This window comes from Abramis brama (genome assembly GCF_963993115.1).
Source record: "Abramis brama genome assembly, chromosome: 10".
NCBI classification, from domain to species: domain Eukaryota; kingdom Metazoa; phylum Chordata; class Actinopteri; order Cypriniformes; family Leuciscidae; genus Abramis; species Abramis brama.
Genome location: NC_139972.1, coordinates 35472237 through 35544325, shown reverse-complemented (window position 1 = coordinate 35544325; position 72089 = coordinate 35472237). Strand labels below are relative to the sequence as shown.

Genomic DNA, 72089 nt, shown 5'->3' with positions numbered 1-72089 from the left:
AGTTTGATGGTCAAGCAAATTACGAGAGTTTTCCGGGAGAAATAACAGAATGGGAGGGCGCCGGGAGATGACCTTGAAATACGGGAGAAACTTGGGAAAAACGGGAGTGTTGGCAGGTATGTGGAAGACAGTATAGCCAAGTGGTGCAAGACAGTAGGAAAGTGATGCAGAAAAGCACAAAAGTGACAGTAGACAAGTGGCTTGCACCAATAAAAAGAAGAAAGAACAGGTTTTGCTCCTACTGCTGCTGCTGTAGACCCTCTTCTTTCAAAATGCATTAAATTATGCTTCTGTGTATTTCAGATGACATTACGTGATTCACAGCCAGTTATGCTTGTTAAAAGCTACTGTTCCTGTGTGGCTGGGTGTGGGATATGCAATCATTTGGTTGCGTTACTTTATCAGACTGCCCATTACTCTGAATGTGGCATGTCTGTCGTCCCTCCTGTACTTTCGTGCACTGAAACCGAGCAGAAGTGGCATAAACCACGAACAATGGTTTGTATCATTTCAATACCAAACAGTTGTATCACATGCATACTAGCATCTCTCCTAATACCATTTCATAAATAAATAGGGAGTGAAGCCAGGACCTGTGGATGCCATGGTTGTAGTGAAGCCCAAACCAAATGCTACTTCAGCAAGCGGAATTAGGTATGCAGAGTCCAATTAAATAGGCAGATTACAATGTGTTGCGAAATATATGTTATTGATAGCTGTTAGATAATGGTGTATTTCCTAGTGATTCTGTGTACTTTTCCTGCTGCGTAGTGACATCTTGGTTATCTCAAATGTCATGATCAGGCTGTACCGCTACGACGAAATACACAATGCAGTTGACTATTAGATAGTCTAAAGTCTATACAGTTACACCTAGAATTCATAAGAATCCTACAATGGCCTGATATTGTTACTCCAGATCTACATGTAACCTGTTGTATCACTCTATTGTAGGGTTCTAAATAAACTGATCAGGTTGAACAGGCACAGTATAGTTAACGTCTAAGTTCGGAAAGGAGGATTGAGACAGCAATTTTAACACAACTTGAGAAATTAAAGAAAATGTACTGTATTGGTCTCAGTTTGTGAACATACAGTTAATAAAACAAAACAAAAACAATCAGGCCTGTTGAGTATAACCAATAAAATAAATGGTTCCCCAAACACAGTTCAGAAAGTCTTTTCCTTGTGTTGTTATTTGTCTTTTTTTACTTTAAAGTCTGATCCTTCCAGGAAAGAAATATTGAAGTAGAAAAAAATAGAAGCAGAAGTGGTCACGTGACAGGAAAAGAAGAAAAAAAGAAAATAATTTACTACCCGGGTAGTTTTAAACTCAGTTTCACTCAAAGTATCCAAAGTGTATGGTGTGTTGTATTCTCTTATCTGTTTGATGACAGATTAAGGATACTGAGCTCGCTCCAGAGAAAGATGCGTTGTGACATCAACTAGGCACTGTTGGCTCGCCGTTCGCTCGTCCACGGTCAACTCAAGAAGTACACATCAACCGGAAACAAGAAGGAAGAAAAAAACAACAACCGGAGTTCTTCGAAATAAAAGTATGAAAAGATGTTTCTTCCCCCCGGATTTCACTTGAAAAGAACTTAAAACTTTGTCTTCACACTATATTACTCTCTTTTATAATAATTACACTCTAAATCGTCCTTTTTTCTCTGCTCTCTTTCTCGTTTTGCAAAAAAATGGCGTTTCTTTTCAGCTATTTTTTAACTCATCACGGAGAAGCGCCCTCTAGTGGAGAGCAGCAGTCACTACACTTTTTTTTTCAAATTAAGAGTCTGTTTACTTCCTACATTTAAAGGGGTTACATACACTTTACAAGGGATACAGTGGTGAGCTACCAGACCCATCAACCCTCAACCCACTACCTGCCTATGCTGACATGGAACCAGACTCTCTTCCCCTTATCTGCAGAATGAACATCACATCTGACATCACATCTCGTGGACTCCATATTTGGCAAGGTACAAACTGGCAGTGTCCTGTCATATCAACACCCACCACCTCCACCTGACAGTGTTGTCATCCATGAGGATGCACCAGCGTTTCCAAAAGTGCCACTGGAAGGTTACCATCTACAACAAACAACAAACTACAACAAAGTGTTGTAAATTATTTATTCATGTGTTTACACATCATTGTGTTGAACACTGTACAAGGCATTTACAACACTTCCTGCACCCTCTAATTGCTACATACATACAAAAAAAACCATAATTTATTCAACATTTATGAAACGCATATTCATTTTTTTTTGTAAAGTTTTGTAAATGATTAGTTGATCATTAACTAATCAATTGCAAATGACTTATTACTGAATCTACAAAACATATATACAATAATTAACATATCACTTATTAATCATTTATGAATGCATAGTCATGTTTCGTAAATAATTAGTTAATCATTTACTAATCACTTGTAAATGACTTGTAACGGAATTTACAAAACATACATAAAATGTTAGTATATCACTTGCTAATCATTTATGAATGTTTTGTAAATTATTAGTTCATCATTAACTAACCACTTATAAATGGCGTTGTGCTGCCAACACTAGCCATTGGTTGCCCAGGCTTTAACCAAGGGCCCATTTTGATAGTTGACCAAAAGACATGCGACTGTGTAAAGTTGATTAATGCTGCCTGTCAATGAAAGAGGGATTACTGTGCCGAATAGTTTATGTTCCTTAACCCTGCAAATGAGCCGCTCAACATGGACTCTCAGTCTGGCAATAGATTGTGTCTTCCTGACCTCTGGCTCAGAGAGTTGTGCTCTCTTACACAGAAAGGTAGGTATGTGGACTTTGCAGGGCACACAGTCTTCTACGAGGAAACCCTTGTCAACCATTATGGCCATAGATGGGTTTAAGAGAGCCACAATGCCAGACTGCTTCAGAATCTCTTTATCGCTGATGGCACCTTCATAGAGAGACGACACAAAGGTTACTGCGCCGTGAGGGGCCATCCCAATTAATCCTTTAAATGTACAGTGTGATTTATAGGTGGAGAACACCTCACTCTGGAGGAGAAAAGAACTTGGTGTTTGGCAACGTATTTCGGTACAATCCAAAATAACCGGAGATTTAACCGGAATCATGCTCGCCAGTGCATACTGCCTATTGTGCGGGCTATAAAAGCCATTGTCGAATGCACCTAGGCAGAGCGTCATTTCCCGGATGTGGTGTGGTTTCCGCTGTTGCGATTAAACGTGACTGTGGTTCGGTTCGGTAAAGGAGAGTGGCTGTGTTTATGGTCGCTTTCGCATTTGCCGTTTTGTCACAGCTGCTCTAATCGCCTGATGGCTATGAGTTTGCATCTGTCCTCCTCCAGGTATGTGTTTCATTTATTATATCTGCTTATCAGCCATGGAAGTGGTGCGAGTCGCAATTTGTGTTTTATTTCAGTTGATGTTTTGTGTACGGGTGACGGCTGTTGCAAATAGGCTGAGTAATTAAGTGTGCTTGCTGAAAGCAGCACACTTATTGTTCTTCTTAATTTTTCTTCTTCTTCTTCTTCTTCTTCTTCTTCTTATTAAGTGTGCTTGCTGAAAGCAGCACACTTATTGTTCTTCTTAAGTTTTCTTCTTATTATTATTATTATTATTATTATTCCCGGGAGAAAAATTTTGGCCAGCTCCTGCGCCTAGGCCCTTTGAGACAGAGACACCGTTCCAACTTTAAAACGTACGGTCAGTACCGGTGTAAGTTGCTCGCGAAGATGACATCACGAGTCCATGTCATTTGTCCGCCATAGTGGATTGAACAGAAAGCGAAACTAAAGTTTCACAGGTCACAAATTTGGTCCGAACTTCACGAAACTAGACGTCCATGATCCTTGGACCAAGCCTCACAAAAGTTACTAGAAGGATTTTTGATTTTCGGAAGCGTTTGCCCGTCACAGCCAAACGAAATCATCGGCGTAGTCGCCAAACAGGAAGTCGTCCATATCTCAGGAACTATGTCACGTATCGAAACCAAACTTTGTACATGAACTCGGGACTCCAATGTGAGGAAGCACAAGATCTGTTTTTTTTTATTATTTTTTTTTATTTCTGGCTAATAGACAAACCCATTTACCTATGTCTATGCAAGAGTTTCACCTCACACTTTTAATGTTAATGCATTTAGACAGTAGGTGGCACTGTTGTATTACATTTCACAGAGCTGCCAAGTCAGTGTATATACTGCATTCGTTTTTACTAGGTTTGTCTTAATAAATGCAGGCATGAATTTCGTTTTTTGCATTGGTCTAATTTAATTATCTTCATTTATTAATATATACAGATTTGTATGCATGAATTGTGCATTTCCAGTTCTCAAAGCAGTTAATAACAAAAAAAAAAAACACTTTATACAAAATACATCATGCTCTTCTTCGCTAACCGAACAAACAATTCATTGTCTGTGGCTGTGTTTGTGCACACGGGAAATATGCTGCGCATAACAATAGAAAACAAGGAGAAACGCGCAGTAACTTGCTCAAACAGTGCGTTCCATTTGACCGTAAGTGGACTGCGAAGTGGACTTCACAGGGTATTCCGCCATTTTAAGTGAGATTCCAATCCGAAGGGAGCGAACATGTTCAGTTCGAAGGGCACTGCGCACGGCATAGGGAATAAGGGAACATCGATACATCACTTCACAGGAAGTGGAGAGCGATGATCACTCAACTGTCATTTCGCGCACCACGTCATCACCAGTCAGAACGGTCATAACTAACGATGGAGGAGTTTACGTATGTGTGTAAGTATTCATACATTTCGCCATTGTTATACAAATGACAGTATTTTAACGGTTATTGTTGTGAATATTACATATACTACTTTTGATGATTATAATTTACCTCAGTGAATGCAGCCAGCTTAGCTAGTTTGTGAAGTAAAGTGATTTTATTTTAGGTAGTTGTAAAATAGTGCAATATAATTGTAAATATATAATATAATAATAAAAATTAAAATATGAATGTAGTCCTATATATATTTATGTTATATCATAATCTGCGCGACCCCGTCGTTGACTTTATTTGATGACGTTTGCAGGCCGTTTCAAATGAGCGGTTATTGTCAGTGAAGTCCACTTCAACTGATATACCGTGCTCAGGGAGTAGGGGAGCAGTGAACACTGCATATGGACCCTGTCGAACGGAACGCACCTTAGATGTGTAAAAACAAGTGGAAAGCGCAAGCGCGCCGCTGTCTCCTTTCCACAAGCGCTTGCTGTCCCGTGGCGTCTGTCGTTGCTATGCAACCATGAACTGCGCTCTCCATGATGACAAGGAAGTATCAGCAAAAGATTAATTGATTTCTAGCCCTTGCATTAGCTTTACTACTAGATATATTTATGGAGATGAAAAATAATAAGGCGCCCTGTACAGCTATGATCAGCTGTTCGGCCGAGCATTCAATGTTTACGCTGCGAGCTGATCAGTTGGTTCGTTGCTGCCGCAACGAACAAAATTGTTTTTTAATGTTTCAATTTCGTGATTAAAATGAGATAATTTGGAAGCGGATAATTTCTTCACAAACAGCTCATTATGACTCAATGTTAGAATGCTGCACCTACACTCGATAGTGTGAATAAGATCAGCGCAACGCAGACCACTGCATTGACAGCGTGAAACATATGATCCGTCTACAGCCAGGGCTCAGCGGAAGACAGAAAATGCCAGTCCAGCGCTGACTGAGGAATTAAATTCGAAAATAAAAGACAGTTTGACATCTTTTTTCTCGCATCTCGCATTCTCGCATTTTTTCCTCGCATCTCGCATCTATCCACTACCTGCTAACGTTAGTGCACTGCACCCGAGCAAGCACACTTTGCAGTTCCTCCGGAAATGCATTTTTCTAGTTAAACTTACAGCTACATCCCGGTTCCCGCAGCTGTCATTCGGTAAGTTGTAGTTTTTCTTGTTTTCTCCATAGATTATTGAATGTTAATCGTATGTTTCTTGCGCAGATTGCTGGGTGAATAACATCCTTGCAGTTGCAGCACCGCTGTCTCGTCCTATGGTTAACTTGCATTGAGTCCGTGTGTGTTTTGGGTCGCAGTGGTGTTTGACCCGTGCCAACGAACTGTGTCTTTGTGTGTGACTAATCGAGTCACGAACGCCGTGCTACCATAGACTGTAAAAAATGCACGCTACGTTAGATTTCACAAACATAATTCCTATCGACCAGCTCACTTAGCACGGCGTTCGTGACTCGATTAGTCGAGACTGTTTTCCAAGATGACGCCAGCCTGTAAACATGTAATGTACTTGTCATGATTCTGTCCTCTAGTCCTCGAGTTCTCTAGTTCTGAGACAGGATCATGGCAGACCCATGTTTGTGTACAACACATGGTCTTTGGTTTGGGCCATGTGCTTGTGTGTCTCGTTACCTTACCCCGCCCCCTTGTTATCCTCGTTTGTCATGATTGTCTAGTTAGCATCACCTGTTCCCCTTATTGGTTCTCCTATTTAGTCTCCTTGTGTTTGCTGTCTTGTGTCGGTTCATTGTGATCTTTACATCTGTGTGATCATTGTGAGTTTTGAGACCGTGTGATATCCTGTGAGTTTCCTGTTCCAGAGTATTGTCTAGTTATTGTTAGTTATAGTCTAGTTTAGTCTCTTTGTGTTCTGTCTACGTTTTGCCCCCTCGTGGGTTTTGTTTTCCCTGTTTGTTAGTAAATAAACTATTTGTTATACATCCTGTTTGCGTTTGGGTTTATCCGTATTTATCGTGACAGTACTGTCTTTATAAAGTATCTTCTTATTAAACTGTCTGTACACTTACAAAGTTCTCAATACTTCGGTTTGCATGTAGGGACCCCCATTATGCTACCATGTTAGTGTGAGGCTATTTTGAGCCTTGTTAGTGGTATTAACTAGCGATTTACTTTTACTTACTCTGTGCCCCATATACTAGCGTTATAAGCTAATCTGTTTTTAGAGATAAAACTCTTTACATTCGATTTTCATGAAAACGCATCCCAGGGAACGATCGACTCGGTAACCATGTGTTAATTACCCCAGGTTCATTTTTCACCGGAATTGTCCTTTAACGGTTTCAAGGCCAAACTCAAGCTGTGGCAAGAAATTCTGAAAAATAAAAACATTGACATGTTTCCCTTAACAGCAGAGGACCTTCTTCCCATAATGTTGTTATGGGAAGAAGGAGTGCGAACTAGCGTTCTCATCCCTGGCATACGTGAAAAACAAAAAATGGCAGCGCCTGTCAGTGGAGCACGATCTACGAGTTGCACTATCCTCAATCAACCCCCGTATAAAGAGGCTGTGCTTGCAAATGCAGGCACATGTATCCCATTAAAATGCCCGCGACAGTTCCATGCAAAGATATTTATCTTTAAATCTGTTTTGTTCCAATGATTCTCACATACAGTAGCCTAATTGGTTCAAATCAGTCTGTTGACGTGTGTCCAGTTATAAATGGACAGATGATTCATCTGAAGGGGTTGTTTCGCCTCATATTATGTGTGTTGTGATGCATTCATAATAAATTCATGCTGCTGTTTATGCTTCATTTGTTGTTTGCTCATCTGGATATAATTGTATATATGTATGTACATATGTTCGTTTAGTTTAATTGGGTTGGGGTGCCGTGGAAAAAAAAAAACACTACAAAGGGGTGCCATGCTTTCAAAAAGTTTGGGAACCACTGGTGTAGGGAATAGTGAATGAGGGTATAGGGTGTGATTTGGAACACAGCCGCTGAGTGTCGTCTTTGAGCGCTGTTAGCACAGTATATTCCTGTAGGCTACTTTCTTGAAAACGACAAATATCACCCAGAATGCATTTTTTCTACTGTATATTGCTGTTTTAATGGAAAACAGCATTTTTACTGTCAAAATTTGGCCCTTTTTTACGGTGTAAATATAATGTTATAAATCTAAATATAATGCTATAATCAACACTTTTCACGATTAGTAAACCTTGAGAACTGTAATAGTGAAGAAACTATTGAGTAAAACATACATCCTGTTACTTTCAATCCTGTACTCATATGACAGAAATAACAGGAGTGAGTTAATGTAAGAGGAGTGAGTAGAGTCCTCTGTTTTTATTTTATTTAATACTGTAAATAGTAGTTGATATAATACTATTCACCTGAATTATGAGTTTTAAGGTTGCAATTACTTAAATTGTAGACATAAGTATTAGTTTTACAATGTGAACACCATACTTCCAGGGAGCCTGTCTACCGCAAAGTGACTTTTTGTCTTTCTTATACTTTGTAGAAGATGAAGAGAACCCATACAGGTGTCAGAAACACCCACCCATGGCATACTGCAAGGGAAGGAGCGAGACACACCCGTAACCTTCTCTTTCCCCCCCTTTTTGTCTTAACTTGGCAACTAGTAAATAGCCTACACTGTTTCGTCATGCTAGCATGTGTGGAAGTATTTAATTAATGCATTTATGTTTATTCAATTTGGTTGGAAATAAACTACAGTATACAATGCATGATCATGATAATAAAGCAGTTAATTGGAAAATATATATATTTTTAAAACATTAAGTTATCAAATTAGTGCAATGGAACTAGCAGCAGTCTTAATACCAATAGAGAGCAAGTTGTGAGTAGAATAAACTCATGCACATGTGTCACAAAACATTGGTTGCAGTACAGAGGAAGTTGTCAGGATCCAGATGCAGAAGCTTCTCTTTATTAAACTTATTCAACAAACTTACAACTTTACAAAACACTGGAGATTCTCTGGAATAAGGACTTAACCAACTTAGTCAAAACGTAGAACTGACCATGAACAGAAAGACACACAGGACTTAAGTACACTGTAAACAGAGGAACTAACGAGACTTATTAACTAGACACACCTGAACTCAAACGCTTATCAAGACAAACAGGTAGGGGAAACTGAGGATGACAGAACCAATCGACACACAAAATACAAGACTAGAAAACCCAACATGAATGAAAACACACATAAAACGTGACAATATGGTGAACAACAAACTAGAAAAAATTTGGTTGGAATTTTTCTGCAGACTTGGATTTGACATCCTGGATGAAAAACAAAAGCTACAATAGACAATTTTGCAAAAGAAAATGACAAAACTCTTATTATAAATGTCTTAGATGTACTGTATTTGACAATCAATATGTAGTAACTTTATTACATTTAAAAAGATTCACAATTTGAGTTCTAATTTCTGTGGTTCTGAGACCATAAATAATAGGGTTACATATTGCAGGAACAAGGTGATACATTGCGCTAGTTAAGATACGGATATCTCGGGGTATTGTAGCTACTCTATACCCAACAAATGCAGCAGTAACACTAACATAGGCTATTACTATGGTCATTATGTGTGTGGTGCATGTATGAATGGCTTTGTGGCGGGATTCACCAGAAGGAGAGCGAACTATAACTACAAAAATGATGACATAAGAGCAGAATATCACAAAACAATCACTAGATGTTACACCAAAAGCTACTGTAAGAGCTAAATAGTTTTTAGAAATATCATTACAAGCTAGATTGACAACAGATGTATGCTCACAGAAACTGTGGTAAATCATATTTGTTCTACAAAAAGTAAGTGGCACAACTAGACCAACCATGGCAATAATGACAACTGCGTTCCGAATGCTAAGAACTGCCGAGAAAATAAGTGAGTTTGTCATATTTACAAAATCATTGTAACGTAAAGGATAAATAATAGCAAAATATCGGTCCACAGCCATCCCAAGCAATATGGTGGACTGAAAACAACCAGAAAAATGCAAACAAAACATTTGTATCAGGCATTCATGTCGTGTAATTGTATTCCAGTCCAACAAAAAACCGACCAACATCCTTGGAATAAAGTAAATGGGCACAAAGAACCCCAAAAGTGCAATCAGTCCAATTAAAATATACATGGGAGCATGCAGTTTTCTATGTTTTGCAATGACAATAATCAAAATGCCATTAGCAAATAATGTATAGATTAAGATTATGCAAAAAGGAATGAAGAGTAGAGGCCGGTACCCTTTAAGGTCACTGAATCCAATTAACTGGAAATCAGTAAAAGAGACGTTGTTTGATTGGTCACCCATTCTGCTTGTTTAAAGTGTGTAGTACAGACCTTCAAAAATAAAACAACAAAAATAAACAGCAGTTATTCCTCATATTTTGTAACTCGTTAACCTCAGTGTCAAATACAAGAAAATATAAACGTTTTAAATATATACAAAACAATGACAAATCATTACCTATCTGAACATATTAAGCATAAAAAATCAAGAAGAAATTAGCAAAATTACAGTTTTTCATATTTAGTTTAATTAAAGTTCTCCTGTACTCCCATGAAACAGTCTGTCTTATCTATCTGTACCCTGTTCTGTCTTTCCCTACCACTGAGCAAACTCTTCCCTGCTCTTAAATACTCTATCTTTCCCTCCCTCAGCATTGCATGGGGATTTGGGGCTTGTTAAATTGGAACACAATTAGTCACAGCATTCTTTTCAGACAGTGTTTTCTTTCTTTTTCTTTTTTTTGGTAAGACTGTTGGGACTGTATTTTCTTGCTTTAAACATTTAGTGATATAACTCTTATTTGATATAGATTAACTATATAACTTATTTTACACTTAAATGAGATAAACACCCCTCAATAGAATAATTAGAATAGCCACTATTTCCGTTTTAAATCAGGATGCTCTTCATGGGTGAATTAATTAAATGCATAATTTTACCAGATACATTATCCAACATTCAACATAACTGCTGCATTCAATTCATAAAGTATATATATCCTAAGTGTCCTTTTACTAATCACAGTTTTTCATCATTTTCACTTTTTTTTTGCCATCATTAGTTAATTTTTCATATTAACTATATGAAAAAGTAATATTGGGTCAGCTGTTACGCTGTAAGCTGTTACAGTGGGCACCCAATTTACACTGATTTGAGAAGACTATATGATGGTTTGAAACTAATCTAAATTATCTAAAAAAAAAGAATAACATACTTAAAATTTATTATATTTAATTGCTTTGCAACATAAATTCAGCGGTACAACAGTAATTATACTGAAAAAAATGGCATAGTAAAAATTATACATTTTTGTTCCCCAACATCCCACATAGCAACATTGTGACGGCCCAGATCCGTCCCACATGGAATGACGATCTGGCCCACATGCAGCGTGGAACGATGGCTCTTGGGTGGCCCAATCCTGTTTGCCTCTTCCTTTACTACTGCAAACACACTATCACAGCGGCCAAAAAAGACAAAAGATATAATAAGAGTTAAGAGCCCAACTAATGGACACACTAATCACAATTATGGTGACTTCAAATGAAACACATTAGAGTTAAACCCCTGTTAACTCTCAATAACAACTTTTGTAGATGTCTAACAAAAATAAAGTCAGTCTGGTTAGTAATAAGTGAAGCTGGTAATTCTGTTTGTGGAGTCGTTTAATGCTGCTGAGATCTAGAGAGATATAATGTATTCTTTAATCTTCAGTTGATTTCATCTAAGACTGTGTCTGAAGTCAGTTGTAGTTCTTGTGTTTCTGCTCGTTTCTTTTTCTGTTCTCTTCTTTCCTTTAGTGATTCTGCTTGTTAACAGGCTTATCAAGGCTGAGATGACTCCATATTTAATATACACAGATTTTGTGGCTCAGTAGTGGCTCATAAGGTCCAGTTCTGGTTTATTTCTTTGCTCTTGGCTGACATGTGGCATTGCTATGGCCTGGTGTGGCCCAGATCTGGCAAACAGGAATGAGCCACCCAAGGGCCGTCATTCCACGCTGCATGTGGGCCAGATCATCTTTCCACATGTTGGGCTGGATGGGCTGGATCTGGGACCTCACAATGTTACTATGTGGGATACTCTACTCACTTACTTAGAACTTACATGTTCTAATGAACAAGGCTGCTTTAGGATACTTTTTAAAATAGCTAACGGTAATGATCCCTGCTCTCTATCCACCTTCTGGGAAAAGCAGCATTCTATATCAAACTAAATCTTTTTGTTTCACATGTGTGATTTTGTGTAACGTTCCAAATACTGTAAGTGGAAGTATGTGGGTCACAGCAGGAAGGACCCTGGTCCTGGCTGAGCCTTTCTGTGTAGAGTTTATTCTTCCTGTGGTGATATCCCCTGCCCACAGTTTAAGATGCTGCTATAGGCTCCAGCATCCATGTAGATCACATAGACAGTTTGATTAAGGTTTGGTTCTTCAATAGTTATTAACTATGGAAAAACAACTTCCCATTTGACATTTTTATTTTAGACTTGCAAACCCGAAAACATATGTCTTTGAAATGTGTCCTATCGTGTCTAAAGCATGCTATAGTACATCATCTCCTTAAGCTTATGACACAGTGTCACATGCCTGTCCTGTCTCGTGTAGCACATGTGGTGTTTGTGTTCCTGTCTCTGTTTTGACCCCACCCTCCTTGTTATCTCATTATTGGTTTCATTTGTCCCACCTGTTGTTCCCTCATTATCTGCTTGATTTGTCCCTTTTATAAGCTCCTTTGTGTTTGCAGTCTTTGTCGGATCGTTGTATTGTTTACGTCTCCTGTGACCCAGTGGTATGTTCATGTCATAGTTGTTGTGTTGTTTATATATGGTTTTCCCCCTCGTGGGTGTTTGTTTTACTTTGTTCTTTTGTTAATAAATCATTCTTTCTGCACTTGAGTCTTCACTTAGTTTTCTTAGTTATCCTGTCACACACAGTTGAACATGCAATTATTTTATAGCATTTGTGCAGGGACTGAGTCTTTTCTTCTTACTTTAAGTACAAAAGCTGGGGGAAAAATTGGGAAATTATTTCTCAGATTCTGCAGTTTGTGGGGTTCCACAGGGGTCAATTCTGGGGCCCATATTGATTTCTTTCTACATGTTACCACTCAGTTTTATTTGTCAAAAATATAATGTTGCATATTATTGTAATGCAGATGACACTCAACTGTATCTTGTATTGAAGGCAGGTGATGGCACTCCATTAAATGCTTCAACGTATTGCCTGAGTGAAATTAAATTATGGGTGGCACAGAATCTTTTACAACTTAATGAAGCTAAAACAGAATGCCTAGTATTTGGCTCCATTAGGTCACCCACTCACATACGTAAGCAATAAGCAATACATAAGCAAGCAAAGAATCTGGGAGTTGTCTTTGATTCAGAGCTTCGGTGGTGAAGGCTGGCTTCTTTCATTTAAGGCGCAATGCAAAAATTAAACCCAGGTTATACAGGCTTGTATATTTTCAAGGTTGGACAATTGTAATACATTGTATCTAGGGCTTCCTTGTATAATGTTGAATCGCTTTCAACTCTTACAAAATGCAGTAGCTTTGACTGGGACCAAGAAGCCGGTCAGTGTTTCCCCATAACTACTGACCTTCACCGCAGTGGCTCCCAGTTAATTTCTGGGTCCAGTTTAAGGTTTTAATGTTTGTTTTTAAGGCCTTGCATCGTATTGCTCCCGAATATATTTAGGATCTGGTTTATCAGACGACAAGGCCATTTAGGGTCATCTCAAACATTACTGTTAAAGATCCCTAAATCTAATCAAAAGTCCAAAGGGGATCGTGCCTTCACTGTTGCTGCACCTCGCCTCTAGAATAACCTGCCTTTGGACATTAGATGTTGTACTGCATTTGGGTATTTTTAAATCATTTTTGAGAGCACATTTCCTTGCCCAGGCGTATGGTTGAGCTATAGTAGCAGTTGATTGTACCTTGTTTTACTGTTGTCTTGTGTTCTAAGTGTCTTTTTGGTTTGGTGTTTAATGTTTTTTGTATTTTTTGGAATATTGTTTTACTGGAAAGCACTTTGGCCACCTCACATTGTTTTTAAATGTGCTATAGAAATAAACTAAACTAACTAAAAGAATATGCACACATGGGGATCTTCAGGTAAATTGCTCTTTTGTTTACTTTACCTAGTCAGTTTATGTTCATTAACATTTTGAGCAACTCGGTCATGAGTGGCCAATTATGAGCAGATGTATCCAGTGGATGGTTATTTAATTAATTTTGGAGTGGTTATAATTGGCCCTCTCTTTGCACACTTGATCACTTTGGGATTTTCTGATGATCCCTAAACTCATTTAATCGGTTGTCACTGCTTAATTTAGAGCCCTTTTTTTGGAGTTAGCATAATAAGTATAACGAGTTTGAGCAAATTACCAACCTGTGCCTTCTCATGTAAACAGAGTGGCAATGTATAGGAAGTGTCGTGATAATTTAATTCGTAGCTGTTTTCATGGGACTTTTAAAATGAACTTAAATATGCACAGATATTAGAGGTCACAACTTTAAAAAAAAAATGTATTTGTTTATAGGAGGCTTCTTTCATCCAAAACTTAGTATACTAAATGCAGTTATACTGTAGTCATCCTGGAGAAAGCTTTGGATTAAAGCATCTTTCAGGGCATCAGTGTAATTACTAAATACTACCCAAATATAATTACTGAATACATTTTGCCAAAGCCATATCTTACTTGTGAAAAGAGGCTGATAAGAACGTTTGCTCCTACTTTTTAAATTGTTCGTATGCACCTAACTGTAATAAAGCAGGATTGTTTTTGAATTGTTCGTAATATTAGTAACTACTTCCTGATCCCTCCATTTTAGACGTAAACCAACAACTTGATTGTTAGCAGGTAAGATATATGTAACCTTAAAGCTACAAGCACGTTTCCATTTTTTTCCATTTTCATTGAAACTTCAATTTTATAGAACAAAATCAATTTATTACAGAGTATCCATTTAATCCATTTATTACAGTGTACTATATGAAACAGTGAACAGAACAGCACTTGTAAATCAAGACAGTGATTCCCAAATGTTTTCTCCATTAACAAGATAAAGATGAAACAATGTTTTACCTGAAACTTATAGCTGAACAGACTTTAATTCCTCTGAGGATGCAGATAACAGATTAACATGGTTTATTGGCAATGATAACTATTTCTGACAATGAAAGTCTCTTTATAGGACTACAAATATTTCTATTTCAGTGGCTGAAATTACTAGATAGACAAAGTGTCAAATTGAATGACTTTCCAGACACTTAAATCTTTATTGTTGAAACCTTTACAATGGAAACTTTATTTATATTTATTTTGAACATTTTCAATAAAGCATTCCTTATTTCTTTTGTTCGCACACCATAAATGATTGGATTGACACTTGCAGGAAATACTATATACGTAACACCCAGAAAGGTATTTACATCGATTGGGATTGGAATGTGAAGATTTCGTGATAGAAAGGTAATACTCCCCACAAAGTAAAAACACATCATAACCATTAAGTGTGTACCACAGGTATGGAAGGCTTTCCAGCGATCCTCTCCAGCTGCAGCCCCCAACACAACATGCAAGATTTTCACATAAGAGAAGAAAATAACAGATATGTCAATTCCCACAAAACAGATTATCACAACTAATCCCATTGCATTATTTTTGCTTATTGAATCACAGGCCAAGCTAACAAGAGCCATGTGGTCACAGTAGCAATGATGGATAACATTAGACCCACAAAAAGACAAAAGTGAAGCCAAAGCAACCAGTGCAAACATTATAGTGCCACTTCTGATCAATGTAAAAATAAGCAGTTTCATAAACATGGCTGAGTTCATGATTTCAGTGTAATGTAATGGCTTGCAAATGGCCACAAAGCGATCTAATGCCATAGCTAAAAGAATGGTGGATTCTACAGAAGAAAAGAAATGAGTAACAAACATTTGTGTCAAACATCCGGTTAAAGATATTTCATTCAAGTCGAAGAGGAAACCAAGAAGCATTGCTGGGATAATGGCAGTGGGTACAATGATGTCGACAACCGCCAAAGCAGACACTAGAATGTACATTGGACTGTGAAGACTTTCTGTATTTCTGATCACGAAAAGCAATAAAGAATTCCCCAGCACGACCAAAATGTAACTTACAAAAAATGGCAGGAAAAGCAGACGTCTGTATTTGTAGATCTCTGGAAATCCCATAAATAAGAACTTTGTATGTGAGATGTTTGCTTGGAGTTCCTCAATCATGGCACTCTGAATGTGGTCGTTGCAACCTATTTTACAGGGTAAGTACAAAATGATTATTATTTATCACTTGATGGAATTAAATAATCATGTTTGGGATTAGCCATATAGTTTAGCAACACATTGTGACTTCTATATTAAATGGCAGTTATCACATAGTTAGCTACTCAATGAATTGAAAACACAATTACTCCAGCAAAGGCAAATGTATCATGTATGAAATATCCACCAATTTTCTGGTACATTCTCCTGTCTTAGCCTTTCTTAAAGTTTCTTTTTCATGAGCAACATTCTTTTTGGACTTTCATGACTTTGTTCCCAGGCTATTTCTCATCCTGCCTGCATAGGTAGTAACTACAACAAAGTACTTTTTGTAAATCAAAAGACCTGTCAACAAAACAAATAAAAATTTATTTTTGTCAAAATTGGAAATTGCAACATCACAACAATCACATCACTGGTAACCACCCCAAAACAAAGGTAATTATAAGTCTTAGAAGTTTCTTTTCAACAGAAATATACATTCATTCTTACATTTACATGAAAATAAAATACATTATAAATTTTTCTGTTCACTTTAGTCATATTTGCTCAGATTTGGCTGCATGGAAACATACCTGCCTGAGTGTCTTGCTTTCTCTGTCGTTTGGTCATTCGCTGTAGAATAGGGGCCCACATTAAGACCTGAAGCCATTCGAATGGGACCATATATACAGTGAGTTTGATCAATGCTCCCATAGGAATAATACAACAAACTATGCAGCCACTGACCTTGTATACATTCTAATGACCTCATTCCATCCACTTAAACACGCAGAAGATTATTGTTCCAGGAAGAATGAACCAATTACTAGATCATTTTTGTCTTGGTTAATTAGCTCTGCTGAGGGGGTTCATGTTTGTGGTTTTAGTTGCTATAGCATAGATAGTGTAAGTGTCCAGTATTTGTGTCTCTAATTGTCCAGTAAGGCAGTGTAAACTCTTGCAACATCATTGACAAGCCAAGTCATGTCAACTTTATTTATATAGCTCTTTTTACAATACAGATTGTTTCAAACAGCCTTTTAGTGATAACAGGAAATAATGCAACAAAGTTTGTTTCGGCTGTTCAGCAGCTTTAGAAGAAAATAGTGTCATTGTCCAGCTTAAGTTCAGTGTTGATTAATTTTGGTTGTAAAAATCATTAGTTATTAATTTAGTTAATTTATCTATACCGAAGGTATCGATGTAGGTACACAATGGTGTCAATGCAATCAGATCAAAAATACTGTTAAATATTAGTGTCCCCAACTAAGCAAGCCAGAGGTGACAGTGGCAAGGAACCCAAACTCCATCAGGTGACAGAATGGAGAAAAAAAACCTTGTGGGAAACCAGACTCAGTCAGGGGGCCAGTTCTCCTCTGACCAGTGAACAAACAGTGTATGATTATGATTCAGGCTGCATTACAGGTCAGAAGTCAGATTGGGATCGGAAAAATTGTCATATTTAATCCTTTTTTAATCACGCTGATATGAGACATGTTTAACATGTTTTGTTAAGGATCTGTGCCACTGGCTGTCATTTCGATCACAGGTGAAAGTCTAGTTGACACAATCTCTGCTGACATTCAGGGCAGCGTTGTGGTCATGTCTAGGTGGTCCTCCATCTGATATGGATACGGCCCAGATCTGGCTGACTACTACCCCTTACGGAACAAAAATATATGGGAATATACTGAAAAATAAAATGCAATATATTATATAATACATTTCCAAATATGGGAAACTAGTCCTTATATTTTTCAATATACTGCAATATATGCAATATATGCTTTCCTGTAGCTCAAACAATAGAGTGTTGGCCCTTGCAACGCTAAGGTCATGGGTTCAATTCCCAGGAAAAGCAAGAACTGATAAGAATGTAAAAGTGTTTTGGATAAAAGCGTCTGCCAAATGCATAAATGTAAAATATGTATGGCTATATATTAATACATATAATGTATATGTAAATTAAGACAAGAATAGCATTACATGTAATATTGACATAGTTGTATCCCTTTATTGTGTACATATATTGCACATACATGTTCGCATATACATGTAAATGTATGTTCACACACATATATATACACACACATTCACAGAATGAGTTACCACAGATTTTCTAGTTCCCAGCATGCTTTGCTTCTGACTGTTAAAAGAGAGCAAATGTTAAAATGATGTGTTATTTGAGTGTTTGTTTTGCTCAATATTAATATAGGGGGAGATCTGTTAGTGTTTAATGTTCTAGAATTTTGGATTTTAAAAGGTTTTCTGGTATGTCTGAGTTTATGGGGTTACCATAATGCTGAAGAGTAGAGCCTGTGGTTCAGCTGACGATTTGCCAAATGCCATTAATAGTATAATGACTATATTTTAATTGAAATGGCTGTGCACTCCTCAGCACAGTGATGTCTTGCTGCTAAATACTTTAGAACATGCATGCATTTGTGCTTTTGTTAACTAGCTTGAAAATATGGAACATTTATAATGTAAATACACTGTAAAACCCAACAAAGCTAACTCATTTCATTTGAGGAAACCGATAATTCAATTAAGTTTATAAAAAACAATAGTTATGAGTACTCTGAACTTATTTTAATCGAGACCACTAAAACAATAATACAAAGTCAAATTCAATAAGTTAAGCTAACTTATTACATTTGAGGACACCGATTGCCTTAATTCACTGTAAAACCAAACAAGTTAAGCTAACTCATTTCATTTGAGGAAACCGATTGCCTCAATTCAATTAAGTTTATAAAAACAATAGTTATGAGTACTCTGAACTTATTTCAGTTGAGTTTATTTTCAGATTCACACAGACATCAAGAATCAGCATATGAATCTCAACAATGGTGACCATTAAAAAATGATGCATGCTGGGTACTAGCATAATACAAAACTTATTCATGGCTCCCAGCATGCATTGCGGCATAAATCATTTTTTAATGGTCACCATTGTTGAGATTCATATGCTGATTCTTGATTACTGTGTAAGTCAGCATGATACCATAGAGGTTTTTAAAATCTGATTGTCATAACAATCTGTCTTTCAGCAGAATCAGTTCTATTATAATGAATAATACAAGTAATACATCACCTGTCTAATCAGAGATTAGGCTCTGGAAAAGATCAGAGAATCAAGTCACTAAATTATGGTTTTCATTATCTTAACACAACCACATGCTCATATTTTCTTTTGGCGTATGTGCCATAACAAATGTGTTTTATAAACACTCAGTTACAGCAGCCAGAGGGAAAACTGGTGTTATAAAGTCAAGGGTCAAGAGCCCAACTAAAGCAAACACGGATCACTATCATGGTGTCTTTAAATGAAACTCAATAAATCATTTTCATCTAACCCTCTGTTCATTCTCAATAACAACTTCTGTAGATGCATGACAAAAGTCAAACTGTTTAGTAATAAGTGAAGCTGGTAATGCTGTTTGTGTAGTGGTTTAATCCTCCTCTGCTGAGATCTTTAGAGATTTAAACATTGATTTCATCTAAGGCTTATTACTAAACAGTTTGACTTTATTATTGCCATTCGTCTACAGAAGTTCTTATTAGAATTAACAAAGGTTTAGAAGTTGATGATTTGAGTTTCATTTAAGGTCACCATGATGGAGATCAGCGTTTACTTTAGTTGAGCTCTTGACCCTTGACTTTTGCACTTAAGATTTTCTTTGGCTGCTGTAATTGAGTGTTCATAAAACATATTTGTTATGGCACAAAAGGCAAGGAAAAGTCTGATCGGATGTTGATGGTGAAGGACTGATGATGACAATCATCATTTAGTGACTTGATTCACTGATTTCTTTCAGAGTCTGATCTCTGATTAAAAGGGCAACATATTAGTTTCACTCAAAACTGTGATTCTACAGCATAAGAGCTAGCCATGTTGTGACCATCAGATAATATGAAGGATTTTACAAATAGTTGTGCACAAAAAGGTTCACAGAAAAGGTATTGCATTACTAAGATTCACACAGACATCAAGAATCAGCATATGAATCTCAGCAATGGTGACCATTAAAAAATGTTGTTCGTGGAGTTGTTTAATCCTCCTCTGCTGAGATCTTGAGATATTTAATGTCTTCTTTTATCTCCAGTTGATTTCGCTGAGGCTGGAAGTCAATTGTAGTTCTTGTGTTTCTCTTTCCTTCAGTGATTCTGCTTGTTAACAGCAGGTGCTCATCACTAATGCTCAATCATCACTTAATTAATCACTTAATTATACAATTATCATTCTGGGATCTAGAAATGTTCTATAACTCATTCAGTTTGAGTTCTGTTTCAGTCATTCAAGTTTTGGTAATATTTGAGTGCTGTGAACTCAATTGTATTTAGTTAATATTACTGTTAGGTTTTACAGTGTAATTATAAAATACAAGAAGAATATTAGATTATGTATTTATCCATATATGTTTATTATGCAATAACGGCACAGAGAATGGATATTGTTGCAGCAGATGGAGTTAATATATCTACAATATATTACACATGCAGTACCATATCTGATCACAATTACATATATATATTATAAAGTGTATTACTGAATATAAAATTACAAACATTATGATATATTAGTAAATATTTCGTCACATGTTTTTCAATAAATGAAAAAAAAAAGCAGAAATTCCTTATGAATTATTCAACATATTGTAATATATTAACACAATATAATTTTTTAATGGCAGCTGTGATTGCTAGGAATTCACTGTAAAAAATACAGTGTCAGTGTTTCAGGTATTCCAGGATTACATAACGGTGTGACGGTGCCTGTATATTTTACAATGTTTAATTGTAAATTTCATGAAGTTACATAATGGTAATACTTAATGCAATTCAGCAACTTAATGTTAATAAAACTAACAAAATCTGCTTTTTATCTTAAAAGTGCATTATGTAGGATTGACAGCTAGCGGTTTGAAATGGATGCTTGACACACACGGGTTTCCAGATTAAAAAAAAGCTACAGGAGTGAGCGCAATTGACAATGGAAGGCGAGGAGATGTATACACATTGTAAGTAGCGGAAAGAAAGTGGAGGACTTGCCATCTTCAAGCTTGTGACATAGCTTTGAATTTTCAAAGTCAAACGAGTCATGACACTTCTGGCTAGCCACCATCAAAGTCCATTAAGTCTCATACGACATTGAGTCTTAACCCCAAGTGCTTCATGGTCAAGCACAACATCTTGATGCCTTGCTGCCATTTCCTGAGACTGAGCCAGAACCAGCCAGTCATCTATGTAGTTGAGAACTCATATGCTCTGGAGCCTGAGTAGTGCCAGGGCTGCATCCATACATTTCGTGAAAGTGCGCGGGGACAGTGCTAGGCCAAATGGAAGAATCCGGTATTGGTACGTTTAACCTCAGGAACTTCCTGTGTTCTGGCAGGATGGATATTTGAAAATAACAACCTTTAGATCGATCATGACAAACCAGTCCTCTGATATGATTTGATACACGATCAACAGAATTGTCAGCATTGACCTAACCCTTTTCGGAACTATAAATACCGGCTGAAGATCCCGGTATTTCTCTCTGGGGGAAGAATGAGATCAATGGCCTGAACGCCTTGTTCCCAAGTGGCCCACCACTGTTTTGAGAATACCCTTGAAGTTCGGTTGGCCTGTAGCCCTTGCGGACAGTGTGCACCACCCATTGAGATATATTCAGTAGCGCTACCCAGGCATGCAGGAAATTTACTAGAGGAACAAGCCTCTTGAGGCTGGCACTCGATGCGTTTGGAATTTATGGCGACAGGGTATACATTTTTGAAAGGCTACAGCCTGTTTCGTTGCCTCCTCAAATCTCTCAACGACTGAGGCTACAGTGTTGCCGAAGAGACCAGAAGGCGATAGCGGGGCATCAATGAGGAAGGCCCTGTCCTTTTCCTTAATGCTCGACAGGTTGAGCCATGAGTGCTTCTTTGTCGCCGCCCGAGCTGCCATGGAGTGGCTGATAGCAGGGGCAGTCTCACTGGCGAGTGCTGAACTGTTGCTGTTCACTTGCCATTTCTTTCTCATTTTTCATTTCACCACACTCTCTCTCTCTCTCTCTATATATATATATGATAAATGCAGGCGAGATAAATGCAGGACAAACAACACCAAATAGACTGACAGTACACAGAGCACTTGCTGAAGATCAGAAATATCCCTTCATAGCTTCCGCATTCCACCGGCACGTGTCATGGTATGCCGTTGCACCAGTTAGAATTGGACTAAGTTGCACATGTACTTCAGACTGAACGCAGAAGGCGTTCCCCAAAGTGTCATCATCAACACAATGCGAGTTCCCTCAAAAGGGAACCTGGATTTTCTTTCAAACCCATCAATGTTTGATTGCAGGTCTTGTAAAGATCATCTTTTCATGAGATGGCACAAAGCCTCACACACCTCCCAGAAAATGTTGTATGCTGTGCTCACACTAATGCCAAGGAGGTTGGCGAAATCATGAAATTCAATAACTGACACATAGATTTCATAACTGTACATAGGTTTTGGATATAGGGACTTAGTCAAAGAAATACCAATCACTATCTGTGAAGTGTTCTAGCATATCTGTCTCGCAGAAAATTCTGCTTCTTGTCACTGGTGCCTCAGGGGTTGTCACAAGATTGTCAGCTGTAAAGTAAATGGCATATAATAAATTAATATTTAATGATATTTTTAATAAAACTTAAAAATGTTTAAATTTAATATTTAACTTATAATAGGAAATAATATATGTATGTATTATTAATTCAAGCATCCTTTTTAAAAATAGGAAATGGACACATTTTTGGACACATCATTTTCTTGATAAATCACGATTTTCCAGTCAATCTACGTTCCTACTCTCACCTAAGGTCATGAGCTTTGGGTCATGACCGAAAGGACAAGATCCCAGATACAGGCGGCCGAAATGAGCTTTCTCCGCAGGGTGGCTGGGCGATCCCTTAGAGATAGGGTGAGAAGCTCGGCCACTCGGGAGGAGCTCAGAATAGAGCCGCTGCTCCTCCACATCGAGAGGGGTCAGCTGAGGTGGCTTGGACATCTGTTCCGGATGCCTCCTGGACGCCTTCCCGGAAAGGTGTTCCGGGCGAGTCACACTGGGAGGAGACCCCGGGGAAGACCTAGGACACGCAGGAGGGACTATGTCTCCCGGCTGGAGGAAGTGTCTAGGGAGAGGGAAGTCTGGGCCCTGGATAAGCGGAAGAAGATGGATGGATGGATGGACCACTGAAGAAAATGCTCACCTATCGTAAAATCAATTCTGTGAATCCATCTTCTTTCACTGTTTCAATAAGGGCGTCAACCTTGTCAGAATGCTTACTATCTAACTGTCCGTCAGAAATCTGCTGTATTTACAATAATGCTTTTTCTCAAATACTTGAGAGGCATGCTCCTGTTAAAATTAGACTGGTTCCATCTACTCGTGCCTCACCCTGGTTCACTCCTGAACTACGAGGGTCGCCGCTTAGAAAGACTACACAGGAAAACTGGACTCATTGTGCACCCTCTGGCCTTTAAAGAACATTTGCTCAACTACTGTACAGCCCTCAACGATGCAATATCCTCTTATGTCTCCTCGAACATTAGGAATTCCATGTGTAGGCCCAAATCACTCTTTGCTATGGTTAACAAACTCACTAATCCACCACATGTTATTTCGGGCTCTGGGTGCTTGTGGATAGCTTTTATCAATTTTTTTCAGTCAAATTGAAGTCAATCACTGAATCCATCACCAAAGACACTCCTCATCCAAGTGACTCAAATGGTTATTTGAAGTTATCTGATTCAGCTCACTCAACAAACTCTCTTTTTGCTTTTACTCTGACAAGTCCTGCTGCCATAAGTGATCTAATTGTGAAGTCTAATTCCAAATCCTGCCGGGTTGATCCTAGACCTACTGTGTTGCTTAAGATGTGTGTCCTCGAGGTTGCACCCTTCATAACACATATAATAAACTATACTTTGGCTTCCGCCATTGTCCCAGCAGAATTAAAAAATGGCTGCGATGACCACGATTCTTAAAAAAAACAGGCCTTGACCATCTAAACATGGACAATTACAGGCCAATATCTAATTTAACATTCTTAAGCAAAATCCTTGAAAAGTTTGTGGCTTCGCAATTGCGATCATATTTAGATGTCATTTGTCTTTTTGAACCTTTTCAGTCAGGATTTCACCCATCCAATGCAGGATTTCATCAAGCATTGGATGTCCCTGAATTTCCTCAAATTAAATAATAAAAAATGTTAAGCCTTCGTCATCTATTCGTAACCTTGGTGCCTTTTGGCTTCTTGATAAAAACTCTTTTTTCCATCTTCGTAATATTGCACGTCTTCGATCTTCTCTCACTCTAGCTGACGCTGAAACCTTAATTCATGCATTAATCACATCACGTCTGGAATATTGCAATGCTCTATTTCTTGGTCTACCCAAAAAACGTATTGCAAGATTACAGTATGTTCAAAACTCAGCAGCAAGAGTTCTCACCTCCACCAGGCGTTCAGCTCACATTACTCATCTGCTTCATGACCTCCACTGGCTACCCATGGCATCACGGATTCACTTTAAGGTACTACTTCTAACGTTTAAGGCATTAAATGGTCTTGCACCTCCATATCTGTCTGATTTACTTTACTCTTACCACCCTGCCCGGTCCCTTAGATCAGCTGAACTTGGTTTATTATTGGCTACTGTAGGTGGAAGGTCATTTAGTGTTAATGCTCCTAAATTATGAAATTCACTACTCCTTACACTTCGTAATATCTCATATATGGCTACATTCAAGACTCAGCTAAAAACATATCTATTTAAAATGTATTTTGGATAATGTGACTATATGTGTCCTTATGTGATTGTAATTTGTGCGGGTGTGTAAATGTATGAAATGTGTAAAAAAAAGCAACCTTGAGCTACGGAAAGGCGCTATATAAATAAAACTTCTTCTTCTTCTTGATTTGTAAAGAAGGACTACACGCCTGCGCACATACATATATTCAAACGCGCATACCTATGGACTGAACACGACGTCTGTGTTTTGCGCAGAGGTTTGCGCAGAGATAACTGATAATCATTTGCACCTTGGAACCTATTTCCTGGAGTGCGTTCTCGAACCACCAGGCACTGTTTTGTGCGAATGGGCGACCGGAGCGCGTTGAGGGTTTTCTGTTAGAATGGTGTCATGTTAGCGGCCCCTAAGTTAATAACTAATGATCTTCGCAACGGAAGTGAATCAATCAATCAAAACTAACTTTAGCTGGACAATAGCTTTATCCTAGAGCTGTTGTAAAGCCAAAACAAACAATTTCACAAAAAGCTGTATTTTGTGGTTTTATTAATATTAATGACACAGACAACAGTAGGAATATTAGGCGTGCTGTCACTTAATACCGAATGCACGGACCGAAAAAACTGACAAACATCTGGTTTCTTTCTCAACTATGACATAAACGAGAGAATACTTGCCGAGATGGGCATTTAGATGGATATTTTGACATCATTTTGTGTTTATGTGTCCATTCAAGGGCAAGGAAATGCGAAAGAGGAATCAATTCAGTGTTCGAGCTCTGAAACACACCTGAAACACACGAATCACATGCGTGCCAAACCGTGGGGCCTGGTCTGTACGGGTCACGGATCCGTTCCACCCCTACTAGTCGCTGATCATTCATGGCTTATAAAGGGCGCAACAGTATAATAAATCTTTGAAGTCCACTTTTACTGGAAATATAACGATCCAAAGATAAAAGAACTGATAAAAATAAGCTGTTATGTAGGAGCGCTGTGTCAATATGCCATAGCTGTGTACAAACGCAACCCGCGTTTGAGTCTCGGCTCGAGGTTTGTCAGTTTTTAAAAACAAGATTACATAAATGTCGACTTTAAAAAATCTGAAGTCCTTAACACCTAGAACACACTAAACACCAGCTTCATCTGCAACAATCTATAAAAAGACTGAGATGCTGCTGGTCTTTAAGAAGAGTAAAAAAATGACACTGACAAATAAGAAGAAATAGTTAAAATGGACAAAGATTTGATAGGTGATTAGAAAACTAAGTGACTGTCACACTAAATTAACATAGATTGTGTGTTTTCTTGATTAATCATTTTGCAAGATTCCTTAAAAAAAATTTTTTTGTACAATCATACACTTGCCAACCATTAGAGGGCTCATTCTGCGATTAGATTCAGAACAAAACATTCACACAGGGATTCGAGCAGGTAAGCCCAGGACGCATTAGAACTGGTGCTCATTCTGCCCAGTGATTGAATAAGAGCTCTGTAAGTTGTTTACGTTCATTATTATTGTAGACATGCAGTAATTTAACGCCGTCTCTCATCTCGTGATGCTTTGCAGACTCTGCTGTGTGCGTTCATATGTTTTGAAGGAGATGTGGCTTTTGAGACTCTGTAAGGGAGGATGGAATCTTATGCTTTCAAAGCTAGCTTGCTATTGATATCCTCTCTGAAATACCTTCTACCTTACCTTTAATACTGTAAAGCTGCTGGCTTTAAATTGTATAAAGTGTTATATAAATAAACATGAAGTGACTTTATTTGACTTGAGGTCAGAATTACAGAGCTCTCACATTGTTATGAACAGATGCTTTCTTAACTGCAATTTTCTCACCACTGTCATTTTTCACATCACTGTCACCACTGAATGTTTATTTTGTTATTGAGAGAAAAGTGTGCAGCAAATATTTACATAATCATCTAAACACAGCTCCCAGCAGTATAGGCGATGCTGGGATGTTTGCTAACATTATACCGTTGCTCAGGTGTTTCAAACTTCTTTTTACCCTTAAGTGAAGAACTTTGCTTAGGAACTTTATCCTATACTGGCTTACAAGTCACAATTCTGATTGCTATACTGCGTGCTAACTTGTGCTGTCATGAATTCTCTTGTGGCTTCAGAATCCCATGGCATTAGTCTTTATTAGTCACATGGCATCTGCTTAGCAGTAAGTGGAAACACAATAAGTCAGACCAAACGGAAAAGGTAGGTATAGTTTGCGAAATGAAACACCGCTGATTGGACGAGACATCTGTCAATCAAGACATGCAGAAAGTACAGCAGGCTGTGGCAGTAGAAAGTTGATCCGCATGTGCAAATATTAGAGTTGTCTATTTAAATGGTTAATTTAGTGTGACTAATTATGAAAAAAAATAATAATAAATGAATCTGCCCACCACTGTCTGGTTGGGCCAGACAAAATTGCAAAACAACCCGATCTGAGAAGTGGGAGATCAGTCACCCTTTTAAAGTGCCTAACGTATACGCAGAGGCGACAGAAAGCAATGGGAGGAGAGAGGGGAACAGGATTGGGAAAGGACAGTGAGCCGCCCCGTGACCCACATTTTCACTGATAATTACTGCAGTGAAAATGTATTTAAACCTACAGTATCTCTATTTTTTTTTAAATTTACATTGCAAAATCAATAATGGTTAAAAAGGCAGTACAGTTTTCCTCTTCATTTCTTAAAACGTGATGTTAAAGTGCATTTATAATCTATTACAAAATACTTGCATTTACTTGATATATAAAATGTGATGTTTATTATCATTCTATAACTACAGCAAATGTTTCAAGTCAAGTCACCTTAATTTATATCGTCTAGCTCAGTCCAGTTCTCATACAACAGCAGCAGTACAGTCAGATCAATGATATTGTTGAATTTTAAGTGTCCCAAACTAATCAAGCCAGAGACAACAGTGGCAAGGAGCCCAAACTCCATCAAGTGACAGAATGGAGAAAAACCTTAGGAGAAACCAGGCCAGTTCTTCTCTGGCCAGACGAAATGTCACAAGGGTCAGTATGTGACGTCCAAGGATGAGAATGCGTTGGATTCAGGCTACATTCAGAATTCAGATCGGGATTGGTAGAATTCAAATATTTATTCAGTTCCTTTTGCTTGAAGAATGATTCATCACGCCTGCATGGAGCCAAAGCTGGCCATAGGGTTTCCATAAATAGTTGGGGGAAAAAACTACTTCTACTTCTGTATGGATATTGGTAATGGCAAAGGGTCAGTTTTTGGATTTTTGTCCAGTTTTTGTCAAATTATCGATTTTTCTTTTATTCCAAAAATCATTAGGATATTAAGTAAGGATAATGTTCCATAAAGATATTTTGTAAATTTCCTACCATACATATATAAAACATTTCTATTTGTGAGTGAATGCAGCACAATCGTGAACATAAATGGACAACTTTAAAGGCGATTTTCTCAATGTTTCGATTTTTTTGCACCTTCAGATTTCAGATATTCAAATAATTGTATCTCGACCAAATATTGTCCCATCCTAACAAAACATACATCCATGGAAAGCTTATTTATTCAGCAATTTCAAAAAATTGACCCATGTGACTGGTTTTGTGGTCCAGGGTCACATATCATATACAATCTATGTATATATATGAAGAGTTCAGATGCAAAAGCCTCTAAGTGCCATCTGAAATTTTCTTCTAGAACGATAATTTTAATCATTTTAATTTTTATCAAGCTCATATATTTAAGTTCAGTAATTTCACTTAAATGGCAATGAAAATTACCTATGATTTGTCATTTAAGTGAAATAACTGAACTTAAATATACAAGCTTGATAAAAATGATCATTCTAGAAGAAAATTTCAGATGGCACTTAGAGGCTTTTGCATCTGAACTCTTCATACAGTATATACACACTAATAACAGACATTTTCCTTCATGTACAATGAACCATTAAAGTAAAATGAAAGAGAGAAAGTTAATATGATTCAACCTTATTAGATAAATATTTAACAACCTGAACTCTGATTTCCTTTGTTCTAATTCCATAGATTACTGGGTTAAAGCAGTTCGGAATAAGATGATATGACAAGGTGCTTAACACTCGTATATCTCTAGGTATGGTAGGCACCCTGTAGCCAACAAATGCAACAACAACACAGAAAAATGCCACCGCTATGACCATTAAATGTGTGCTACATGTCAAGATGGCTTTTTGGCGTGACTCACCAGAAGGAGAGCGAGATATAATGACAAAAATAACAATGTAAGAGCAGACTACAAATGCACAGTCACATGCTACTAAGATGAAAGCGATTGTTCCAGCCATATGGTTCTTGCTCACATCACCACAGGCTGTATTAACAACTGATGTATGCTCACAAACACAATGATAAATCACATTTGATTTACAAAAATAGAGTGGCCCAATCAGGCCGACCATCGTAGCAACACAAAGCAAGTTACGGAAAAAAAATGACAAACAGAATATTATTGAAGTTTTAACCTTTACATAGTCATGGTACTGTAAGGGAAAAATAATGGCAAAAAATCTGTCGACTGCCATCAGAACTAAAATTGTCGACTGGAAAAAACCTGCCATATGCAGACAAAACGTTTGAACAAGACATTCATCTTTGTAAATCATATTTCTACCAAACAAAAAACTGATTAACATTCTTGGAACAACAAATATTGGCTGTATAAACCCAAGAGCTGCAATAAACCCGATCAGAATGTACATGGGTGCATGTAACTTGCTTTCTTTTACAATCACTAGCATTATAATTGAGTTTGCGAACAACGTGAAAGCAAAGATGACAAGAAAAGGAATGAAAAGGTATCGCCGATACTCTTGCAGATCCGTGAATCCAATCAAGTAGAGTTCCTGATGAGAGAAGTTGAATGTTCTGTCATCCATTCCTTGGATCAAAGTTCGCTTTGAATACATAAAACAGTTAATAGTTACAGTTTAGTTTAACAGTTTACAGTTAATGCACAGAAAACATGTTTACAGAAGCAATTAACAATTTAAGCAAAAATATACATACATTTAAGCATAAATAGTGTCCTTTAACCTTCAAATGTGGTTTGCATTTTATGCTCAGACCTGCATCAAAGGAAACTTAGAGATTTAATAATTAAAACATGCTAAACATTAGATGAACAAATCTATTTCTCTTTTAGTTTTTCAGGTCTGTAAAATGAAACCTAAAATCTACAACAGCATGCGCAAAGGCTTTTTAAATCTTATTCTTTTAGCTCCCCCTCTTCTGATTTAGGTCATGCTACCTCTCTTAAATATTCCCTGCTCCCCTCCCCTCCCCTGATACAGTGCTAGGACAACAGCTTGACATTATTATTACTGTTGTTTGTTGTTGTTTTCCTTAATGGGTATGGCTTGAGGCAGGATTCACTTTTGGAAGGACAGAATAGGTTGTGCAGTCTTAACAGGCCTTATTGTTTCAGGTAAAATGAGGGTGCGGTTAAGTCAAATGAAGGTATCACCTATAAGATAAAAATTTAAATGTTTTTGTTCAAAGTTCCATTCATCTATATACGAAAAAAAAAAAAAAAAAAAAAAAAAAACCTTTCCGAAATAAAGATTTTAATCTGCTTAAATGCCAGTCAATTAACTAATTTATTAGCAGTTATTGGACACTGTTTACATTTTTTATTGTATTCCACAGCTACTCCAGCCACTTGCTCGTTTTATTTAAATAAAATAATTGTGTTGACCAAAGAGAAAAAAAAATTAAATACTTCTGATTTTGTAGCTTAAATCAAATTTGATAAGACAAAATTAAGGCTTTAGTCAAGTCAAGTCATCTTCATTTATATAGCGCTTTTAACAATGTAGATTGTTCCAAAGCGGCTTTACATTGATAATAGGAAATTAGAGTAAAAGAGATTGTTTTGGCTTTATTCCAGCTCTAGAATAAAGTTATTGTCCAGCTAAAGTTAGTTTGATTGATTTACTTCCGTCGCAGCGATCATTAGTTATTAGCTTAGGGGCCGCTAACACGACACCATTTTAACAGAAATCTCTTAAGTTCTTTCTGCGCAAACTTCAAAAACACGAACCAATGAGAATGCCGATGGCGTGCACATGCACATTACGAGTTCAGTCTATAGGTATATGCATTTGAATATTTGTGCACAGGCGTGAAGTCCTTCCCTACAAACCAACCCTCAACATACTACTTGTCTATAATGTGTTATGTGTATGCTAGGCCAAAGAGATGTTTTTAGTCTAGATTTGAACTGACAGAGTGTGTCTGCTTCCCGGACAATGTTAGGAAGACTGTTCCAAAGTTTTGGTGCTAAATAGGAAAAGGATCTACTGCCAGCAGTCGATTTTGATATTCTAGGTATTATCAACTGGCCGGAATTTTGAGATTGCAATAGACGTGAAGGACTATAATGCGTTAAGAGCTCGCTCAAGTATTGCGGAGCTAAATGTCACAAGCCAGACTGCACCCACCCCTAAAACCCAGGACCACCTCGAGGAGCGTACCAAAGACCGGACAGACAAGTGGAATAAAGTTTGACAAGTTTTATTGAATAAAATTAATTTAAAAGTCCTAATGGAGCCTCTGGGTCCGCCCCAACAGGTGCGGAGACCGAACCTCTGACCCCCGGGAAGGCGTGGATTTCTTTGAGGCAACCCGTGCCAGGACGTAACGACTAGGGGAGGAGGAAGTCGGCCACCGGCCCGACCAGCAGTTGAGTATCCAGGTAAGTAGAGCGGGACAGGGTCTCGTGGTCGATAGGGTCTTTCTTTGGACAGACAGGTGAGTTTCCAGGTAAGTAGACCTTCCTAGGACGTAGAGCAGGACAGGGTCTCGTACTCGGGGAGGGTCTTTCCTCGAACAAACAGGTGAGTATCCAGGTACGTATACCTTCTTAAGACGCGGAGCGGGACAGGGTCTCGTGGTCGAGAGGGTCTTTCTTTGGACAGACAGGCGAGTATCCAGGTAAGTCGAACCGTCGACAATCGGGGCGGGGCCAGTACGGGAGCTGTTGGCCAGTAGGAGAGTCTTCTACCAGGCAGGTGGGTATTGGCAGTAAGTGTTTCCCTCAGCAGTCGTACACCAGGGTGGAGAGACCTTCGGCCATCAAGCTCTTCTAGTGACGAACAGAGCAAGTAACTCAGATAAATACGTTCTTTCACCAAGTAAGAATAAGAGAGCTTACAACAGGGGGCGAACTTCTGCAAGCAGATGACGTGAATGCTTCCAGTGTGAGCCTCCTCTTCAGCAAACGTCACCCAGAGGGGCTTCGACGGAGGAATTCTTCTGCTAAACAGGCAAAGTGAGTAACTCAAGTACGTGCATACTTTTCTTCAGTACAAGGACCAGAGCTTACGGCTGGGGTATGCTTCCGTCGGACAGACGAGGGAGTATTTCCAATGTGAGTCCTTCCTTCAAGCAGACATCACGTAAAGGGGCATCAGCGGAGGAATACTTCTGTTAAACAGACAGGGTAAGCAATGCAAGTACGTGACTGTTTCTCTTCAGTGCAGAGACAAGGGCTTACGGCTGGAATGTACTTCTATAAAGCAGACGGAAGTATGTCCAATGGGTGTCTCTCCTTCAGGCAGACATCACGTAAGGGGACATTAGCGGAGGGATTCTCTATTGAGCAGACAGAGTAAGTTATACAAGTGCATGCATGCTTTTCCTCAGTGCAGAAACAAGAGCTTACGGCTGGGGTGGGCTTCCGTCAGACAGACGAGGGAGTATTTCCAATGTGAGTCTCTCCTTCAAGCAGACATCACGTAAAGGACATCAGCGGAGGAATGCTTCTGTTAACCCTCTGAGGTCGACAAACGCGCCCGTGCGTTTGGCTAGATTTTCTCCACATTGTAGCACTATAAACTTAAATTTCTCCGTCATTTATGGTCATACAGAAAAAAGAAATATAAAAAAAGTATCTGTGATATTTCTACTTTTGTATGTGTCCACTTACAATCAAATCAAAACATTGTGCTTTTGTAAAATAAAGAAAATAGACAGGGTGTGCGTTCTGCCTCTCCGTCGTGGTGAACTTTTTTTTCTTGAGCACGTCTATAAACTGAAACAAAACTCAGCGAATACTTGTCACACATTTATGAGCCATACACCTTTATAAACATTTAAGTGTGTACTTTTAAATGATCGGATTCAAAACGAAAACAAATATTCTCTGTTTAAGTAATTTGTATAAAACCAACAAGATGTCCAGCTTCTCAAACGCTTCCTAATTATTTTTTAATTTACCACGCCCACTAGCGCAAAAGATATTCACATGCAAATCTCCACATGCAACGCGATCGCGCTCATTACCTCAACAACAAAACACTTCACTTCACTTTTCGTCGAGTTTGAAAGACGTGCCTGAGCTTACATTGGATTTACATCAGAAGAAGAAGAACCCGATTTGAAGACAAGAAAGATAAGGTAAGAAATTCTTGCATATTAGTTTGCTATTGTTGCATAAATTTCACATTGCAGTTGAACTGTTGCTAGATATATGGTGAATATTATAATATTTAGACCCGTGTTTACTGTTACTGTGTTTGTGGATATCTGCTCAAACGTAGATATGTATATGGTAACCATAATGTTTTATATTTGAGCGCGACCGCGTTTGAATCTATCATATTTTGGATCGTAATCGCGTTTGAATGTATCATATTTTGCAGCGCGATCGCGTTTGAATGTATCATATTTTGCAGCGCAATCGCGTTTGAATGTATCATATTTTGGATCGCGATCGCGTTTGAAAAGCAAACGGCTTCATGTTTTTACTATTATCTCATTTCATATCATCATAACGAATGGAAACATTTGAAGTAACATGATAATCAATATATTTTTCTCTAGCTTAGTTGTTACTGAAATCTTTTGGAAGATTTATACTGTTATAGGTTATTATTATTTTATCCAGCACTGCACATAGCTTATGCCTACAAGGCACAACAAACCTGGTGTTCACTGTTCATTATATATTGTTGGAAACATTTGTGTGTGTGTGTGTGTATTCTGTGAATTTTAAAAAGCAATTTTAACCAGAAAAATCTAAAATTTATTCCCAAAATCGTGCAGGCCTTTCTCTTGATATCAGTATGTTCACTTTTTTTTTCAGGGCCCAGATGACACTGAGTCCTGCTGAATTCAACATTCACATGAGTCTCTGTACATGGTAAAGTGAAAATCAAACACCTTGGAAATGAAAGGTATGTACAATGTTTTTAGGAATGGCACAAAGGTCTCTGTCTTTGGATCATTGTTTTCAATAAGAGCTTTTTTGGCACTTGTTGTGTATCTTTGGACTATGCTGTGTTGTAAATAAATCCAAACAATTTAAAAGCCATTCTTTTTTAAATCTCCTCATTTACAGTATTGTGCAAGGTTGCCCAGAATGACAGGGCCTGATAGCTCCTAATAGGGCCGTTAGGGGAGGGTCTTTGTCTTTCTCAGGTGAGAAAAGCTTACATATTAATGACCTCTCGCATAAGGCTTTTTCACACAAAACACGCCGTAAAATTTTTAAATCAATATATTGTCTTATCTGAATGAGCAGTCAGGGTGATTTTCACATAGTTTTAGAGTAAATATTCTAGGCTACGTGATACAATTTTCAAAAGTCTTGTGAAGAAATAATCAGTATGGGTTTCATGGCCTTATTTCAGTGAGAATTTTTTTTTGTATTTTCACAAACCACGCATAAATGTCATTATCTCAAAACTACAAACTTTTACATACATGCTGCTGATATATTATTGTAGCAGAGTTTGTGCTGAATACAGTGTAATAAGACTTTAGCCATGAAAATGTCACAAGTAACAGAAATAACCAGAAATGTCAGAGCATGTCAGAACACCTCCAGGGCCCAGAAAACAGCTCAGACCTCAGAGGGTTAAACAGACATAGTGAGCAATGCAAGTACGTGACTGTTTCTCTTCGGTACAGAGACAAGGGCTTACGGCTGGAGTGTACTCCTATAAAGCAGACGGAAGTATGTCCAATGGGTGTCTCTCCTTCAGGCAGACATCACATAAAGGGACATTGGCAGAGGAATTCTCTATTGAACAGACAGAGTAAGTTATACAAGTGCATGCATGCTTTTCCTCAGTGCAGAAACAAAAGCTTACGGCTGGAGCGTGCTTCTGTGAAACAGACGGGGGTATGTCCAATGTGTGTCTCTCCTTCAGGCAGACATCACATGCAGAGATGTTGACGGAGAGATTCTTCTATTAAGCAGACAGAGTAAGTTATACAAGTGCGTGTATTCTTTCCACACATGCAAAGATGAAATATTCACATTCAACACCTGAAATCCCTCTTCAGTGACAGCGGATGGAAATAGGAAATGGGGAGCACACGGCAGTCAATGTATATAATCCCCACACACTGCAACCTCACTTCAATTCACTACTGTGTGACACATCAATTCAGGCACTGCATATCCACTCTCTCTCAGTGCAATAAGGCCAGCACTCACCCGTTGATCGATTCTTCCACTGTCGTACTGAATCAGTTATCATCAAATAACGAGGGGATTCGGTGCCTTCTTACTGGCACAGTGGATAAAGCTTCCTCGACACTCGCTCACACTCAGAAGAAGAGAAACAAGAGTTCAGCGATAATTCGGTCCAAACACTCCCAAGTGACAATTACACTCGTGATCAATACACTTCACCACTTCATATCCAGCTCAGTGCAGGTGCATACATTCAATAAGATCCGATACTCATACTACTTATCTCCCTTCTCAGGATGATGGCGTTCTCCAGTCTTCACTCGATCTCCATAACTCACTCTCTTTCCAGCCTTTGACTTCTTCAAATCGTGTTCACACAATAGTCGCTTCACCCTCAATGCAGCCGAGCCCTCTCACACTCTCCAGATGCCTCCGCAAATCAGCAACACCACCAAAAGAACGACTTCTCTCGGGGGAGAACCACACCAACTGTCTCCTCACTTTCCTTTTTATGCACTCCCTTTGCCTACGTGGCCTCATCACAGATCCCAGCGTGAATCCCCCGCACCTGATGATTATCTGTCATTAGCCGCCGTTGTTATGGTGACAGATACACAGCCGGAACCGGCCCGGTGTTACAATGGCACCGTCCCGGGGGAACATAACTTCAGCGGGACTTAGTTCCGCCTCAACTTTGTCACCTCGTGACATAAACCATTTAGTGCTTTGTAAATAATGAGCAATATTTTAAAATTTATATGATGTTTAATAGGGAGCCAATGCAGTGTTGACAGAACTGTGCTAATATGGTCATACTTCCTGGTTCTGGTAAGAACTCGAGCTGCTGCGTTTTGGACCAGCTGTAATTTGTTTATTAAGCGTGCAGGGCATCCACCCATTATAGCATTACAATAATCTAGCTTTGAGGTCATGAATGCATTTTCTATAGAAAACACTATAGTGTTTTCTCAAATGTCTAAGATTTAATTATTCCAATGGAAATTTGAAGAGAACTGAAGCAATTCTGTAATTACTTTGGGGTGAGTCCACACTTCTGAGACAAAATACATACACCCATTTTAACACCACAAATTACAAACATTTCAATAATACATGTTTTAATAATACAAATTTATCACACCGATGAGTGACCGCTTTGGTAAAATGACTCTCTTATTGAGAGGAGGCCAAGTTACTCACAACAGGTGACGTGTTTCGTTCTAATGCTATGAACCATATAAAAACCTCATAAATGACACTTACTTTTTATATAAAAACAATAATATATAATTGTGAGAAACAAATTAAAATAATTGTGTTTTTAATGAAATTCATTTGGTTGTTTCTTTGGTTTCAAATGGAGGGGGATGCAAATTATTTTGAGGGGATGTCCTGGGACCAGAACAAGGACAGGACATTCTCGTCAGTAAAGTGCTCATTACAGCTCATTACTCGTCCTGTTTGAGAATCTTTCTGCACCGGTTTGGGTCAGATTGGGCAAACAACCCAGGACTACTGTGCAAAAGTAGGTTTTTCGGAAAATCCCAAATACCCGAAAATCTCGCCAGCGCGACCCTCCAATCCGAGGCGTGCGTCTCGTTCGGCCCGAGCCAAGGATTCCGGTGATGTAAGACACTTGGGTCTGCGACCAACGGTTTAGGAGTTACGAGCCGTTCCGTGCTTTTGAACGATGATGATCCAAAAATCCCAGGTTGCACTCCAAAGTGTCGTGTTGTGCAATCTGTTGTGATCCATTTTCGGTGAGCTTGTTTGTTGGCGACCTTAGGCCCTCTCGCCGCGGCCCAGGTGGGCGTGGCCTTTGCTGGCTCCCCCGCCTCTGCGTCATTGTGTCATCGCTTCTCGGCCTTTTGGCTAAGATCAAGTGTAGTATCTGTTCTTATCAGTTTAATATCTGATACGTGCCCTACCCGGGCACCATATATTAAATTGATTTTTGGAACTGGGAGATGGAATAGGGGCTTGCTCCGTCCACTCCATGCATCGACCCGGTATTGCAGTACTTCTGGGAATGGTGCACCCCCCCTTAAAGTGTTCAATGAAAGAAATGTTTTAGTCTTGTGTGACTGAAGCAGATGTTTATGGAAGTAGTGTATATTGCTGTCGTAGGTGATCATATGCAATTCTTTCTGGTAAAGATAGAATGGTGGTGTGAAAAAAAAAAAAAAAAAAAAAAAAAATATATATATATATATATATATATATATATATAAAAAAAAGAATAAACTCTGTTCTTATCCGTTTAATACCTGATTCGTCCACTATCTGGGGAGTGCGTGTTAAATAGATTTTTGGCTCATGGAGCCGGAGCATGAAAAACAAAAAGAAGCCCGTCACTGCACATTCTTGATGTCTCTCTTATCTCTTGGAGTCACCTGGCAGGGGAGACACCATGATCAGGAAGGTGGTTTACCCAGGGCAAGGCTCGGCCATTGCACTCCGCTTGTGCTGACCCCTGCGAATTCCCCAAATGTGGGAATCTCGACTGCATAATTTATGGTAGTGGGGGACTGTGTTCGTGCTCTCCCCTGGACACACACACTGGTTAAAAGAACAGATTGTTGAAGCTCCACTTATTTTTCCTTCTTCTTCTGATGGTTAATGAAACCTAAGAAGTCCAGAGAATTGAACTGCAGTGGTTGATAGAAACCAACCTGGGACCAATCTCCGAAAGTAGGCTTGTTTTTTTTTGTTTGTTTTTTTTCATTCTTTAAATAATCTCCCATGTTTAACGAACGCTTTGATTGACAGCAGTGGTCCAAACTTGTTCAGAAGGAGGAGATTCTATCATGTGGTATGAATACCTTGTGCACGTGTGAAAATACACAGTCAGTCGTCCATGGCCGTATTCAAGTTGTTGTTTTTTTGGTGACGTTGTAGCCGGTGTGAGTACTATCAACCCCCAAAGTTTCAGGTCTCCACGACTTGCGGTTTGGTCTGCCCGATCAGTTTTATGTCTGAATGTTGCATCATGGGAAAATTAACAATAACAATAGGGTTTCAGCACTTTGTGCTTGAACCCCTAATAAAAATCAGTACAATTACAATAGGGTTTCAGCAATTTGTGCTTGAACCCCTAATAAAAATCAGCACAATTACAATAGGGTTTCAGCACTTCGTGCTTGAACCCCTAATAATAAAAATCAGCACAATTACCATAGGGTTTCAGCACTTCGTGCTTGAACCCCTAATCAGGACAATTACAATAGGTGTTCAGAACTTCGTGCTTGAACCCCTAATAATAATAATAATAAAAATCAGTACAATTACAATAGGGTTTCAGCACTTCGTGCTTGAACCCCTAATCAGTACAATTACAATAGGGTTTCAGCACTTCGTGCTTGAACCCCTAATAAGTAGAGACGTTTTGGACAGTTATAGCGCCACCTATTGTCCGATCTTCACGAAACTTGGCATGCTTCTTCACCATGTTCTGACACATATGCTCATCGATTTTTGTGAAGTTTGGGGTTTTCCCTTAGGTTGTATAGGCTTTTGAGTGTTTTTTTGTCCCGCCCCTTTCCTAAATGACACTGTTACAGCCAGGCAAATGCAAAAGTTCAACTTTTTGTCGATAATTATTGATCTAGAGAGTCCAAAGAATTGTCCTAGGTTATCTTACCATCAAACATATCCTGAACTCTCGGTTGATTAAACCAAACCTTGCTTACTCAAGGTTTGCTGGTTCCAAAAACGTGTCCGAGAGTAAATTAATCCAACTCAGAGTATATTCATGGTTAACACACCAGACATTCTCAACAGAGCGACAAATCAACGAGTCACCATGGAAATGGACGCTAAGAAAAAGATCTTCTTATTTAGTTAAATGCTGATTTGCATACTTAGTGCATATCGCCACCTATTTGGGGGTTGTGCAATCATTTTTCAATATTTTTGTTTAATAATCTTTAATCCCTGAGAATATGAAATATATTGTTTGCTTGATGCTAATTATATAATACAAAGAAAGACAGATTAACCTAAATACAGTCTGTGCTTGCAATAATAACATGGCTGTATAGGTTTATTTTTTGTTTAGTCCTTTTTCTTCCACATAGCTTGAAAGGTAATATATGTCATATATCATATCATATCATATTTGTATTTTATTATAGAAATACATTACAGCAAAGAAAACATCCTGTTGCAAAAAACAACAACAAAAAAACACATCTGAATGCAGATCAACGATGTGTGATCTGGAGCTCAGATGAGTGATCGCTTTGGTAAAATGACTCTCTTATTGAGAGGAGGCCAAGTTACTCACAACAGGTGACGTGTTTCGTTCTAATGCTATGAACCATATAAAAACCTCATAAATGACTCTTAGTTTGAGGAGGCATATAGTAACGGTGTCACGATAACCTTCCTTAAAAAATGGCAGCTCCAGGGCCCCAGTTAAATTTTTCCCCTTTCATATTTTTCTGATACAATGAACAAACATCTCCTTAATCCCTTTCTATAGGGAGTTGAGGTCACTATAATTTTTCACGGTGGTGAAGTGACCTGCAAAGTTCAACCTGTGACTTCAAAAGCAGAGGCCTTAATGTAAGTAAGGTCTGCCATACCCTTACAGCCTGAAAGGGTACACTCACTACCAAGCCCTACGATGGGCCTTCAGGCTGGTTCCAAATGATGGAACACGCTCATCATTGGCCCAGCTTCAGGCCTGATGTTATGAGCGCCTGTGGATGAAGAAGGGCACAGGGGGAAGGAATATGGAAGAAAAGAGGGTAGATGTGCAGACCCTCAGAAGGAAGGATCGCTTCACTAGTGTTGGGAGCGCCTGTGCTGGATCACTTCCCTCAAATCCTGCTTACTTTTCCTCTGGTCGCATCTTCTCCGTGACGGGAGGCAATGCTAGCTCTGAACTGTAGTGTGACGCAGCTCGGATACCGCATCAGGGGAAGACCCTGATTCAAGTCTTTCAGCAGATCAGCCTGGTAAGCCTGGAGCACTGCCATGGTGTGCAGTGAAGCACCAGCCTGACCTGCTGCAGTGTATGCCCAGCTGTTCAAGTGCAAAGTGTTCTTCAGCGGCTTGGTAGGCAGAGCCGTAACTTTTAGAGTCGATGCCGGCCCACCCGCGAGAATTTCCCGCAAACGTCTCTTCTTTCGGGGACATCACCACGTATCCATGTTCACGCATCCCCTCGACATTTGCACAGTTTGCATACCTGTGTCAGTGGATGCTGGCTGAATACAGGTTCTTCCATGCCCTCTCGATCTCAGTATGGAGATTGGGAAGGAATGGAAGGCTCATGGGAGCTGGAGGTTCATGGCCAGAATGAAACTGCTCGTCTAACCTATCACGAGTGGTCTCTTCCCTTGCGCGCTCCCACAACAGTTTGAGCCTGTCTGAAGCGCGCTCCATAACCCCCAACAGCTCATCATACGCAACTCGTCTTCCTCGGCCTCAACAATCATCTTCTGCTCTTCCTGGCATGGTGCCAGTAGAGCACTGTCAGCTGAACAAGAGGATGCATTGGATGCTGCATCCTCGTCCAGCAGAGCACTCTCGTCAGCGGCTGAAGTGTGTTAGAGATTAACTCCTCTCTCAGACTCTTCTGCCAGCTCCATCTGTGAGAAGCAATTTCCATCTCAAAAGTAGCAATTTCCTTTTTTATTTACTATTCTTCTTGAGAGCCTGAGTCACGTTAAATGCATGATGGTAGCCCTGTATAATATTAGGAGAGTTGTAATGCATGACACAACAAATCAAAAATTCAACAATTTTATTTGTTAAACAATACAAAATTTTATCAGCAATTCAAAATAATTATTGAAGAATTGTTAAACATTATAAAAATTGTATTATTAAAAAAAACGATGCATTTCCATGGATCTGACAGGTCAGTCTGTGTATGCCTAGGCCCACGCTGGTCCACCCGTAGCTCAGACCCTGCTTATGTTACAACACTGCCGAGAAGACCCCAGAAAAGCTGATGCAATTTATTGGCTTATTTTGTTATTATTCATACTTGACATGATGCTTATTAGAAAGTATATATGACAGGTCATAAAATAAAGTTTATATATATAAAACATAGATTTTTCAAAAAGTAAAGACTTTTCTGTTTATAAACTTAAGAAATGTGTGTCTTATTTCTTTTGTTCTCCATCCATAGATTACTGGGTTAAAACAACTTGGAAAACACAAGTACATGATGCTTATAACTATGCGGTTGTTGGAGGAAGTGTTGTTTCTTACTCTGTAAGATAAAAATGCAATCAAGGCAGAAGTTAAAGCAACTAACAAAACAATTAAATGAGTAATGCAGGTGTTTAAAGCTTTCGTGTGAGCTTTGCCGGATTTGAATACGGAGGTAAAAATCACAGCATAGGAAGCAGTAATGAGAATAAAATCAGCAGTTGGTATAAGGAAAACAGTCAATAGTCCTATCATGTTATTAACAGATATATCACCACATGCTAACTGAACCAACGCCATGTGCTCACAAAAACAGTGTGTTCCAGCAAGAGAAACAATTGTGACAATCAAGAGTCCATTTCTGATTAGTGGTGCAAAAACAAATTTGAGAAAATTTGAGATCTCCTTATATTTATGATAATCAAGAGGTTTGCATATTGCAAAATAACGATCCACTGCCATCCAAAAAAGCAAAGTAGTTTGAAATGTTCCAACAAAATGAAGGCAAAACATTTGTATCAAACAACCTGTTAGAGATATCCCACTCCAATTAAATAAAAAACTAAGAAGCATGTTAGGTACAAAAAAGATCGGCAAGATCAAGTCTACAACACCCATTAAACCTATTAGTACACACATAGGAGAATGCAGAGACCTTTGGCTTGTTATTAAATATATGAGAATAGAATTTGCTGTGATTGCCAATAAAAACATCAGAAAGAAAGGGATCAATAAAAAAGGCCTCCATTCTCCAAGGCTGTAGAAACCATTTAATTTGAAGTCTGTAAATGAAATATTTTGTGCAGGAAGGTCCCTTATTCTGTTCAAACAAATAAAGTTGATCAAATGTACCTTTTAACAACACCAAGATACACTTTAGTCATAAATTGTACTGTGCTTGTTTAATAATTGTTAATAATAATAATAATAATAAACTGGTCAGAATTTAAGCTCTTTCTCTTTTCATATTTTCTAGAATTTATATTTCAAACATTATGGGCTCTCTTAGTATAGTAGTAGAGTTTACCTTAATTCTGAATTTTCTTGCATTGTTATACTGTGATGTAAATCTGAACAGTTAAATAAAAGCTTCCTCTGACACTTCTGCTCAGAAGTACAATGGTGCCATACTCATCATATGACAAGCATACAATTCATACATAACTCATACATAGCCAGATATGATATTAAATTTACCCACACTAATTAATTTGTGCTCCCCATTATTGAATAGAAACTATTTTTTTTTTTTTTCAAGATAAGATGTCTTGTTGGAGTGCAATGAAAGCTTGACAAAAATCATGGTCTTTAACACTGTTGTGTTCCCATGAGTATGTGTGCTACTCCCATTAAAGAAAAGAGCTCACCTCCTTTTTGCTGTATCATAGGTCTGCAGTTTCTGTGCCAGTGGTAATTGTTTTCTAAGCTCTAGGATTTATATGACCAGTGGATGACAGTAGCATGACAAGCATGCAACCCAAGACATTTACTCAATGAGTAAGACTTCTGTTATATAAATAAGTGTTTCCCAACCCTTTTCATGGAAGCACCCCAACAATACATTTTCAATCAACTAATCAGGGGTGCGTTTCCCGAACAACGACGTAACTTGCTGCTCAACTACCATAGTACGATGCATCGTTGAAGAAATCAACTATAGTCATGACTGTTTCCCGAAACCGTATTGTCGCAAAGTGGTCGTTCAACCACAGTGGTTTATGACGTCACGCATGTGGTGGATTAATAACTTCTTTTGAATCTGTTTGAGATCGAATTAACGCTAGATGTTTTGCTATAAATTACAGACATGGCGTCTGAGGACTATTTCTCATTTTTCTCAGTTATTTAGCTTTATTTCCAGATTCAATCATAGGCTCGTTCTTACATAGTAGAGCACGTTCGCACATGTGCAGTCTTCAAAAACGGTGCTTTAAATCTCTTGACAAACTAAAAGACGTAAATTACATTTGTATGTATTCTAAATAAAAGACACAGGTTGTACTGAATGTCAGCTTGCTTATTTTGCTCAAGATAAGGATTTATTAAGTCCACGTTATGCAAACTAGAAACTATGCTTCTAACCACAGGTCGAGAGCTGTCGTTCCAACCACACAACTTTGCGATGCTGCTTGCGAATGTTCGTTGGAACGATGGTTTCGGGAAACACTGACTCGTTGAACTATGCTGATAACGACGGAACTTGTGAACATAGTTGGCTAACGATGCTTTTGAGAAACGCACCCCGGATGGGTCAGGTAAGTGAGACAGCACAAATGTGCACTATTGGGGTGCCTCCAGGAACAAGGTTGGGAAACATTTATATAAATGGTGTAATTTTCAGGAAGATTGGATTTAATATATTAAGTTTAATTGTTTATAGGCATTTTTGTCCCTTATCTTGAATTTGTTTATTGCTCACTTTTGTTCATTTTGGTGTAATTTTTGCCCCAAGCCTTGCTCCTAGCTCCTTAAAACAATCTGTCATGGTTTGGTGCAGGTAATGAGGGATGGGGAGAGGATCTTGATGCAAGTGGTGTATTTATTTAAATGAAAACTAGAAAATACAGAAGCACAAGAAACGAAGTATACATAGACAAGAATGGACAAATGACAACTGAAACCGAGGGCTAGATATACACTAGGCGACACTTGGTGCTGTAAACAGAATAATACACAAATCCAAGTTGGGGGCCATCGAAAGAGCAGGTGACCACCACGGTGAGCAGACAGAGGAGATGACCATAGATCAGCCAGCAGAGGAAAAGACCATGGTGGAGCTGAAGGCCCCCACGGATGAGCCTGTGGAAGAGAATGTTGATGAACATGGCAGAGCCAGAGGGATGGAGATCCACGTCAGAGCTCGCTGGACTGCTGACCATGGTGGAGTCGATGACCGATCACAAAGTTTTCTTAATTAAAAAAAAAAAAAATTATATAACAAGCATCAGAATTACTGTCTTGCTAATAAACACACCAAACTAGCATTTAAGTGGCACAGGAATAAGATCAGAGTTGACTGAGATTCACAGATAAACTTTGCAGCCTCCACATTATGAAAAACAATATGATAACATTTTCAGTCCCACTTTTTATTAAGTGTTTTTATTTAATATTAGTTAGATTTTTTTTTAAGGGAATGCGCCCCATATACCTAAATTTGTTTATGTCTGCGCGACGAGGGTCAATACAAAAGGACAACACAAAACACAGGTTTTGCTAAAAGGTTGTTACTCAAGGATGGATCAGTACCAACTGTTTGTGATCCAGCTAAGGTTCTGGAGCGATAGTGGTCACGGCAGTAATGAAAGGGAGAGCGCGCACTTCATTACAGTTCATCAGAGTGCTTTTACAGATATAAAGTTTACTTAAAAGTTAATAAGCACCCCTCGAAAAGGCATAAGGTCTGTATATTTGTTTACTGTTAGTTGTAACGAGTGTTTCTGTGTAATTCGCTGTGTATGTTGATGATAATACAAGGGAGAGAGAGAGTTTATGGATAAGACTTTAATGCACAATTCTTGTACTGTGTTTTATTCATCTCTTACATTAATTTTCTGGAGTGAAAACTGACGCTTCATCTTTTGTGTGAAGTACAATAAACTTCATAAAAGTTTTGGCCATCATTCAGATAAGGTCCGCTACAACAGGCATGTACTAATAGTGGATAAAAGCAAGATGACAGCATAAGTTATAACCGTAATTAAACTAAACTATACCTGTCCTCAAGTCTCTGGATGTTGTGGGGCTGTCTTGGCTGACAAGCCTCTGCAACATCGCGTGGCGGTCGGGGACAGTACCTCTGGGCTGGCAGATTGGGGTGGTGGTCCCTCTTTTTAAGAAGGGGGACCAGAGGGTGTGTTCTAACTACAGGGGGATCACACTTCTCAGCCTCGCCGGGAAAGTCTATGCCAGGGTACTGGAGAGGAGAATTTGGCCAATAGTAGATTCAGGAGGAACAGTGCGGTTTTCATCCCGGTCGTGGAACACTGGACCAACTCTATACCCTCTCCAGGGTGCTGGTGGGTTCATGGGAGTTTGCCCAACCAATCCACATGTGCTTTGTGAATTTGGAGAAGGCATTCGACTGTGTCCCTCGCAGCGTCCTGTGGAGGGTGCTCTGGGAGTATGGGGTCCGGGGCCCTCTGCGAAGGGCTGTACGGTCTCTGTATGACCGGAGCAGGACCTTGGTTTGCATTGCTGGCAGTAAGTCAGACTTGTTCCCAGTGCATGTTGAACTTTTGTCACCGGTTCTGTTCATAATTTTTATGGACAGCAGAGGTGGACAGAGTACACAGCTACATGAGTAAAAGTACAGATACCCCTTGCTAAATTTTACTCAAGTACAAGTAAAAGTACTACAGTCAGATGTCTACTTAAGTAAAAGTACTAAAGTACTTGTTTTTAAAAGTACTTGAGTATCAAGAGTACAAGAGTACATTTTCTAAATATTGCATTACTACTGCCACAGTGCTTACATTGGTAAACAGCAAACACTTGAAGCGAAAACTATCATTAACTTGTTCAGAAAATTGAAATAATCTGGCGAGGTCGGGCCACGGGAGCGATATTTCTTTCCCAGGTTGGTAGGGGAAGACTCATGAATATTCATTAGGGAAGTCATCCCTGATTGGTCTGATGACCTACCCCTAACCCCACCCCTAAACCTACCCGTCACTGGGGGTCTTATGACCTCCCTAACCCCGCCCCTAAACCTACCCGTCACTGGGGTTAAGACCAATCAGGGATGACTTCCCTAATGAATATTCATGAGTCTTCCCCTACCATCCTGGGAAAAAAAATACTCCCGGGATGGACCTGCTGCGTCTTCATCCATTGTTTCGTCCATGGTTTCGTCTCTTATCTAAATCCGACCATGGAGTTGACTTTGGCGGAAAGCTGAAGGTGATTGCTGATAGGCTGTCCCAATCAGTGGCGCCTGCACAATCCAATCACATTTGAGAGGGAAACAACAAATTGAGGGTTTCCGAGATGTTTTTTTTTTTTTTTTTTTTTTTTAGAAGAAGTAATGGGTACTCACAGTTATGGATAGAAATGTAGTGGAGTAAAGAGTACAATATTTGCCTCTCAAATGTACTTGAGTAAAGTCATGAGTACTCCCCAAAAATGATACTCAAGTAAAGTACAGATCCCTCAAAATTGTACTTAAGTACTGTACTCAAGTAAATGTACTCCGTTACTGTCCGGCTCTGATGGACAGAATTTCTAGGCGCAGCCAGGGGCCGGAGGGTGTCCAGTTTGTGGACCACACGATTTCGTCTCTGCTTTTTGCGGATGATGTTTTCATGTTGGCCCCATCAGACCAGGACCTTCAGCGTGCAATGGGACGGGAGCCTGCAGTCTTTGTGTCGAGTGTGAAGCGGCTGCGATGAGAATCAGGACCTCCAAGTCAGAGGCCATGGTTCTCAGTCGGAAAAGGGTGGCTTGCCCACTTCAGGTTGGTGGAGAGTTCCTGCCTCAAGTGGAGGAGTTCAAGTATCTTGGGGTCTTGTTCACGAGTGAGGGAAGGATGGAACGGGAGATTGACAGACGGACAGTCGGTTGATTGATTGACAGTCGGTGCAGCTTCTGCAGTAATGCGGTCGATGTACCAGTCTGTCATGGTGAAGAAGGAGCTGAGCTGCAAGGCGAAGCTCTCGATTTACCAGTCAATCTACGTTCCTACTCTCACCTAAGGTCATGAGCTGTGGGTCATGATTGAGAGGACAAGATCCCAGATACAGGCGGCCGAAATGAGCTTTCTCTGCTGGGTGGCTGGGCAGAAGACGAGACAAAGTCATTAAACTCATAAAAGACAAAGGATTTATGGGAATACTGGATTCTAAACAACAAAGAAATGCCACAATTTAACAAGACCTTGAAGCAGAGGAAGGAGAAATCCCTCAAATGTGCTGCTCCCAGTATAAGGGTCTTTCCTTGCCATTAATGCTTGGATAACATGCCGTCTCCTTCCATTAAAAATAATGCTTAGTGCTGTGGCTGGGTTAGCCTATGTGTTAACCTACCAACATCCATTACCATAATTTTTTGGAATTACTTATCACAAGAGGAAAAAATTACGCATAACATCGGTTAAAATGGAAACGCCGTCAATTCGTATTTTTTTATCGACATTTAGAAAATATTGCAAAAGTTTTGTGCAAATCTGTAATGGAAACGCGGCTTCTGACAGATACAAAGCATGCCTTCTGTTTTGATTCTGTTTATTTTTTAATGAAATCTTAATTATATGCTGTACTTTACTAGCTGATGTATAGAGAGCGGGGCACAACCTAACACTTTTTGACTTTCTCAGTTTGTTTAAATTCACTTGGGGTTCAGAGTATTCATTTTTTCTCACATGTCGAGTACAATTATGTGGTTTTGTTTCATTAATACAGTGTATACTTTTTTTCTTAATTTACCCCGAAAGAATGGAAATGAAATGTGACAAAATGTGTAATATGTGAGGAGGACATTGTAACATGACCACATGACAAGACAAACTAAAATATTTCAGTAATAAAATACACGTATTCACTTTTTCATGTAAAATAATGACATTTTTTAATAACTAAAAATAAACTAATATTTGAGTTTGACAACAAACACACCGCAAAACACAGCTATACAGCATAGTTCAAAACATAATAATAATGAATCACTTCTAAACATTGACTCTCAGTCTTTATTCACCTTTTTCTCATATTTTCTCAATAGAATTCATAAAAGTATAGAATAGAATAGCATAGTTCTAACAGGGGCACGTTGTAACGCAGTGTTATAGCATGGGATTTAAACTCTGCTAGTGTCTTCTGCTGGTTAGTGAAGCATTAAATAACTATCTCAACTGTTAAATAACAGATATCAGATTAAAATAATATCTGATGTCTCTAATTTTAAATAAACACAAAAAACAGAGATGAAAAATGAACTTAAAAAATAAATTAATGTTCAGTGATATCTTCCAAATTTTTTTTTTTTTTAATTTTGGCACAATTTTTTCTCTATAAAGTGTTGATATGGGAACTAATAAATACACTAAGGTTCATCATGCTGGCATGTGTGGGAAGTTTTAAACCGTGTGTGTTACAACTAGACCCGCGTTACTTTGTGCCCCGCTCACCCCTACATATTACACATCATTTGCATTTGTGTATAGGTTTCCATCTCTATTAGATGTTTTAGATGTGTTTTGTAAAGACATTAACTACATTCTTTTATCTTTATATTTATCATGCATTTATCTACAAAGTATCATTCAGCTTTTATCAAAACAATAGTTCCTTGTATAAAAGTTATGTGTTCTATGTATTATCATGTTGTAGTATCCATTCGTTTGTAAAAGCCATTCAGTTTTTTAAAGGAAAGACCTTTGCATTATTTATAAACTTCAGAAATGTTAGTCGAATTTCTTTTGTTCTCCATCCATAGATTAGCGGGTGTAGACAACTTGGAAACAATAAGTACATGATGCTTATAAATATACGGTTGCTAGAAGAAATGTTATTCCTTATTCTGTATGACAAAAATGCAGTCAAAGCAGAAATCAAACTAAGTGTCATAATAATAATGTGAGTAATGCAGGTATTAATGGCCTTTAAATGAGTCTCACCAGATCTAAACACAGAAGAGAAAATGATAACATAAGATACAGTAATAAGAATAAAATCAGCAGTTGTTATAAGGAAAGCAGACAAAAGTCCTACAATATTATTAACAGATATATCTCCACATGCTAACTGAACCAATGCCATGTGTTCACAAAAAGAGTGATCAATGACATTTGTTACACAAAAGGACAGCTTTCCAGCCAGAGAGACCATGGTGACAATAAGTAGTCCATTTCTCATTACTGGCACAACAACAAACTTTAGAAAGTTAGAGATTTCCATGTATTTATGATAATGAAGAGGTTTGCATATTGCAAAGTAACGGTCCAGTGCCATCCAAAAAACCAAAGTAGATTGAAATGTTCCAATAAAATGAAGGCCAAACATTTGTATCAAACAACCTGTTAGAGATATCTCATTCCAATTAAATAAAAAACTAAGAAGCATGTTAGGTACAAAAAATATAGGCATGATCATGTCTAACACTGCCATAACACCTATTAGTACATACATAGGAGAATGCAGAGACGTTTGTGATTTGATTAAATATATGAGAACACTATTTGCTGTGAGAGCTAATAAAAACATCAGAAAGAAAGGGATAAATAACAAAGGCCTCCATTCTCCTAGGCTGTAGAAACCGACTAATTTGAAGTCTGTGAATGAGATATTTTGTGTAGGTAGGTCCTTCATGCTGAAAAACTCTTCTGCACACACAGTTTTCTGTTCAAACAAATGAAGTTAATGAAACTGAGAAGAGAAATTATGCAGTAGTTGACCAAGTTTCACTTTTTAAAACAACAAAATACAGCATTGTCATATTTTCTACTGTGCCAGCAAACATCATCTATGTAGTGTGAAGCTAAACCATTGCTTCAGTACTGTTAATGCCAATAAAAATGGGGGGGAACACCTTTACCTTACTTACTTTTTTTGTATTGTTAAACTGTGATGCAAATGTACATGCTACATTTGAAATTTCAAGTCAGAAGTAAATTGAATAATTCATTGTATGTACACCATGAAATTCATATATAACTGCAGCAAATCCAATATATTAAATCTACCCATATACTCATTAATCTGAGCTCTTCCCATTGGATTGTTGAACAGATACAATATGCTTTACTTGTTAGAGTGAAATGAAGACTTGACTCATATCTTGGTCTCTAAAAACACTGTGTTGTGTTCCCATGAGTCTGTGTGCTACTCCCAGTCTGTGAGCTCAACGCCACCTGTATCATGGGATTTCAGTTTCCATGTCAGAAAGTTTTTTCTGAGTTGTAGGATTTTTGTGACTAACAATCAAAAAAAGTAATCACAAATACAGTGTGAAATACAAGATCAAGGAATTTAATTGTGTTGTGGGGGAGCATATCAATTTCCCTAGGGTCCTATGCTGAGGAGAGACCCCGACATGGTTGTAAAACGCTTTGGGTGTACAGTAGTACATATGAAAGCGCTATTTAAAATGCCTCATTCATTAATTCATATGCTGCCCAACTTTATTTGGTACATAATGAACATATGAAAAAGGGTCCTATGTTCCCCAGTTCAACTGTCTATTAACACACATTAAACAAACTTTTTATATGTTCAGGATTAATTTTCCCAGGGCGCTATCAACTTCATAAACTTTCATCCCTAACCTAAGGAAGCTGACCATTTGTGTTTCCATTACTACAACCATTTTAGTTCAGTTCCCTCAAGTCTAGCCTATTATACTGAGAGCCATATGGCAGTGCTGAGGAATAGAAAACCTGTTTGACGAGTTCCCAAAATGTCATATTAAGCGAATACAGAGATTGTCATAACTCTTCATTGTCATAATCTTGTCAAGTCATCTTCATTTATATAGCGCTTTTAACAATGTAGATTGTTCCAAAGCGGCTTTACATTGATAATAGGAAATTAGAATAACAGAGATTGTTTTGGCTTTATACCAGCTTTAGAATAAAGTTATTGTCCAGCTAAAGTTAGTTTGATTGATTCACTTCCGTCGCAACCATCATTAGTTATTAACTATGGGGCCTCTAACTCGACACCGTTTTAACAGAAAATTCTTAGGTTCTTTCTGCGCAAACTTCAAAAAACGCGAACCATTGAGAACGCCGATGGCGTGCACATGCACATTACGAGTTCAGTCTATAAGTATGTGCGTTTGAATATATGTGCGCAGGCGTGTAGTCCTTCCCTACAAATCAACCCTCGACATAGGCTACTACTTGTCTGGCCTTAAAATTTAAAATACAGAATTTTTATCGCTTCTGCATAGCCACGCGAACCGGAATTATCCCGACAACGCTTTATCTGTATAGAGGTAAAGGGAGGCCTTCACAGGGGAGATTATAGTTGACATTTCATTAACATCAAATGTTTAGACGTCAACCCAATTTTAATTTTCAAACAAAATTTGAAGTCTGGGTGAAGTTGGATTCCATGTCCAATAACATTTCTAGCTGGGGTGACCTCATATTGTGGCCATAATATGAGCACACAGTGAGTGCACAGTGCAGTTACACTTTTAGCTCACTGTGAACTCACATTGTGATCATATGGAGAGATCACTGTGAGATCAATGTGTTGACTGGGTTGGAATGTTACAAATCAACATTCCCAGAATGTTGAATTTTAAATCAAAATTAAGTTGAAAGAACGTTTCAACCGTTTCAATGTTTTGACTTTTTGTACTGTTAATTGTACATGTCTGAAATAATTAAAAGCAACACAAGTGCTTTATATATGACAAAACTCAGTATACAACAGAACAACAGTAAAAACAAAGTTGCTTATGATGTTGTTACTAACATTTCATGGTAGTTAACTTTGTCTCATGACCAAGTCTTTGAAACTTCTCCAAAAATACAAAACAGTACTGAACTAGACATATAATATAATATAATATAATATAATATAATATAATATAATATAATATAATATAATATAATATAGGGTTGCAAATTACCAAAAGACATTTGCTTTCCTGTTCCAACCCTTCTTCCTTGCCAAAAGGGTAATTTGAAATTCCTAAATGCACAGAGGTCTTGATAGTGATCCAGGCCAATAGGCCAATATGTGTGTACAACAGGAGTCTGCTAATTCTCTAACCTCACACCTTAAGGACAGTCGGAAAGCTGTAATCTACTAATCTACACAATTTACTGTTAATATCTACACAAAGCTGTAATCTCTTCAGTTTGAATGTCTGATTTGTTTTTTAGGCAAGGCAAGGCAAGGCAAGTTTATTTATATAGCACATTTCATACACAATGGCAATTCAAAGTGATTTACATAGAAGAAATTAAAATAATAAAAAGAAATAAGAATAATTAAAACAGTTTAGAAAAATAAAAAATAAAACACAGTACAGTACAAACAGTCGGACGAACAGCGGCACAGTGCTCAATCAGTGTTGATGCATAGCTAAACAGATGTGTTTTGAGTCTGGATTTGAAAGTGACTATTGTAGGAGCACGTCTGATCTCCTCTGGAAGCTTGTTCCAGCTGCGGCTGGCATAATAGCTAAAAGCGGACTCGCCATGCTTTGAGTGAACCCTTGGTATTTCTAGCTGATATGATCCTAGTGATCTGAGTGATCTGTTGGGTTTATATTCAGTGAGCATATCTGCAATGTATTGAGGTCCTAGGCCATTGAATGATTTATATACCAGTAATAATACTTTAAAATCAATCCTAAATTTAACTGGGAGCCAGTGTAAAGACCTGAGGACTGCTGTGATATGTTCATATTTTCTGGTTCTGCTCAGAATCCTGGCAGCAGCGTTCTCTATGAGCTGCAACTGTTTTATGGTCTTTTTGGGAAGGCCAGTGAGGAGTCCATTACAATAATCCACCCTGCTGGTGATGAAAGCATGCACAAGTTTCTCTAAATCTTGTCTGGAAACAAAGCATCTAATTCTTGCAATATTTTTCAGATGATAGTATGCTGATTTAGTTATTGCTTTGACATGACTACTGAAACTAAGGTCTGACTCTAGTGTCACACCAAGATTCCTGACTTGATTTTTAGTTGTTTGACCCCTAGAGTGAAGGTATGAATTCACCTTGAGAACGTCATCTTTGTTTCCAAACGCAATGACTTCAGTTTTGTCTTTGTTTAACTGAAGAAAGTTTTGACACATCCAACTGTTGACTTCATCAATGCATTGGCACAGGGAGTCAATGGAGCTGTAATCGTTAGGTGATAGGGCTAAGTAAATCTGTGTGTCGTCTGCATAGCTGTGGTAAGCAATTTGGTTCTTTCTCATTATTTGGCTCATTGGGAGCATATACAGGTTGAACGGGAGTGGCGCAAGAATTGAGCCTTGAGGGACTCTGCATGTCATGGATGTCCACTCAGACTTATGATCTCCTATACTCACATAATAACCTCTCCCATCTAAGTATGACCTGAACCATTTTAGGACTATCCCAGAAAGCCCCACCCAGTTTTCCAGCCTGTCAAGAAGTATGTTGTGATCGATAGTGTCAAATGCAGCACTGAGGTCGAGTAGTACCAGCACTGATAATTTGCCTGAATCAGTATTTAAGCGAATATCGTTTATTATCTTTATGAGCGCTTTCTCTGTGCTGTGGTGCGGTCGGAAACCAGATTGAAAATTGTCAAAATATCCATTCGAGCATAAGAATTTGTTCAGCTGATTGAAGACAACTTTTTCAATGATCTTGCCTATGAAAGGAAGATTTGAGATTGGCCTATAGTTGCTTAATATGGTCTTATCCAGATTGTTCTTTTTCAGGAGGGGCTTGACAACTGCAGTTTTCAGGGAGTTTGGAAAACTCCCAGAGAGAAGTGAAGCATTTACCACTTCTAGAAGATCTGCTTCTAAACTGTTTAACACACTTTTGAAAAATGATGTGGGAAGTGTGTCAAGAGCGCAGGTTGATGTTTTAAGGTACTGTACGGTTTCTTCCAAAATTTTGCCATCAATTTCTTTGAAGTCAGACATAGTAACTACTTTCTCAGGTGGTTTGATCTGTCTAACCCCAGGGCAACTCAAGGATGTGCTGATCACCTTTCTGATATTATTGATTTTCTCAGAGAAGAAAGAAGCAAACTCACTGCACTTGTTGTCTGAGAGCATTTCACTGGGAATCTGGCTTGGGGGGTTTGTCAGTCTCTCTACAGTAGCAAAAAGAGTGCGTGTGTTGTTTAAATTACTGTTTATAATATTTGAGAAGAAAGTCTGTCTAGCTTTGCCTAGTTCCATATTGAAAGCATGGATGCTGTCTTTGTAGATGTTATAATGGACTACCAGTTTTGTCTTCCGCCACATGTGCTCTACTTTTCTGCATTGTCTTCTCATGTTTTGCACTGCTGTTGAGTTTCTCCAAGGTGCTTTTTGTCTGCCACTCTTCTTCCTGACTTTAACAGGAGCAATATCATCAAATACACTTTTAACTTTTGAGTTAAAAGAATCAAGGAGAAAATCAACAGAGTCTGCAGATATGCTTGGTGTTAAGGATATAGCCTTCATAAATAGTACACTAGTGTTCTCATTTAAGCATCTCTTCTTGACAGACACAGTGTGTCTCTCAAGCTTCAGTGGCAGGAGAGATCAATATATCAAAGAAAATACAGAAATGATCAGACAGCGCTACATCCTTAATAACAATCGCTGAAATGTTTAGACCCTTACTGATAAGTAAATCTAGAGTGTGTCCACGATTGTGTGTGGGTCCATGTATATGCTGAGTCAGATCAAAAGTTTTTAAAACACTTTTGATTTATTTTGCCATATTGTTCTCTGCACTATCTATGTGGATGTTAAAATCTCCAGCAATGGCAAAACAGTCAAACTCTGAGGTAATTGTTGATAACAGTTCTGTAAAGTCCTCAGCAAAGGCTGGAGAGTATTTTGGAGGCCTGTAAATAATGATAAGTAAAATGCGTGGAGCATTTTTAACACAATACCCAGACATTCGAAAGACAAGTAATTCCCAAATGATATTTGCTTACATTGATAGATATCTTTAAAAAGAGCAGCTAGACCCCCACCTCTCTTAACAGCTCTGCAGACACTCATAAAAGTAAAGTTAGGAGGGGCTGCTTCATTGAGGACTGATGCACTGCAGCTGTCTTCTAGCCAGGTTTCATTCAGAAGCATAAAATCCAGATTGTTTGTGGTTATTAAGTCGTTGACTAGAAGTGATTTATTTTAAAGTGAGCGGATGTTAAAGAGTGCTAACTTAACAGACTTACTTTTCCCCACAGCAATATTAGTTTGACGTGTAATAGGCACCAGATTAGTTAGGTTTGCTGTACGGCTATTGAAGGCCTTAGACTTTCTATCTTGTAATAGAACAGCAATAGAGAAAGATACAGGCACACTGGGTTCCCGCTTGTTCTGTAAACATTTGAGAAAGTTACTGTTATCAAAACGGGGACCCGACACATATCACTGAGAGCTGGTATCAGTTGTTTTTGGTTCACCTCGAGCAGATGGAGGAGGGTGTGGGCCCTGGCGTTGTGGCAGAGGCCGAAGAGCTCTCACAGGAGGGGGAGGGCGAGCTGGGCCCGCAGGCTTTGGTGGTAGCGGTGCCTGTCTTTTTTTGGTTGGTATCTGGGGGCTTGCAGCAAAAGAGTGGGATAGTCTGGTTCCAGCATACACCAGTTCTTCATTTTCTGTGAGAAGCACAGAAGTGGCGATGCTGGAGAGAGAGAAAAAGTGTCTGGTGAAAGGGGCTGTTGCTCTGGTGTTATCGGAGGCTGTAATATGCTGTCCTGGCTTCCCTGGCTGCTTTCCAGGAAGTCATCCTTGGGTGCTGAATCTTCAAGCAGTTCTGATATGTCTGTCTGTGGTGAGCTCTGTGGGAATGTTCTGAAGTTCCCTGTTTACATCAAAAATTGTTGCTTGTGGAAGGCAGCACGTAGTTGTATCCCTGCTGCTCATGTTTCTGATTATGGAGTCCCCCACTATCAGAGTCCTGGGCTCGGCTGCGCTCTGAGCTGAGTGCCGCTGTCTGCTCGACCTTGAGCGCCAGTTAGCATCAGTGTTAGCTACTGGCCCATTCAGTCTGTGTTCGATCACATTCATCACGTTTGGGGATTCCTCATTTACATTCCTTAGTACTTCAAATCTGTTCTCAAGATGTATAGGCGGTGGTAGGAGACCAGTGTTTGCAATCCTTGTCAGAGCTGTATCTGGGGTAGAGGATGCTACTGCGGCAATATGTGATGCTCGTGACAATCTGATGTCTCGAGTGCCTTTGGGTCTCGCTCCCTGTTTGTGCCATCGATTAGTAAGTCGATCGGCTTGTTTCTCTACCTGTCGAGGAGCACTAGTTTCATGGGACTCACCGGTATGCTGAGGGTGTCCATGACGAAGCTCTGTTGTGTGCTCCGTCTGGTTTGGTGGTCCCGTAAGTAACTTTGTTTCAAGAACTGCAATCCTTTGTAAAAGTCTGTGGCAGTTCGTGCAGCAAGTAGATTCCAGAAGAGGCATTTTCTCTTATCCTTGAGGCAGTTGTGTTTTCCTTTCCCGGAATGTAAGCTGGTCGGGTAAAAGAATTCTCAGTTTTTGTAGTAATCCAAACTTTGTCGTATGAGCACTGTGCTGATTTGCTGAAGTTGATAAAAGGAAATAAAATAAAGGAAATAAAATATAAAAAAATAGGAGATAAAATGTAAAAGCGATAGAGCAAAGCGCGGAGCAGTAAGCAGGAGCGTCCGAACAGTAGCTGAGCAGGAAGTGGTCGAAAAAGTTGTACTTGAACATACTACAAAGACTACAGCCAACCGCCAACTAGCATGCATGTTATGCACCAGTGTGAGAAGAAATAACTGTCTATACGCTGAAATAACTGTCTAAAACCGCCCACAGAACCTCTCACAATACAACTTTGACATCGTAGGATGTCCTGTTACTTTATCCTCTACAGTAAAAGACCTGGGTGTTATACTCGATTGTAACCTGTCTTTTGAAAATCATATTTCATATGTTACAAAAACAGCCTTTTTCCACCTTAGAAACATTGCTAAGCTACGTAATATGCTATCAGTTTCTGATGCAGAAAAGTTAGTTCATACATTCATGACCTCGAGACTAGATTACTGTAATGCTTTATTAGCTGGTTGTCCTGCATCCTCAATAAACAAGCTACAGTTAGTCCAAAATGCAGCCGCTAGAGTTCTTACTAGATCAAGAAAATATGATCATATAACACCGATTTTATCATCACTGCATTGGTTACCTATAAAGTTCTGTATTAATTACAAGGTATTGCTACTGACTTATAAAGCCCTAAACGGCTTAGCTCCAGTCTATTTAACGGATCTTCTATCGCCCTATAATCCATCGCGCTCTTTAAGATCAATAAATTCAAGGCTTTTGGTCATACCTAGGATATCCAGATCAACCAAAGGAGGGAGAGCATTTTCACATTTGGCTCCGAAACTCTGGAATAGTCTTCCTGATACTGTTCGTTGCTCGGACTCACTCGCCCAGTTTAAAACTAGATTAAAGACACATCTTTTCGGCCAGGCATTCATATAATATTTTTAATCTTACAGTTCAAACTACAATCCGGCCTCTAGTTCATAAATGCCAGAGGAGAACTGGCCCCGACTGAGCCTGGGTTCTCCCAAGTTTTTTTTTTTTTCTCCATTAGGTCACCTGATGGAGTTTTAGGACACCATTAGGTCACTTGATGGAGTTTTTTCGGTTCCTTGCCACTGTTGCCTTTGGCTTGCTCAGTTGGGGATACTTTGGGGATATTTAATTTTATTTTATCAATCAATAAATTCCACTAGAAACAAACCTTGTTGTATTATTTTATTTTAATTTAATACTGTGAAGCTGCTTTGATACAATCTGTATTGTGAAAAGCGCTATACAAATATACTTGATTTGATTTGATTTGATTTATACCAGCAGGTGGGTGCTTTATTTTGATGGTTCGCTTTAGACATTTTATTGACTATAAGTAACGATGCTGCATGTCAACTAACTCTCATTACTGTACGTACACACCGACTTGAGCTGCAAAGAAGCTCTGGCCTCCCTGTCAAGGACGCTTGTCAAAAAGTACGGGGAAGCTTGTTAACGCTTTGGCCGCTCTGACGTAGCAGCATTCTATGTTCGATCATGGGAGAAGAGAAGTGTCACACCATGAAATGTAAACAGAAAAAAACAAGCAATACATTGACACTAGAAACCTTTTATAATGACAGCATTTTTATAACCGTTTTGGTCACATTAGGTCGGGAAAAAAGAATAATTAGTTATTATTATTATTATTAATAGTGAGTGCGCGCGCGGCCGGCACTCTCTCTCTCTCTGCTCGTTCTTATACAGTATATGCCCTGTCAAGCGCGCCCTGTTAAACTGACAGGACTTAAAAACACATGCAAATGATAAACTTTCACTCTATGATGGTTAAACTGTGCAATTAATCCAATAATGATAGGAAACCCAGCAACGGCGATGATCAGCTTCTCCTCCATTTTCTCAGAACTAATGTTTTGGTAGGAACGAAAGTTTACATCGTATGTTTCTCCGGAATCAGCCAGCGTGAAGGACGTCTATATTCCAATTGGTTGCTGGCATTTTGCCGCTGCTTGCCGCTGAACCGCGTCATAGCTCATTACCATAAAGTTGAGCTACAAAACACCCAAAACGCGACGCTGATGGATTTGACGCTCCTTGCAGCTGAGAGAAGCCAGCTTCCATTGAAAATGAAAGACTTCCGGTAACTTTGGAAGCTCAAGTCGGCGGCAGTGTGTACGTACAGTTAGAGTTTTAGAAAAAGTATAAGCAGACTGTCTGCTTAATATCTGCTAACACTTTATTTTGATGGTCCCCTAACAGACATTCTACTGACTATATGTAAATTTACATGTCAACATATTCTACTAACCCCAACCCTATCCCTAATAGTCTACTAATACTCTAATGAGAGTAAGTAGACATGTAGGTCTTAACATTATTTAGAATTAACAGAATGTTTGAAGGCAACCATCAATGAAGCTCAGGGACGTGCAGAGTTCCTCAGGGGCAGGGGCAGGGGCTCAAATGTAAAAAGGTGCATATATATATATATATATATATATATATATATATACTTTGCATCAAAGAAATAAAATATATATTTTTAAAGTATATTAAAATAGAAAACCATTATTTTAAATTGTAAGATTTTTTTCTGTATTTTTGATCAAATAAATGCAGGCTTGATGTGCAGGGATGTGCAAGGGACTTCTTTAAATAAAAATAAAAAAATAGTAATGTGTGTGCAAATTTTTGACCAGTAATACCGTAGCCTGGCAAGCCAGACCTACATCAAGATGTTAGGTCTGGCAACTCACCATTGGCACAGCTCAATCCGAGGGGCGGGATAAACGGTTGTCTTTCAAATTCCCTCTGCATGCAATAGGATAGCGCTACAACCAACCAGAGTGTTTTCCCACCAGTGGAGCTAGTTGATAGATTAAACTTTTGCCGTATTTGGTCGGCAAAACTACGAACACATCTTCCTTTTTTAAGAATGACTTAAGTGCCGTTCTTTGTTCTTTTCTCAAAGAAAAGCTTAACTCCAAATCCTCCAGAGTCGCGGCAAAAGCTGATTCAAAAGACCACTGTTCGCCAGCAGCAGCAGCCATTCTTTGTTTTCAAGTAGCAGGGAACCGTTGCAAACCGTTATTTAAAATATGTTAAGCCCGCCCCGCCTACTCTATACACGATGTGATTGGCCTGACTAGAGTTTGTTTTTTCCAGCTCGAAAGTCAACGGAGAGTTACTAGACTACACTGGCTACAAAATAAATTTTGCTGCCGCTAGAGTGCGTCTAGATTTCTAGGCAAGTACTAATATACTATTGCTGCAAAATTATCAAAAATGTTAAAATAATAAAGTCACCATTTCGCATGTTGTTGTCAGCCTAGACGTCACATAATAGGCCTGTAGGCCTGGGCCAAACTATGATAGTTTCATCAAATGGTAAATGGTGTATCAATATAGACCAAATACAAGTGACTTGAATACTATAAAACCATTAATGCTACTTTTGGTGCTGGTTTTGTGCAGTGCCTTGTAATCAATTAACATCCATTAGTTCAACGACGCAGATTCAGATCACTTCATAAATGTAAATTCGTGTGTCCATGTAATTTTCAAATGATTTATTTATAAATGACCGGAAAATTACCGCTCCACTTCACTTTGTCCAATGAAATTTGAACTTGATGTGCCAGATGACGATTGGTCGGTGTGTTATACATGACAAACAGGCTTCAATGAATTATGTAATATTTTAAGATATGTGATATGTGGATTTTTTATTGAATCGACACACAACCTTTTATTATTGTCGAGCCATATACTCACTGAAAGAACCATTTTTGGCTCAAGAGCATCGGTTCCCGAGTAGACTGTGGGATATCTACGTCTACACTAGTGCATTTTCATTTTTAAACGCATAACTTTTGCTACAGTTATGCTTGCCGTCCACACACTACTCCAAAGTGCATTTTCCTATGCACTTTTTTCTATGCATTTTCCTAGCATAGTTCCTATCTGTCAGTCACTTTGACGTTGTGTCAAAACTGACACTAGGAGTCGTGTTTGGGAGCCCTGAACATCTCTGACATTTCAAAAATGGCCAATGAGAATTGGCGAGTGGGATTTGCATGCCTGCCACTACACTTGACATATTAGCTCCACTCATTCAATTTTGTTCTTCTGAGTCTGAAGAAGCGGCTCTCTTATGAGTGATTCTACGATCCGCTCATCTCGCAATGTTGCCGGATCTCTTTCAGCACATTTCAGTCTCTCTTCATACAACGAACAGATAAGTGAAGTGAGTTCCCCTAGGTGCTTCAGCAGTGGACTAAAAGATACATTTTTCAATCTAAAAGAGCTGCATGGCAGATCACGTCTTTTTAAAGATGCCTTTCCACCCGTGACCGATTTCTCTCTACTTCAGATGGCCATGATTGCTGTCTTGAATGCCAGGGTCTTACTCCCACTGAGAAAGCATTTGTGGATGGTTCATGTCCTCATTGTGAGAGTATGGCCATGGGTATGTTGCTATTGTGACTTTTTCAAAAGACAATGAGTCACCTCCGCCACTTCCTGTCCTGGTCCTTCTACCTCTGGGTATGAGGCAGTGACAATGAGCACTGAGGGCGAATGGAAGAGCTTTCGCTGGGTGAATTCCCGTGTGCCTCCCATTCCTCAGCACGCTCATGTCCCCTGGTTCAGTTCAGGGATGAGTTAAATGGTCCACCTGAGGGTGGACTTCATTTATCATTCAGGTCTCGTGAAGAAGATGAGCTGTCAATCACAGCATCGGAGGTGGGTTCATGCCTTCAGAGGTGGATGACTCGTCTGGGCTCCCTCCTTCGGGTGTGGTGGCCCAGTCTGAGGCTGAGTTAGCTGCCGTGCTTGCCTGGGCAGCTATGAGCATTGTGCTAGAGTATGAGGAGATCACAAAGTTGTGGAAGGCACCTTTTTCTACCAGATCACTTTGCTGGCCTTCAATCTCACTACCCTAGATGGTGGAGCGGCCCTGGGGTACTCAGTGGTTCCACAGGTGGAGCATGCGATTCGAGTGTACTTGTGCCTGCAGAACACCACCACCTGGAGCAATCGGCCAAGGTTTCCTCCCAGGGCATGCAAGTTTACCTCGTTTCTGATGGTGAGTTCTTTCAATGTCACTGGTCAGGCCGTCTTTGCCTTGCATGCGATGGCCATCCTGCAAGTCTATCAGGCCAGAGCACTGGAAGACCTGCACAAGGGTAGTCCCGAACCAGAGGTGAGGAACTGTACTCAGCAACCGACTATACCCTATGTGCTACGAAAGTCATGGAGCAGGCTTTGGGTTGGGCGATGTACACACTCATGGTCAGGAGCGCCACCTGTGGCTCAACCTTGCAGAGATGCAGGATGCAGAGAAAGCACGCTGTCTTGATGCCCCCATCTCCCAAGGAGGCCTTTTTGGTGACACTGTCGAGGACTTTGCACAGCAGTTCTTGGCAGTAAAGAAGCAGACGGAGGCACATCTTGCCTCGGTGTGGGTCATTGTCTCAAGCAGGCCATTAAGAACCCACATAAGGCTTCGAAGCGGCAGTGAGACAGGTGACCCAGGGAAGGAGGAGTGGCTGCTGACCTCCCCGACCTAGGACTGGAGACAGGCCTCACTCCCGGTGGAGGCACAGGGAACTTTTCTTTTTAATGTTCCTTTTCTTTTAAAGTCGGATGTTGCAAGGCTGGTGGCTCTTTCATGGTCAGCAAAATAAGTTTCCTCATCCCCTGGGTCATTCTCAAACACAATTCTTATGGCCCTCATCATCAATGTATGCAGTCTGCTTATGCTGAGTGGAAATTTACTGGCAGGCTCTGATAAGTAAGTTAAAACAACTTGTTTTTGTCAAGTCAAGTCAAGTCGCCTTCATTTGTATAGTGCTTTTAACAATATAGATTGTTTCAAAGCAACTTTACAGTGATAATAGGAAATTACAGTAACAGAGATTGTTTTGGCTTTACAGCAGCTCTAGAATAGTTATTGTTCAGATAAAGTTAGTTTTGATTGATTCAGTTCCATTGCAAAGATCATTAATTATTATCTTAGGTGCTGCTAACACAACACCATTCTAACAGAAAATAATCAATGCGCTCCAGCCTATTCATCCACACAAAACACTGCCTGGTGGCTCAAAAACGCAAACCCTGAAATAGATTCCAAGGTGCAAGCTTTGAAAAAAAAAAAAAAAGGTTATCTCTGCGCAAACCTTAAAAACGCAAACCCGCGAAAACGCAGATGCCGTGCACATGTGCATCACGTGTTTAGTCTATAGGTATACACGTTTGAATATGTGCGCAGGCGTGTAGTCCTTCTTTACAAACCAACCCTCAACAAACTACTTGTCTGGCCTTAAAAAAAATGTAATAAAGAATTGTTTATCACTTCCGCGTAACCATGTGAACCGGAATTATCCCGACAACGTTTTATCTGTACAGAGGTAAAGGGAAGGAGGCCTTCACAGGGGAGAGACTAGTTGACACTTCAGGGGTGCGTTTTTGTCGTGTCCAGGTGCAGGTCCTTCATCAGATCTGGATACGGCCTGGATCCGGCAGACTGCGGTAAACCTCGGGATAAACAGAGAGACTAATTTTAGCGTAGACATCATGCTTCTTATGATGTAACAAGTACATCAGGATTTATGGGAAGTGTTCCCAGTTCCGGCTGACCTAATCTATGCAGCCTAACATTGAATTATAATGTGTTCTGTGTATGCTAGGTCAAAGAGATGTGTTTTTAGTCTAGATTTAAACTGACAGAGTGTGTCTGCTTCCCGGACAATGTTAGGAAGACTGTTCCAAAGTTTTGGTGCTAAACAGGAAAAGGATCTACCGCAAGCAGTCGATTTTGATATTCTAGGTAATATCAACTGGCCGGAATTTTGAGATCGCAATAGACATGAAGGACTATAATGCGTTAAGAGCTTGCCGAAGTACTGGGGAGTTAAACCATTTAGTGCTTTGTAAGTAATCAGCAATATTTAAAATTTATACAATGTTTAACCCTCTGGGGACCACAAACGCGCCCGCGCGTTTTACTCGTTTTTTTTTTTTAGCAATGAAAATAAACACTAAATGCTCTGTTAATTTTGATCTTTCATTTTCGTGTAATACATCAATCGATCCTGTTCAGTTTCTATTTTTTTTCTGTATACTCACAATAAAAATAAAGTGTTTTGCTTTTTGACAAATAAAGAAAAATTAACATGATGCGATTTCTGCCTTCTCTCTGTCAGTAAACTCCCATTTGAAACGCGTTCGAAAATGATCTATAACTCCGCGAAAATTCAGTCAAACAGGCAAACAGACCCACGGGCATAAAGCTTGAGATCGCATCTTTTAAATGAAGTCATTTATATAAAAAACAAATATTCTCAGCTTCTGTAATCTGTATAAAAAGAGAGCGACTCCTGTCGAGCTCATTAGGAGCTCATTCACAGTAATGTGACCACTCCCCGGAGAGCGCGTGCTATTCAAACGCAAATTCTGAGAACTATTTCAGAGCTGTGAAACGCCCACATAAGCTGTAAACAAAGCGCGTCGCGACTCCTCGCGAGTGAGACATTATAGCCTACCTTATGGAGAAAATATTCCTCAGAACAGTGCTGATGAGGAGCAATATCTCCTGAAATGAGGAGCAGATTCCGCTGAGGAGTGAGGTAGGCTGTTTTCTTTTCTCACGTGTGGAATAACGTTATGGAATAACGTTAGTGTAGGCCTATGTAAACCGCAAAAAGATGAATCGCATTTCTATAATATGACTCGCCTTTCTGTGAGATGAATGAAGGGGACATATTTGTAAAGACTGTTTAGCCTAAATATGAATCGCGCGTCTGTGTGTGAAAGAATAAACTGCTTTGCTATAGCCTACTGAGATGAGTAAAAATCGACTGGAATATGTTGAAATACAATGTATTTGTATAAGCAACGTATTAAACTGCAAAAAAAATACTATTTTTGTCAAAAATAAATTCATAGACTAAGATGTTAGATGTTCCAATGTTGGCTATATTCAAACTAATGAATACATATGATAAAATGTAGGCCTATAATCTTTTTTTTTTTTTTTTTTTACAAAGAAAGAGTACACTTGAAATATTGTTGAAATTGTAATTATTGTTGTAATTGTAACATTTTGAATAAAATAGCAAAACATATTTACAAGAGAGATGTAAGCGAAATCTTAAATGGTCAATATAAGTCTTCTTCTAAATACATCTTTTGTCCTTGCATTGTGGCTCAGTCAGTTTCACACCTGAGTGAATGGCTCATTATACAGAGTGGGTGGGACATTCATAATCTAAGGTGTAAACTACTCCTCCCCCTCGCATATTGGCTTTCCAAGCAAAACCTGTTTTACACCATTTAAATCAATGTATTTTTTTTTGTGAACGATAAAGCAAGACTATTTTTACATAATTTTGAAGCTAGAACTCAAAGGGACAACATCAATTAGTCAAAAGTCTTGTGGACACATATTTAATATGTGTTTTGTGGTCTTAATTCAGCAACTTTCATTTTAATTTTTTTCAATAACCACGCATAAACATTATTCTCTTAAAAATACAAACATCTACATACACGTTGCTCGCATATTATGGTAGCCCTGTTTGTGCTATATAGAGTGAATTTACACCTTTGCCATTAACATGTTTATAAATAACTGAAAAAAGCACAAATGTCAAGGCATGTCAGAACATCTCAAGGACCCCAAAAACAGCTTGGTCCCCAGAGGGTTAATAGGGAGCCAATGCAGTGTTAACAGAACCGGGCTAATATGGTCATACTTCCTGGTTCTAGTAAGAACTCTAGCTGCTGCATTTTGGACAAGCTGTAGTTTGTTTATTAAGCGTGCAGGGCAACCACCCATAATAGCATTACAATAATCTAGCCTTGAAGTCGTGAGCTAATTGTTCCGCATTTGTCATTGAGAGCATATGACCTAATTTATATATAGTTTTAACCCCCTGGGGTCGGCGGTATCGCCGGCGATACCAGCTCACTTTTTTTCTTATCAGTACAAAAGAGAGTCTAAATAGTCTGTTGATTTTGATTTTACATGTAAGTTTTATACATCAATCAAAACGCTTAAATGTCTTCTTTTATTTGTGTACACTCATAATAAAAACAAAATGTTGTGTTTTTCGTAAAATAAAGAAAATAAACATGATGCGCGTTCTGCCGTCTCTCTCAATGTGAAACTCATTCTGAAACGCGACAGAAAATGACCTGTAACTCAGCGAATGTTTGTCACACAGACTTGAAACGCATGTCTATACAACGCTTGGAGTCTCTATTTTTAAAGTCTGTAAATTATATAAAAAACAAATATTCTCTGTTTAAGTAATCTGTATGAAAGCAGCGGCATGTACAGTTTCTCAAACGCTTCCTCATTAACTCTAATGTGACCACGCCCACGCGCGCACTAGCGATTGACATGCAAATGATCCACGCGGAACGCAGACCTGTAAACGCCCTCATCACCTCAAAACAAAGAATTAGAGACTTCGGTAATCGGTAACTTACTCCTCTGCTTTTCATCGAGTTTGGAAGACTGTTTGTGCTGTGCTGTTTCACTTGGATTTACCTCAGAAGAATTAGAAGAACGCAATTTGAAGATGTGAAGATTTTTAAGGTAAGACATGTTAAACTGGTGGTGCCAGATTAAAATGTATGTTATGAAATGAGATTGAAGTAAAAACATGAACTAAGCCTAATATCGTACATGTATATGTATCTATAAATAGACAACATGTTGAAATGTGAACTAGACTGGTAGGCAATACATGTCCGACACACGGATGGTTTTATATTCTATAATAAAACACAGCATGATAAAAGTAGGCTAGTATGAGTGTATACTATGGTGAATATTATAATGTTTAGAACCGTGTTTACTGTTAAATACTGTGTTTATGGATATCTGCTGAAACATAGATGTATAACAATAATTAGTTTAATAGTTTTGAGCGGCTTGATCGCTTCAGTAAATGTTATCTGCACGCGTTTGGAAAGCAAAATGCATCATTTTTTTTACTCCAAATGTTTATTTTCGTTATGACATTATGAAATGAGATTGAAGTAACATATGATTATCAATATATGTTTCTCTAGTGCAGTGAAGTGTTGAAGTGTTCCTTTTTAACGATTTATAGGCTATTGTTATTATTATTTTATGCAGCACAGTAGGCTACATAGCTTATGCCTACAAGGCACAACAAACCTGGTGTTCATTTTATATATATACTGTATATATATATATATATATATATATATATATATATATACAGGGCTGCCAACTTTTGAGTTTAGCTTGGAGTGAGATTTTTTTTCTTTTTTTTTTGCCGGGGGGGGGGGGGGGGGGGGGGGGGGGGGGGTATGTAAAAACAAATATTGCATCACAATAAGTGTAATTGTGATTGTCAAAACATTTGGTAACTAAATAGAATTTTATGAAGTTTAGTGACAACATGTTACAATGTTTACATTGTACAATGACTGGTAGGATACAGTTTTTATTATTGCTTGACAAAAATTAATCTAAAATTAATTTTAAAAAATAATCTCACCTAATGCTGTAAACATAGAGGGCCCAATCTGCTGGTATTATTAAAGGTTAAAAATAACAAATTAAATTAAATATAATGCAGTTTTTGTTATAATAACAATTATTTAATGACATAAGTAAAAATATAATAAATATGTAATATAGTGCTCAGCAAAATCTCCTCTCTAGCTATTTTTTTCTATTCAATTAACATGCTATGGTCATTAAATGGCTTTCCTGAGCTAAATGTAACGTTATGTGACATAATTGTTCTCCTGCTGTTATACTGACCTCTTTCCGTGGTTGAAAAACACTAATTGGTCGATATTATGTATACTTTCGGTAAGTTGTACTGCATCTTTAAATAAAAAAGTAACAGATGATCGAACCGAGCACTTGACTTCAACGTGCACTTGAACTGAGGCGCTCAGCGATCCGTCACGTCACATTTCCAAGCTCCAAACGTATTTTTGTCTGAATTTCGTAATAAAATTGACGGAATCTAAGAGCTGAGAATTAGTTTAATATTAAAAGTACCTCTTTGCTCCGCAATTTTTCTGTGCGTGAGAAAATGGATGTGTGGCGTGAGAGCGTGTGAAAAGTGTCAATTGCGTGAGTCTCACGCTCAATGCGTGAGAGTTGGCAGCCCTGATATATATGTGTGTGTGTGTGTGTGTGTGTGTGTTCTGTACATTTTAAAAAGCAATTTTAACCTGAAAAATCTAAAATGTATTCCCCAAATCATGTTTGTGGATATCTGCTCAAACGTAGATATATGGTAACCATAATGTTTTATATTTGAGCGCGATCGCGTTTGAATGTATCATATTTTGGATCGCGATCGCGTTTGAAAAGCAAAACGCACCAAACGGCTTCATGTTTTTACTATTATCTCATTTCATATCATCATAACGAATGGAAACATTTGAAGTAACATGATAATCAATATATTTTTCTCTAGCTTAGTTGTTACTGAAATCTTTTGGAAGATTTATAGGCTGCTATAGGTTATTGTTATTATTATTTTATCCAGCACTGCGCATAGGCTATGCCTACAAGGCACAAAAAACCTGGTGTTCATTATATTATATATTGTTGGAAACATTTGTGTGTGTGTGTGTGTGTGTGTATTCTGTGAATTTTAAAAAGCAATTTTAACCAGAAAAATGTAAAATGTATTCCCAAAATCGTGCAGGCCTTTCTCTTGATATCAGTATGTTCACTTTTTTTTCCTGTCCTGCTGACTTCAACATTCACATGAGTCTCTGTATATGAAGATGGTAAAGTGAAAATCAAACACCTTGGAAATGAAAGGTATGTACAATGTTTTAGGAATGGCACAAAGGTCTCTGTCTTTGGATCATTGTTTTCAATAAGTGCTTTTTTGTCATTTGTTGTGTATCTTTGGATTATGTTGTGTTGTAAATAAATCCAAACCATCTAAAAGCCATTCTTTTTTAAATCTCCTCATTCTTTGTGCAAGGTTGCTCAGAATGACAGGGCCTGATAGCTCCTAATAGGGCCGTTAGGGGAGGGTCTTTGTCTTTCTCAGGTGTGAAAAGCTTACATATTAATGACCTCCCGCATAAAGCTTTCTCACACAAAACACGTCGTAAAATTTTTAAATCAATATATTGTATTGTCTGAATGAGCAGTCAGGGTGATTTTCACATAGTTTTAGAGCAAATATTCTAGGCTACGTCATACCATTTTCAAAAGTCTTGTGAAGAAATAATCAGTATGGGTTTCATGGCCTTATTTCAGTGAGAATTTTTTTTTGTATTTTCACAAACCACGCATAAATGTCATTACCTCAAAACTACAAACTTTTACATACATGCTGCTGATATATTATTGTAGCAGAGTTTGTGCTGAATACAGTGTAATTAGACTTTAGCCATGAAAATGTCACAAGTAACAGAAATAACCACAAATGTCAGAGCATGTCAGAACACCTCCAGGGCCCAGAAAACCCCTCAGACCCCAGAGGGTTAACCCTCTGGGGACCAAGCTGTTTTTGGGGTCCTTGAGATGTTCTGACATGCCTTGACATTTGTGCTTTTTTCAGTTATTTATAAACATGTTAATGGCAAAGGTGTAAATTCACTCTATATAGCACAAACAGGGCTACCATAATATGCGAGCAACGTGTATGTAGATGTTTGTATTTTTAAGAGAATAATGTTTATGCGTGGTTATTGGAAAAAATTAAAATGAAAGTTGCTGAATTAAGACCACAAAACACATATTAAATATGTGTCCACAAGACTTTTGACTAATGGATGTTGTCCCTTTGAGTTCTAGCTTCAAAATTATGTAAAAATAGTCTTGCTTTATCGTTCACAAAAAAAAATACATTGATTTAAATGGTGTAAAACAGGTTTTGCTTGGAAAGCCAATATGCGAGGGGGAGGAGTAGTTTACACCTTAGATTATGAATGTCCCACCCACTCTGCATAATTAGCCATTCACTCAGGTGTGAAACTGACTGAGCCACAATGCAAGGACAAAAGATGTATTTAGAAGAAGACTTATATTGACCATTTAAGATTTCGCTTACATCTCTCTTGTAAATATGTTTTGCTATTTTATTAAAAATGTTACAATTACAACAATAATTACAATTTCAACAATATTTCAAGTGCACTCTTTCTTTGTAAAAAAAAGAAAAAAAAGAAAGATTATAGGCCTACATTTTATCATATGTATTCATTAGTTTGAATATAGCCAACATTGGAACATCTAACATCTTAGTCTATGAATTTATTTTTGACAAAAATAGTATTTTTTTTTGCAGTTTAATACGTTGCTTATACAAAATATTCCAGTCGATTTTTACTCATCTCAGTAGGCTATAGCAAAGCAGTTTATTCTTTCACACACAGACGCGCGATTCATATTTAGGCTAAACAGTCTTTACAAATATGTCCCCTTCATTCATCTCACAGAAAGGCGAGTCATATTATAGAAATGCGATTCATCTTTTTGCGGTTTACATAGGCCTACACTAACGTTATTCCATAACGTTATTCCACACGTGAGAAAAGAAAACAGCCCACCTCACTCCTCAGCGGAATCTGCTCCTCATTTCAGGAGATATTGCTCCTCATCAGCACTGTTCTGAGGAATATTTTCTCCATAAGGTAGGCTATAATGTCTCACTCGCGAGGAGTCGCGACGCGCTTTGTTTACAGCTGATGTGGGCGTTTCACAGCTCTGAAATAGTTCTCAGAATTTGCGTTTGAATAGCACGCGCTCTCCGGGGAGTGGTCACATTACTGTGAATTAGGTCGTAATGAGCTCGACAGGAGTCGCTCTCTTTTTATACAGATTACAGAAGCTGAGAATATTTGTTTTTTATATAAATGACTTCATTTAAAAGATGCGATCTCAAGCTTTATGCCCGTGGGTCTGTTTGCCTGTTTGACTGAATTTTCGCGGAGTTATAGATCATTTTCGAACGCGTTTCAAATGGGAGTTTACTGACAGAGAGAAGGCAGAAATCGCATCATGTTAATTTTTCTTTATTTGTCAAAAAGCAAAACACTTTATTTTTATTGTGAGTATACAGAAAAAAAAATAGAAACTGAACAGGATCGATTGATGTATTACACGAAAATGAAAGATCAAAATTAACAGAGCATTTAGTGTTTATTTTCATTGCTAAAAAAAAAAAAACGAGCAAAACGCGCGGGCGCGTTTGTGGTCCCCAGAGGGTTAAGATGGAAAAAAGTGGTTTTACAGATACTAGACACGTGACTTCCAAATGAAAGATTGGTATCAAAGAGCACATCCAGGTTCCTAACCGACGACGAAGACTTGACAGAGCAGCCTTCAAGTGTTAGACAGTATTCTAGATTATTACGTAAGGACGTTTTTTGTCCAACGATTAGAATGTCTGTTTTTTCAGAATTAAGCAGAAGGAAATTACTAGTCATCCAGTTTTTTATATCAGCTATGCATTCCGTTAATTTTGTGAATTGGTATGTTTCGTCAGGGCGTGAAGAAATATAGAGCTGAGTATCATCAGCATCATCAGCATCAGTCAAGACCTCCTAGCAGCGGGAGGAAAGAGAGAGGGTCTCGCTCTAGCCGGACCGCCCTCGAAAAGAGCTCATCTAAATCTCCCAGCTCCATGTCTAAATCAGGCTGCTGGAGATTTTTCTATTGTAGTCAATGGGCCCGTTGCACTGCACGCACCCTACAAACAAACAAGCACCCAACACACGTTTTCAAGAACCCAACACACGGGTTATCGGTCCCCCTTCACTAGGCGGCAACTTCACTAACTACCAAACAAATCCTCGCGCAGGTTCACCCGGGGGATTGTTTTTTTACGGTGGACCTGAAAGACACCTACTTTCATATTCAGATAACGCCCCATCACAGGCCATTCTTGAGATTCGCCTTTGAGGGGCAGGTTTATCAATATACGGTCCTACTGTTCGGTCTGTCCCTGGCACCCCATACATTTACGAAGTGCATGGACGCAGCACTCTCTCCCCTGAGACAACAGGGAGTGTGCATGCTGAATTATCTCGATGATTGGCTCATTATGGCCCAGTCGAAGACCGAATTATTGGCACACAGATCCTTGCTCCTCAGCCATCTGGAATGTCTAGGGCTCAGGATCAATTTTCCCAAGAGCAAACTGCTACCCAGCCAGAATATAACCTTTCTGGGCACAGTTATCGATTCTACACTAATAAGAGCACGGCTCTCTCTATCCAACAGCCTTCTTCAGGGTAGGTGCACGCGCGCCCCCTCAGGAAGTTTCATAGGCTTCTCGGTCTCATGGCCGCGGCATCGTCAGTACTCTCCTCAGGAACCTGACGATCAAGTCGTGCTTCCCCATGGATTTGGATCCACTGCATCATGATGTGCGTTAATATAATGGCAACATACATTTTAAGGGCGGAGGGAGACAGCCCTCGCTCC

The 72089-nt window shown here is 38.8% G+C and overlaps 4 protein-coding genes across 4 annotated transcripts; all 4 read right to left on the bottom strand.

Moving 5' to 3' along the window:
• Positions 1 to 9129: 9129 nt before the first annotated feature.
• LOC311091339 (olfactory receptor 52Z1P-like) lies at positions 9130 to 10074 on the bottom strand (the record flags this gene model as incomplete). The annotated part of the gene is made up of 1 exon (XM_084127232.1): positions 9130 to 10074. One exon carries the CDS (start codon positions 10072 to 10074, stop codon positions 9130 to 9132), a length of 945 nt encoding a protein of 314 aa, XP_083983358.1.
• Positions 10075 to 15048: 4974 nt separating this feature from the next.
• Positions 15049 to 16029, bottom strand: or55e1 (odorant receptor, family 55, subfamily E, member 1; the record flags this gene model as incomplete). Its single annotated transcript, XM_084126898.1, has 1 exon — positions 15049 to 16029. The coding sequence occupies one exon, from the start codon at positions 16027 to 16029 to the stop codon at positions 15049 to 15051; it is 981 nt and encodes a 326-aa protein (XP_083983024.1).
• Positions 16030 to 28798: 12769 nt separating this feature from the next.
• On the bottom strand, positions 28799 to 29740 carry or55d1 (odorant receptor, family 55, subfamily D, member 1; the record flags this gene model as incomplete). Its single annotated transcript, XM_084125803.1, has 1 exon — positions 28799 to 29740. The coding sequence occupies one exon, from the start codon at positions 29738 to 29740 to the stop codon at positions 28799 to 28801; it is 942 nt and encodes a 313-aa protein (XP_083981929.1).
• An 11618-nt stretch (positions 29741 to 41358) lies between these two features.
• Positions 41359 to 49757, bottom strand: LOC311091254 (olfactory receptor 52K1-like; the record flags this gene model as incomplete). The annotated part of the gene is made up of 2 exons (XM_084127073.1): positions 41359 to 41757; positions 49212 to 49757. 2 exons carry the CDS (start codon positions 49755 to 49757, stop codon positions 41359 to 41361), a joined length of 945 nt encoding a protein of 314 aa, XP_083983199.1.
• Positions 49758 to 72089: the final 22332 nt, after the last annotated feature.